General features: G+C 39.7%; 5 protein-coding genes and 2 long non-coding RNA genes across 15 annotated transcripts in view; 6 read left to right on the forward strand and 1 right to left on the reverse strand.

Moving 5' to 3' along the window:
* Positions 1-3,618: 3,618 nt before the first annotated feature.
* On the reverse strand, positions 3,619-19,996 carry atf6b (activating transcription factor 6 beta). Its single transcript, XM_026349757.1, has 17 exons — positions 19,406-19,996; positions 14,583-14,662; positions 12,769-12,850; positions 11,864-11,923; positions 11,690-11,769; positions 11,166-11,346; positions 10,921-11,085; positions 10,487-10,656; positions 9,636-9,815; positions 8,749-8,831; positions 8,432-8,629; positions 8,055-8,162; positions 7,754-7,853; positions 7,540-7,607; positions 6,964-7,063; positions 6,683-6,767; positions 3,619-6,546 (listed from the first exon to the last, which is right to left on the reverse strand). The coding sequence occupies exons 1-17, from the start codon at positions 19,476-19,478 to the stop codon at positions 6,251-6,253; spliced, it is 2,109 nt and encodes a 702-aa protein (XP_026205542.1). The 5' UTR covers positions 19,479-19,996; the 3' UTR covers positions 3,619-6,250.
* Positions 19,997-21,164: 1,168 nt separating this feature from the next.
* Positions 21,165-24,132, forward strand: LOC113155252. The gene is made up of 6 exons (XM_026349870.1): positions 21,165-21,231; positions 21,516-21,785; positions 22,255-22,527; positions 23,202-23,299; positions 23,376-23,456; positions 23,696-24,132. Exons 1-4 carry the CDS (start codon positions 21,165-21,167, stop codon positions 23,288-23,290), a joined length of 699 nt encoding a protein of 232 aa, XP_026205655.1. The 3' UTR covers positions 23,291-23,299; positions 23,376-23,456; positions 23,696-24,132.
* A 3,961-nt stretch (positions 24,133-28,093) lies between these two features.
* On the forward strand, positions 28,094-28,897 carry LOC113155285. The gene is made up of 3 exons (XR_003298115.1): positions 28,094-28,158; positions 28,235-28,315; positions 28,555-28,897. It is a non-coding gene; the product is annotated as an uncharacterized LOC113155285 (long non-coding RNA).
* A 1,761-nt stretch (positions 28,898-30,658) lies between these two features.
* Positions 30,659-33,062, forward strand: LOC113153577 (transcriptional regulatory protein AlgP-like). Its single transcript, XM_033326258.1, has 5 exons — positions 30,659-30,719; positions 31,002-31,139; positions 31,814-31,915; positions 32,538-32,915; positions 33,013-33,062. Exons 1-5 carry the CDS (start codon positions 30,659-30,661, stop codon positions 33,060-33,062), a joined length of 729 nt encoding a protein of 242 aa, XP_033182149.1.
* Positions 33,063-33,299: 237 nt separating this feature from the next.
* Positions 33,300-34,174, forward strand: LOC113155289. Its single transcript, XR_003298118.1, has 3 exons — positions 33,300-33,381; positions 33,635-33,688; positions 34,047-34,174. It is a non-coding gene; the product is annotated as an uncharacterized LOC113155289 (long non-coding RNA).
* A 4,909-nt stretch (positions 34,175-39,083) lies between these two features.
* On the forward strand, positions 39,084-50,809 carry LOC113155255. 9 transcript variants are annotated; one of them, XM_026349878.1, is made up of 11 exons: positions 39,086-41,515; positions 41,616-43,314; positions 43,763-43,864; positions 44,991-45,107; positions 45,723-45,788; positions 46,417-46,485; positions 48,117-48,179; positions 49,663-49,728; positions 50,016-50,069; positions 50,196-50,260; positions 50,364-50,809. In XM_026349878.1, the coding sequence occupies exons 2-10, from the start codon at positions 43,251-43,253 to the stop codon at positions 50,228-50,230; spliced, it is 636 nt and encodes a 211-aa protein (XP_026205663.1). In that variant the 5' UTR covers positions 39,086-41,515; positions 41,616-43,250; the 3' UTR covers positions 50,231-50,260; positions 50,364-50,809. The 9 variants fall into 9 exon arrangements, with proteins under 9 accessions (XP_026205665.1, XP_026205664.1, XP_026205663.1 ...); XM_026349877.1 differs by having other exon boundaries at positions 41,616-41,713; positions 42,142-43,314; positions 50,196-50,809; XM_026349875.1 differs by having other exon boundaries at positions 39,086-39,564; positions 41,063-41,515; positions 50,196-50,809.
* A 20,309-nt stretch (positions 50,810-71,118) lies between these two features.
* The window catches only part of LOC113153578, a 3,961-nt gene continuing 2,990 nt past the window's right edge, over positions 71,119-72,089 (forward strand). The window contains exons 1-2 of the mRNA XM_026347267.1: positions 71,119-71,179; positions 71,513-71,776. Of these exons, the coding sequence (XP_026203052.1) occupies positions 71,119-71,179; positions 71,513-71,776 (325 nt within the window). The remainder of the gene's footprint in view (positions 71,180-71,512; positions 71,777-72,089) is intronic.

A 72,089-nucleotide genomic window follows, 5' to 3' on the forward strand; every position in this document is an offset into this window, starting at 1 on the left:
TTTTTGGATTCTGTATAGTCTTGACCTGAATGTATGAACTCATGAGCAGGAACAAACGATGAGTGAATGAAACTGAGATCATTAGAAACAAAGGATCTGGTGCGAGGAGAGAAGGTGTTGAACACATTCAGTCGTCGTCTGTTCCTTCCTCCTTTCACTTTTCTCTGGTCTTTACGACTTGTTGGAAAAGCTGAGACTCTGAAACTGAGGACGCTGAACTGTCGTTGGCTTCGCTGATGAGTTTTTCATCGTGCAGAGACGGTCGTAGACGTCAGAATCAGGATCATGTCTGTCCTCCGGCGGCGACTCGGGACTCTCTGTGTCTATAAAACACTTTTATGTAGGAAAAGACAAACGGTTCTGCACAGTAGACGTGCTCCATCGTTCCTTTTAAAACCATCTACTGTAACTGTCTACAGCAGCAGCAGCAGCTCCAGTCGCCTCTGATCTGTCCAGGTGTCAGAGTCCTGCTCTCTGAACCGGATCACCTTCTCTCTGAACCCAGTCTCAGTCAGTTTGTGGTCGTGTTGAGAGACAGAACTTAAGAAATGCTCCTGTAAAAGAATCCTTATCCAGCAGCCAACTTAACAAGAGCATCTTCAAATCCTGGAGCATCTCCTGTGTTTTCAGAACAGTGAACTCATGTTTCTGGCCCTCGAACAGAAGCTTTAAACCTGATCCTGGAACCGAGGCCCGCTGGTGTAAATCTTGACTCTGTAGGAGGTCGACACAAACACAAAGCTGCCATGAGCAGTAACGTTGAAATATCTCGAGGGTTAGTGTGTAATAAAAGGCCGTAAACAGCTGTCCTCCTGCACATCTGCATGTCAACATGAAGCTGCAGCCTCCAGTCTTCATCCTCAGAGGCTGGGACCTGGTTTGGATTTGAGTCTATAATGATAAAATTCTTCTTCTCATTAGAAACTATTTCACTTTTAATTAGATCTTCCACAGCTTAGTTTGGATCCGTTAAATCCAGAGGTGTGAAAAATAAAACAGGCTGAAACTGAAATTCTCTTTTTCATGTGAGACTATATTTATATTTTCTAAATAATAAATCCATTCGCTGTTGCACCTCCTGATATGTTTAATTAAAGCATCGTAAATGCTGACACGTCTGCAGTTTGCAGGACTTTAAGGGTTGTTTTCTGTTTCTAATCCTCCTCAGTTCATCAGAGTCAGAGCTCGAGTGGGAAACAGGGAAACTCCACCTCAAATGTGACTGTGTTCTTCACAGACACTGGTTTAAAAATCCCCTGATGAAGTCTGGAAGTGAGACTTTAAATGATTATGATGCACAGTGTTTGGACTAAACTGCGACTGTGTCTCTTAATGTTTCTCCTCCTGCTGCAAATATTCACATGCTGCCACCACATCTGCTTCTGCAGCAGCAAAGGTGTAAAACCCAAAGAACTGGACTGAAAGTCGTCATCTGGACGAACGATGGGTTCTTCAGGATGTGTTTGTGCTTCGTGTTGTCCGACCTCATCAGAAGTCACCAGTTTATTGATCTGAGCGACCAGCAAAGAGCAAAGAGACACAGGAAAAGCTTCAGTCTGAAGCACAGCTGCTGATCAAACAGGGAACTTTAAATCCAACAATTTAACTGAGTTTAGACTTCAGGTATTTCAAAGTCTGACGGTCACACACATGAAAACCACATGTCCACCATGAACCCTGACGTCCAGGCTGGTGGAGGGTAAATAAAGGATGTTACACACAGTAGCTGTTCCTCACACTGGTCCACATCTGGATCCACATCAGTCAACGGTTTTATCTTTGTTTTTGTTTCGTCTCCTGTGTCTTGTTTTCTCCCCTGAACACATGTGACACACGTGTTCATAAAACACATATTAAGAACGAAACATAAAGAGAGTTTTGTTTTTTGTAATCGATCTGTGTCACAGAGAAACGGGCAGAGAGGCTAAGAGTGTGTTTTCTCTCTCTCCGTCCAGTTTCTGTCATCGACTGCAGATTTAAAAGCTGCAGAGTCTCAGAGCAGGAAAACAATCATTAAAACAGAGCAATGAAAGCAGACAGTGATGTTCACACCATGACATCATCATCATCATCACACACACACACAGAGAGAGGACATGAAATCATGCTGAGCATCAGCTCATTGATGAGTTTCCCTGGCACACTGAGTTTCCTCCAGCTGTTTCTCTTTAGACTTATTAATAATTTAGTGAGATCACATCAGGTCTGAAGTTGTTTTCAAGCTCACCTGAGCAGGTGAAGCTCCTCCCCTCTGAACAGACTCCAGCCTACAAACCACCGACTGTCACCGACTGTACAGACCACCGTCTGTAAAACCGGTTCGTTTGAGGTTCTCTCTGCTCCGTTTGGATCAGGAGGAGAGGAGCTGGTCAGTGGATGATGCTCTGACAGTGAAGGATAGCAGCGTAGAACTGGGTCAGTGCTGCCTGCTGGTCCAGTTCTACACTGTTTCCTGTTAAAACACGGTGGATGACGACTTGTTTCTCTCGTCTTCAGCCTGTGATGAACTGCAAACAGCCTCCATAAGTCAGCAGCTGTCTCTGCGTCATGTTGGACGTGTTTGTATCTGGGGATGTGCAGGAATCTGATGGGCTGGAGCTGTGCTCGGTTTTCATTATAGAAAGATGTGAAAATCCCCTCACAAGCAGCTCTGCTCCAAGTCTGTGAGGGACTCAGAGGAAGCCTGTGGACGTTGGACTAACTGAAACCTAATAATAATAATAATAAACCTGAAGTTTGTTGACAGTCACACAGAGCAGACTTCACTCATCACTGATCTCTTTCTTTCTCTCTCTCTGTCTATTTTAAACACAAACAACAACTAGAGACCATTGTACTAAAGTTTGTCTGACATCAGCTCAGTTTCCTGCAGCGTGATGAGGCTCAGAGTTTCTCTGCAGACTCTGTCGCCCTCTGTAGGATCTGTACAGTAACACAGGACCAGGTTCAGTGTAGTCCATATGGTTTTCTAACACTAATTTCAATTTGTGCCCTTGTGTCGGAGGAGACTCATCAGTGAGAGTCTTCAGGCACCAGATTCACTAAGAATGAGAGTCATTACGATGATGTGCTGCTGATTTAACTCCAGTTTCCTGCGTCTGTCTAAAAGATTCAAGCAGACTTGAACCACTTTGCCTCCACATTTGTAATTTAGCATCATGTGTGAAGAGACTCGTATTAACCACCTCCTCACCCGCACTGTGCTGCTCTCCTGTGTTTCTATCACAATAGGAAAACCTGTAAAGTGAAACTTGATTAGCAGAGACACATTTTCTGCCTCCACACAAACTGGAACAACATTAAAATCCTCCTTTATGGAGCGTGCACACCGGAGTCAGTTAGTGTCTCAATCATCAGTCAAATAACTCAGTGAAGCTGCTGCAGCTCTCTGATGGTGAACAATGAATAAAGACTCGTAGTTTTTATCAGTAAGTCAAAAAGAAAAGAAAAAGTTCAACGTGCTGAATGTGACATGTTAAGAATATAAACAATCAATGATCTTATGAGGTTTGAGTTTCAGGGTAAAATACTAGATGTGAACCTGCTAACTAATATTTTAGATTTTATTTTACAGTGGACTAAAACATCGTGATCATCTACTGAGAAGTGCACAAGCTGTGAACTGAACAAACAAACTGACTTCAGTTTATTTCGTCTTTATCAAAGTCAACGCTTCGTTTCCTACAAACAAGGCAGCAGTTCAAAGTTCATCTCATCAGGACAGAATTACAAAGATATTTACACTGTTTTTAAATAAAAAAAGACAAAGACATGTTGTTGACTTCATATTTACAATTTAACCTTTAACCTCACTGAGCTGTGGCCGTGAAGATGCAGTTTGAGGGAAGAAGAGAAGAAGAACCACCGACCTGATGAAGAATTAAACTGTCAGAAACATTTGCATTCAATAGTTTTTTTTTAGGTTGTGTTGAATGAAAACGTGACTCAGCTGTTTCCAAAACCACATTTAACTTCATATTCAGTTACCATCAATTCATCTTTACACAGAATTAACTGAGTCACACTCGGAATATAAAAAAATGTAATAAAATATGTTTTTTCTTTTAATAACAGAGCAGAGCGAGCTTCAGAGCCAGTGACGAGTCACTATTCTCTTCTGTCTGAGTTTCTATTTGAGTGTAAAACACATTTAGTCACTTTCTTTCTGAGATTCAACTTTCAGGTTAACTTGAAGTTTGGAGAGTAAACACGATGCTGCTGCCTGTTAGATTAGCTTAGCATAAAGACTGTAAACGGGTGGAAACTGCTAGCCTCGCTCTGTCCAAGCTGCTCTAAATCTCATTTCTGAAAACATCTTTAATCTGCACAAACCAGAACATGAAGACACACATGAAGCTGCTGTTAAATAATAACAGATGGTGAAACTTTGAGCTTTAGTTCTTTTTGTTGCATCAAACTGCTGTAAAGGAGCAGTTCAACTATTAGGTTCTGTACAAATCTATGAAGACGAGAGGTTGCAGAAGAAACATGAAGAAAACGATGTGGAAGACCTGAAGTCTGATGCAATAAAAAAAGAAAAAGGGACAAACACAAAGACGAAGAAAGACGTTCACACGTTTCAGTTTTTGGTCAGAAAAAGCAAAAAAACATGAGAATTTTTTTTTTACTTTTATATAAAAAAGGCTCCAACGTCACTGTTTCTATTTCAAATGGAACTGAAGCTTCTTACAGGTGAATTCTGTACAATAGAAAATCTGTGTATATAATACATTTAGCCTCAGTTCAGACGTGTTTGAACTATGAGCACAGAGAGGACAAACTGAACACGTTTCCACTGTCGCGCTCACGAGGACCGACTAGTTTATTTTAAAAGAAACTGAAGTAAAGTATCTACAGAGTGAACACTGATATTTACAGCTGTTAAATAATCCCCATTCAAACCAGGACACGACTTTTCACTAATAAAAAACAAACAAACACAGATAAATGTGACAGATTCCACATGAAGGAGGATCTTTGAGCTTCTGGACTGGTTTTATGTGCCGGGAACAGGAAGGTGAAGAATCCCTGAGCAAGGCACTAAACTTTTAACTTTAAAACCTACTGCTGTTTCTATTTCACCTCTAGATTCAGATTTTATTTCACTAAAATCCACCTGAACCATCTTTCTGATAATGAAACCACTGGTCTATGAGTCGGCAGCTGCTGTGTCACTGACAAAACAAAACAGGTAGAAATGTTTCTGTTGATTTGTGGAAGGAGGTTTGACAGCAGATATCAGATCATATCCTCTGCAGCTAAAACACAGTAAACGGGGAGAATCCACCTTTAGAGAGTTGTTTTCTTTACAGCTGAAACATTTCGGGTTCTTTTCCATATTGAGTTCAACCAGAGAGAACTTGAAACTGAGCTGCAACTTCAAATCTTAAATCAACCCTTCTGGTCATTGAATAATTCAGTCATTTAGTTTTAGCTTCTCACATTTAAAGTCTTTGTCTCACATCGAAGGAAACTGAATCCGTTTGTGTTTTAGACTGTGGCTAAATAAAAATGTCTCCTGTGGAAATAAGAACTTGTATTTTCTGACTGGTTCAAGTTTCTTCCAGCTGGAATCAGGATCCCACTTCATGCAGCAGCTGTCGGTACCAACATCATACATCTAGACCACGTTACTCAGCTCTCTGACAACAGTCTGGATCAAACCGAGACGCGAACAGACTCCACAAAGACCACGACTGAGAGCGGAACCATCAGTAGCGTCACACGTACATGTTGCTCCTGCTCGAGCTGCACAACTCAAACTCAGTCACACGTTTAGCTTCTAACGTTAAACAGCTGCACTGCTGGTGTGACTGTAAGTTTCACTTTGACAGGAACCGTGCAGCCCTGCAGCTCGATATGAAACCAACTGTGAGCTCGAGGTGTCAGCGCTTCAGTACCCACATCCCTCACACTGTACATTTCACAATTAAATATTAAAACGCAGCACTATTTAGTGCAGTGTGCTGCTGTTTCTGCATCCGACTTTCATTTTTAGAAACGATATTCTTATATATTAGGACATTATCTTCTAAAGGAGCTTTTATTTCTCGTTTAAACCTCTGAATCTGAACAGGGAGCTCCAGTTTAGTGACGTTTTTTGCAGTAACTGCAGGATTTGCTGATCAGGGAGAAGCGTTACCTGCTGTAAGGATAATTTTTAAAGATCCTCAGGTTGGGACTGAACTCTCAAATCTTTACAGTCTCCCTGTTGTCTCCCTCATTCCAGCATCACCATGGTGACGCCTCTTCAGAGTCCTCCTGATTGGCTGATTAGATACTCAGATGTCCTTCTGCGTGCAGGTAATCGTTGCCTAGGCGACGCTGATGAGGGGGGATGATGCTGGTGGCGTCCTCGGAGTGAGGTGTTGTTTCCGTGGTGATGGTGGGGATTATGATGTGAGGAGGAGGCGGCAGGACGTGAAGGAGGGTCGCGAAGAGACGGGGGGACGGCGGAGGACTTGATGGGAATGATTCGCGTGTCCATGACCTCGCAGTCGACCTGCATCATCATCTCGTAGCCCTGAGACGAGTTATAGAGACTCTCTGCGGAGGGTGCGGGGAGAAGACTCGGTCAGATTCATAATTTCACCTCTTTAAGCACCGAACAGGTGTTTTATTAAGTTCAGGTGAAACACTGGTGGATCAGAGGCTTGTTCGTACGTTACAGTGTGAGACTCACCGTTAACAGACATCGCCGGCATCACCAGAGACATTTTGGGCCGGCTGGTTTTGTTGTGGCTGATGGCCGGTAACAGCAAGTGGTCCTGAAGAGAGAAACAGGAGATCAGCTGTCAGTTGACCTGTATTCATATTTAATTATTCTTCTACTGTTTGAGCCTGAGGTTATCGACTGTAGCAGGAGGAGGAAACAGTTCTGTAGCTTCTGTCAGAAATGAAATGTGACGTTCTTCTAATTTAGCAGAGCTGAGCTGTCGAGTCGCTGCTCGTGTTGTTTCGTACCCGTCTGAAGGAAACGACATAGAACGTGTCCTCTCTGCGGTCGATTGCGTCCAGGAAGTCGCTGTAGGTGATCTCAGGACCAGGAAGCACCTGCAGCTGACTGCAGGAGGGAGGAAGAACGAGATCAGGCTAAATGTTAAACCAAAAAACTGAAGTCTTATTTATCTGGTTCCGTTTCTTTACTTCATTCAGCTGATGGAAAAATCACTGTTTCACTTTTCACTCTTAGTTTCCATGTTCACAAATGTGGCAACTGATAGTACGACAACTAATGTGGAAATGTAGATATTAACCTCCCCACCAAAGACAGATCATGGTGGGGAGTTATGAAAAAGAAATCAGCAATACTGAAACTTGTTTTAGCATATGGAGTTTAGTGCTAATTATTTCCCTCCCCTGCTCCCTTATGTATTCCAAGCTTAAAAAAACATAACATGCAGAACTCTTCTTCTATTTACTGCCACATGACTAAAGCTGTTAAATTCAGTGAATTTAATTTGTTTTTCAGCTGTAATAACTTTCACCAACCACCAGGTGTCCCTGTGCTGCTTCTGTGTGATGAACAGTTTGCTGTACCTTTCTATGGAGGGATGAGTGGGAATGGGCAGATATCTGGAGAAGTTTGTCTTCCTCAGCTGAGCTTTCTGCATCACAGCAAAGTTACACAGAATCACAATCAATAAATCAACATGAATGTTAATTATTTCCTGATTCTGATTAGTTTATTTCCAATGAAAACATAATATTGAGCATCAGTGTTAAAAGACGAGGGTGTCAGACTTTCTCATACCTGAGTCATCTTGGCCTTCTTGGCCATCTTTGGTTTTCCTCCAGACTTCTTACGGTCGATCTGATGTCGGTGAACCCAACCTCTGAGCTCATCCGCCAGCCTGAAAAACAAAGGTCGTCTATACATTTAGTTTTCATTTCAAAAGATGAACAGCACAGACTAATTTTACATTGCACTTATTAATAACCTCTCTTATGTATTTTACTCATATCTGTTCTCTGTGATCTAATCTGAGGTAAAGCTACTACAGGCCCGGTGAATAAACAAAGTCCCACTGCTGACGGTGAAGTGTGTGACTCACCGGAGAGACTCGGAGCGGTTGAATTGTCTGCAGTCGGAGGAGGTGAAGTAACGGTCGATGTCCTGGAGAACCAGGTCCTTCATGTCACTGAACACATCACTCAGGTTCCTGCAAACAGAGCATTGGTACAAGATTTAAGGAACAATGTTTCTACTGAGCTGAAAATCAACAGTGACTAACGGCTGAAGAACGGGTGATAAACTGTGGGAGATCACAGCGTGAAGTCAATCTGTCAGATTCCATTTTCAAGTGTGGGACGACACACACACTCTAACAGTCCATCAATCACACCCCCTTAATTTCAGATCTGATCCTGCAGCTGATGTTAGAACCAGTTCATGGACAGTTCAGTGTTTTAGTGCAGAAGCTCCTCTGACCTGAACTGATAGGACTCTGGAGCGTATCTCTCTGCTTCTCTCTTCCATCGCTCGTCTCCTCCGTCCTCCTCTGTCTCCACCTTTTCGTCCACTCTGCTTGAAGGCTGAGCAGCTTCCTGTTCGATCTCCAGCAGGCGTCGTCCTGTGTTCAACACCACGCCTTCCTGTAGGCCTGTCGTCAGCTTCCTGTCTGTGATGCTGCAGAGATGAAGACCACTGTTAGCAACTGTGGAGAGAAAGCTGCATTCAAACCTGTCATATCTGAGAAATTATGATTTTGAAGGAAGAAGAAGAAGAATGCAGAGTGTGCAGGACACCTGACGGGTCCGAAGCTGAAAGTCATGAACAGGAGAACAGCCATCACACAAATGGCTCTCTTGTTACTTGCTGAGTCGGTGCCCTGGAGAAGAAACAGAAAATGTTAACACAAGAACATGTGTGTGTTTTATTTTTCAGAGCTTTCAGTGCTGCATCAGTTAAAAACCACGAGTCTACCTGCCTGTCCAGTTTACAGTAACTGTCATGAACAGGTTTCACGGGTTTAACAGATGATTTTTGTTTTTTCAGATGCCTTTGTTCTCTCTCTGCCCCCGCGCTCGGTTCAACTGCTTGTTAACTGAATTCATTAGTAGTAGCTGTAATCTAAACTCCTCTGGAGAGAAATTCGTTTTAATTAGAGGGAAACTCCCACTGAGTTTGAATATTATGTGTATTCACTCCTTTCCTATTTGTCTTTATCTAGACCTGCTCTATCCCACAGGGTGAATATAAAGCAACCACTTGTTTAATGTGATCATTTTAATAAGAGCAGCAGGAAAGAAGAAGCTGTGAAACCCGAATGGTTTGTTTTATGGACTTTTAGAGGCATTTGCAGGATGAAATTTTTTCCAGTCCAGCAGAGTAAAAGAGAAAAAAGAAACACCTGAGCAGTGGAAGTTTGGAATATCTCCATCTGTCTTTAAGGGTTTTACCTCACATTTATTTTCCCACCTCCATCTTTTCATTACTATCTGTGAAAATCTGAAACATGGTCCAGGGCTTTTCTGTCCACGCTCTAAAATAAACGCACTGCACTGCAAGATATTTAGTGACAGCACTGACAACTATCACAATGTGCAGACAAAGGACCAGTAGAGCATTGTTATGTAACGTTTCCAGGAAGGAACAATTTAAAAGAGAGAAATAGCATCATCTCATCCTTCACCTCTTTCCCAGCCAGCCTTTCCCTCAGAGCCTGGTTCTCCCTGCGCAGTCGTTCATTCTCCTGCTGGGCCTCCCGCAACTGAGCCTCCAGGTTCTGCAAGTATTCCTTCTTCTTCTTCCTCGACTGGCAGGCTGACTCCCGGTTCTTTATCATCCTCTGCTGTCGCTTCAACACCTTCATCTGCATGAGGAGGAGGAGGAGGAGAGAGGTGTGAGGGAATACAGGACGTGTGTGGGATGGAAGAGGAAGTAGATTTAAAGAGGAAAAAAGTCGAAGTTAAATAATCAGAGAACAGGAGGAAATATGAGGAGGAGGGTGATAAAACAGAGGAAGAAGAAGAAAAACATTAGTCAGAAGACAAAAACAAGAAAACATAAAAGTTTACATAAAGGTGTATGATATGTATGATATAACACCCAGAGTTCATATAATCACAGCTGTTATAAAAGAAACATCAATCAGTCTGATTCCAAACTTCAGTATAAACATGTCTAAGAAGCATTGAGTTTCTTTTCCACCCAGATGTTGTAAAGGTGCAGATGGATCCATCTCTCCAGCACACACACAAACTTTAATGCTCTGAAGTGAGATTACATCAGTGAATACCCTGTGGAAAATCTCTCCTTTGATAATGGCTGTTAAAGCGACCATGACATTACAATGGACTTCCATAATGCTACTTAAAAGAGCATGAAGGAACAGGTTCAGCTTCACTGTCTCATGCTGCAATGATAAAAACACAAACAGCATCCACTGATTCACAGCCACAGTCGTATCCACCTCGTGGGTACTGGAAGGTTTCTGCTTGTGATGTCATCAACAGTGTGAGTCAGTGCTTCGCGCCTACTCACGTCGATGTCGCTGGAGTTGTTGCCTGGTAACGTTGTGGTCGCCGGGACGATGGGTTTGCTGTTGGGAGGTGCTGTGGGGCTGGAGCAGTGCTGGGGGATGCTGGGAGAGACGGGCTCCACTTTGACGATGGCCGGAGCAGAACCGAGACAGACGGACGGAGACAGGACGACTGCAGGAGGAAGAAGACCAGAAGAGATGAGTCATCACTGCTGGGTTTGTCTTCATGTGTGGGAAAGACACCAACACTGCTGCAAACACTAATTTTAGGTTGGATATTACTGCTGTATCTTCAAAATACTGTGTAACATTAAATTAAATTTTATTTATTTATTCCCAAACTTTCCACTTTCCAAACATCCATCTGACTGTTTCCTGGGACTGATGGTTGGACTCTGTGATAAACACCAACATCCTCCACACACTCCTCTCTTACCAGGTCTGCTCTGGTCCATGGAGGGCAGGCCCTGCAGTATGAGTGTCTTGGCTGGAGCTGGGCTCGGAGGGACAGGGAGGGTGGTTACACACACAGGTCTGGGCTGGATGGGGGGTTTGGTGCTGAGGATGGTGCTGGCTTTTAATGTGGCAGAGGCAGGAAGAACTGAAGGAGAGACGGGACCAGTGTTAGCTGTCAGACTTCATTGTACAAATTTAAATTGTGGCACTGTTTACGTTAGGTACCTGCAGCCGGTGTCTGTATTCCACTGATGACTGCTGGGATCTGTGTTATGGTGGGAATATGTGTCTGTGGTGGGGGTACGGTGGTTGTTGCAACGGTGACCTCCAGGGACCCGAGTGGTGGCGACAGCACGTCCCCGTACATGTACGGAGGAGTCGGAGGGTTTTCACCTTTAACTGTGATCTGGACAGAGAGGGACACAGAGAGGACACGGGGCACAGGTAATGAGTGAGTCCACGATGAAACCAGCACAACTGTTGTAATACTGTGTTATTACTGATCCACACAGTCACAATAACAACACAAAGTTAGGCCTCGTCTGCACCAGAGCTGTGATGAAGCAGCACATAGAGTCTCATATGAACCACACGTGAGAGTCGACTCAGAGAGAAGCATTCAAGAACACACTGGACTGATGATGAACACGTGGGTAAATAAAGCTGCAAGGATTCACACCATATTGGTTATGTATCATAACCAGAGCTCTATGAGTATAGACATAGCTAGCTAAAACTCCAGCACACACCTGAGGCTCTGGTGATGATGCAGAGCAGTCAGACCCGAGTGAAGACGCAGGAGATGGAGGCTCTGCTTTCACCTGGAACACTGTCGACAAAAAAAACAGACAAACCAGTAAAAACTGAGTCGACACAATAAAATATGAGCACATTAGATTTGAAGACACTGGACAAGAACTTACACATTTCCACTGGTAACGGCTGCGTTATGGTCATTTCATTTTTAATTACAGGAGCGTCCCCTTAAAAGAAAAACAGGAACAGACACAAACAGACAAACACAGAGGTCATCTGATGTTTAACTAGCAAAACACCTGAACCTTGTCAATGACTGATACTCTAATACATTAATAACTTGTAAATCATAGCTTTACACTGCTGCGATTTTCATCTCAGGAATTACAAACTGTTTTTACTAACACTGTTATTTTTAGGCCACGAGTCAAAGGAAACACTGGGAAACTGCTTTTTCTTTGTAAATGATCTGTCTGTGGATTTCCAATCCCATGTGTCGACTCCTACCAACAATGGATGCTTCCTACTAACACGTATTTGTTTGTGTATCAAAGTGTGATATGTCTTATTCCACTGAGAGCAGAGCTCCACTGTGCAAAAACTATAAAAACCCAGTGGTACACTGGGAGACATGATCCTGTAATTCAGTTTGACTCAGTCAGTTCTGCTGTCATAAATACTCACTAGGAACAAAACGTAAATGAATCTGCTGCTGAATATAGTCGCCAACATAAAAAACTATAACAAGCAGCATTTATTAGAAAAAACAAATATTTGTGAGGTGTTTCTAAGGATTTGCATCTTCAGTCAGACAGAAAGTGCAGAGAGAGAGAGCTTTTTGCATTCTTTAATATTTTAAATTATTTTTTAATCCAGAGACACAAACATAATCATAATGTGTTACTGCAGCATGTGTTGATGCAGGAACTGAAATGTCTGCAGCTTTGAATTTAGTAAAAATGCTGAAAACCAATAGGACTGAGGAGTGAGGACGAAGTGTTTCAGAGACGTTTGAGGCGTGGCAGCAAAATGCTGACCGAGGTGGTTTAGACCACGGCTGAATGGTTTGTACCTGTGAGCAGGTTGTCGTCAAGGTGACGCCATGGCGACGTGGGGTTGTCAGGGTCGAGGGTGAGCACGAGGTCATTGTCAAACTGTGAGAGGTAGGGAAAGGAGAGAGAGGGAAAAAACAGAGGACGTCAGGAAGAAAGAAAAGTAGATCAAAGAACTGCTGGATTATTTAGTGTGTGAGTGTGTGTGTGTGTGTGTGTGAGTGAGTGTGTGTGTGTGTGTGTGTGTGTGTGTGTGTGTGTGCTCAGTGCAAAAAGTTTTCCAACAAACTATTGACTTTAGCAGATTCATGAATCGCTGTCATCGCTAAGAGTGATTCTGTGTTGTCAGATTGGCGAAGTTAATTTATTTGCATGTGTTGCAAATAAAACTGCAGAGACACCATAAGAAAAGGCTGATTTACATATGCTGCTAGCAACAACATGAGTGTGACTCACGTGTCCAGCAGACATATTTCTGACTATGCTTTAAGTCAGTGGCCATCATCACAAGTGAATCTTAGTCTAAGTATGAGCAAGTTGCTCAAGATAATTAGGGTAATTATTTTTCATTTAAAAAAAAATAAATAAAAACTACTGGAGGGAGGGAACATTTCAAACTCTCCATCAAATCTGAATCAGTCACTGTAATGTACTGAAGAAGGAAGAACAGGAACAACTACTTGAAACAGGTTCAGTCCAGTAGATCCAAATCTTAAACTGGTTCTTCAAACAACAACATGCGTTTCTGTGCTTCACCTCACGTCTCTTGACTCTACTCAGGTCACATCCCAGAGATCAGTGTCAACAAACAGCCCAACGTGTCCTGGTGAAGCTCGACCACGCTAAACTAACATCTGCGGATAAATACCTTTTGACAGTGACTTCTGTTCACATGAGAACTGTGCTATCCTGACACAGAGCCTCACAGCATGTTCTGAGCTTCCTGTTAGGACGTAACCATGCTGGAGTCACAGCTGCTAACTTTAGACACGTTGATAACACAGCAGAGCAGAGACTTTAAGCCTGTTTATGGTTTGTGTTTGCACTTAGATACCGACTGTGTGTCTATTCATACTCAACTGAGGGTTTGTATATGTTGACACGTTCCACATAAGTGTCAGAGCTGCTTTACTTGACGTATTTGACCAAACACAGAAACAGGATCAAAGGTGAGAAATGAACAGATCATATCAGTGCGACGCTGTTTCCTGTTGGTCTCAAAGATAAGACAAATAAAAAAAGCAGACAAAACCTCCTGACACTAACGTTGCAGTTCACACTACAAGTGCTGCTGGAGTTTTAGCTTCTTCAAAGTTTCCTCTTTTCTGTAGCGTCATTTTGCTGTAGTGTAGTGACTGATGGGAACAAAATGGCTGCTGTTTGCCGCTCATCTTGAATTTACACACAGTGAAATGTGAAAAAAGTGAAGAGTGGTTCATAATTACAAACAGGACCAACCATTATCATAGTGATCGTCTTCAGGGACACACTAGCATTACACTGGAACATCAAAATCCCTCACAACACATGACTCAACATAACTATCTGTTCTGGTAACTGCAAGCAGAAACACTGCACTAACACACAGAGTAGGTTTTAATATGTTGTTCTCATATTAAGTACAACAGAGAAAGTTAGAAGTTAGTTAGGAAGAGAAATCTGAACAGCAGCAGCGGATAATGATGTAAGGTGAAGATGCACTGACTGAGCTCTGAGTCTGCAGGGAAAACCAGAGTGTGTGAAGGTGGAGGGCTTTTGTGTTACGCTGGGCGTCAGGTAGACTCTCAGCCCAGGACAGAAACCAGAGCAGTGACACTTTCTTTTGTGTCCTTACCGACGAGTCGTATTTCAGCCCCCGGCTGAAGTCTCCGTCCTCTCCCTCCTCCATGCTCTCGCACTGGTACAGGCAGGCATCTGGGGAGGGAAGGACAGGATTTAGAGCAGCTGAAAACACATCGAGGATTAGTAATGACATTCAGGTTCTAGCTCTCAAAATGCAAATGTGGTTTCAGTCACACATCTTTCAACCACAAAATGAAACAAGAGACAAAAAACAAATTCAGCCACCGGCTGCTAAAGAGAAAGATTAATTTCTCTGCTCATCAGTGTTTCTCCTGAAACTAGAGCTGCAACAATTTATGATGTGACAGGAGAATAAACAGCAACTCATCTGATAACTGATTTATCGTTATTTAAATTTCCTGCTCAACACTTTATTTATTTTTTTTAATGTGATGATTTGCCAACACATGCTTTCGGATAAACTAGGATAAACATTCATGAAACTTAATCAACACAACAAACAATTAACTATGTAAAAAATATAGGTAACTAACAAGTCTCTAAGTTGGGAGGGGCATCATTCATATGTTTTGATTATATAATTCAAATCTTATTATCTATGAAACAATATAGAAAACAATCGGCAGAATAATCAACAATAAAAACATTAAAAATCCTTACGGTTACGTCCTGAACCTTGGGGTATTTTGACGTTAAACATGTTTAAATGTGACATTTTCATGCATCACTCGTTGTGCTCAACACACTGTCACTCATTAGCCACAAAGGTTTTACTTGAGCTGTTTTCAGACATGTACTGGAAGCCTGAACTTATCTCAACTATACACGGAGGAGCTGTATGTGGGAACGCAACTTTCTGAAGCAGCCATCCATTAAATGGATTCAGCCGGCCAGCTCCAAGTAATATACTCGTTTAGGCCTACGTGTGAACACTGGCAGTTAATTGAGCCACCAGTTCAGTTCATACCTCAGTTCTTGTACTCTGTACTGTCCCTGAACGCCTCACAACACAGACTGTACTGTAGATACTGTACTGAATATGAGGGCTTCAGGAGTACTAATATGCAACACTGAGGTAGGATGTCTCCAAAAGGGAGCAGGGGGTTTGGGAGAATTCCCAGGAATTGAAAACATGTCATACTCTGATAAATATAAGACGACAGAGACAACAACTCAATTTTAGAAACCTAGATGAAGAAAGCTTGTTTAACGTAACACAGAAAAGTTTTTTTTTTTTTGATTAACAAACAATCTGGACATTTCTTTTTACTTATCAATTCATACTATAATCCATTATTGTTTTATTGTGTGAACACAAAGGTTCCACAATCGACTGCTGTTCTACTAAACTTTATGCATCGTGATGCCACTTACACTTTACTTTACTAGTTTAATGTCTTTTTTTAATCTCTATTTCCTCTCTTTATGTTTTCTTTATATTTAATATTATATCATGTTGGGTATTGTCATCTTACGAGAATTAAGTCGATGGTATTACTGGTAAAGCAGAGCTGTCCTACAGCGTCTGTCAGTTCTCCCATCATGCTTTGCACATTTTGACGTGATACAGGTGTCAGCACAAATCTGAACTTTGAAACTGAAAACAAACAGGAGACACCGTTTATTGAGCCAGTGTCCGGTCAAAGAGAGCAGGTGTGATTCAAATGTGTTTCATAGCAGGACACAGTTTATATCAGACAATATTTGCTCTGTACACAAGAATATAGTGAAAAGTCCTGCACGTGTAGAAACTACAGACACACACAGAGGATTGAAAACTATATGTAATCCACCACACAATCATCTAATGGTTAAATCATATCTCTGAAATCTGAGAACTCGCTTCTTTTGCTGTTCTTTGTTCACAGTGGAGTGAACATGCTTGAGTTTTGTCCTGTGGGTTAAACTGTTAATTCTATAATGAGAATAATAAGCAGCAATAAAATTAGTATAGTATAGAAGTATAGAAATTTTGTTTTTCCTCAGGTCCAACAAAAACAAACACATTAATATTAAAATAATGTAAAATAGATGATAGAAAACAAATACAAGTACATGTGAAAGTGCAGGTAAGTAGATAAAACTAATGCTCTTGAATAGTTTGTAATACTTTTAGTCTCTTTGACACTGTTGCTGCTCATGATACATAAACGTTGTGGTGAATCTGTTGAAGATAATAAAAGAATTAAATAACCCTCACTGTGTGTGTATTTGCTCTGGCTGCTGTATTGACCTACTTCTCTCACGGGGACCGTAAAAGTTTCATCTAATCTAATCTAATAGCATTTATTGTCTGACAGCAGAGGACCAACACCCACGCTGTAAAACACCACATGTTACTAATATAGATGGGAAACCTCTCTCTCACCATCCGTCCAATTCAAATTAATTCAAATTATGCCTGGTGTGTTTGCATTTATTCTTCACTTCAGTCTCTGGTTCTGTCTGAAGTGACATTACTTGAAATTGTAAGAAATTAACTAACTGACCTGTTTGAGGAAAAAGTGGCTCAGATAAAAGCTCCTGTCTGCAGCTCACGACGATAATTAAACACCATGTTCTCAACATTATATCACCTGTAAATCAGTGATTATTTGTATTTCCTTTTTTTTTCCACGTCAATTTTTTAAATGCCAGTGTAAAGGTAAATAAAGATGACTGGTTAAATGAGACCTGTGTGTGTTTCCATCCAACCAGACCTGGCAGAAGACACAGCAGATGGCTCAATCAATGGAACAGTAACAATGAAGCAGTGGTCAAACTGCTTGGTGAGTCCCACCGCTGGGTAGTGTAAGACATTAGGCCTAGTTCTGGAAACTGGTCCCAATTTAGATCCAGTTCCAAGATGGTGAAGTGAAGCTGAGCTCAGCAGCAGAAGGAATCCCTCACTGAGCCTTTAATTCATGTTCTGAGTTATCATGTAAACAAACATGACACAGCTGTTTACAGCAAATATGGCGGACTGTATAACCGTTACCAAGTCAGTTTAACACCTACAATATGTGATATATGTGGACTGACTGAGGATACTGACAATGAAGAGAGAACTAAGAGTCCTTCGTTATCATTGCAATCATCATCATCCAACAAGTTAAAATGAGAACTTCAGCCTCACTCTACTGTTAGACCGTATTAGACTGATTCTTGGTTAATGCCAAATAGAAACTAAAAACTGTGATCAGACCATCACATTCATTTTCAGTGTTTTAGTGCAGGCTGAAACACCCAAATTCACAAATCTGAACTTTCCCACTCCGCTCAACACAACACAGACCTTTGTTTTAAAGTAACTTCATAAACTCCTCTGTGACTCTGTGTAAAACACACATTTAAATTTCTATTTCAAGTGAATGAAGGGGGGGAGATAAAGAGCATTTAACAGTGGAGACAGAAACACAAAAACAGGGACTATTCAACATCAACTCAAATATCACTGGAATCAGCTTTTAAAATGAGCAAATATTAATTTAATATCTTCCAAGATTTTACGCATTGACTTTCATCTATAACTCAAACTGTTCACCTGTTTGAATTACAGATTAAAAAAACAATTTGAAATGAGTTTAGTTCCCTGATCGTCTTTGGACAAAAAACATCAACACAGACAATAAAATGTTGGAGACAAAAACCTGCAGTAACATCAGTGAAAATACAATTATTTGTTTTAACACTAATGTTTCTCCACATGATGAGTTGATGTCAGAGACCTGAATATTTGGACTGGTACCTGAAGCTGTCAGTGTTTCTTACTGTTGTATGTATGAACTAAAACAACAGTTAACTGATCATAGATGAGTGTTTTTATTTAACCTGCACTTAACAATGACACCAGCTAGAAAACAGGGATAAAAAGCTGATAAACAGAGTTTTAAAGATAGAAAACCGAGTTTTAAAGATAGAAAACCGAGTTTTAAAGACAGAAAACAGAGTTTTAAAGACAGAAAACAGAGTTTTAAAGATAGAAAACAGAGTTTTAAAGATAGAAAACAGAGTTTTAAAGACAGAAAACAGAGTTTTAAAGATAGAAAACAGAGATTTAAAGACAGAAAACAGAGTTTTAAAGACAGAAAACAGAGTTTTAAAGCTGATAAACAGAGTTTTAAAGATAGAAAACTGTGTTTTAAAGCTGATAAACAGAGTTTTAAAGATAGAAAACTGTGTTTTAAAGCTGATAAACAGAGTTTTAAAGATAGAAAACTGTGTTTTAAAGCTAGAAAACAGAGTTTTAAAGCTGATAAACAGAGTTTTAAAGATAGAAAACTGTGTTTTAAAGCTGATAAACAGAGTTTTAAAGATAGAAAACAGAGTTTTAAAGACAGAAAACTGTGTTTTAAAGCTGATAAACAGAGTTTTAAAGATAGAAAACAGAGTTTTAAAGATAGAAAACAGAGATTTAAAGACAGAAAACAGAGTTTTAAAGATAGAAAACAGAGTTTTAAAGATAGAAAACAGAGTTTTAAAGACAGAAAACTGTGTTTTAACACAGACTGAGCTGCAGGAAACATGTGTGATCACTCTCTATATCCGGGTCTGTACACTGAGGAAGTGAACACACACACACACACACACACGTTTACTGCACGCTTCACACACACACACACCGACTTTTACCATTTAAAACCATTTGTTTGCAGAATATGGAGGAAAATAAAATAAGCCTCAGTTCTAAACGACTCCCGCCCCCGGTCCAGTCGCCTGGTTTGGGGGGAGGCAGCCGGTCTGAGGGGGCTCCACACCCCCGTCCTCACGCCCTGCTAGCTCGGTGTGGTTCAAAGCCACGGTCGTGTGCTGTTTCGGGGCCTGGACGGACCCCGGACACCGGACCCCGGACCCCGGACACGGACAGACACTCACCCCAGTCCTCGCTGGTCAGGAGGTTGTCAGCGAAGAAGCGACTGTCCAGGTCCGACAGCAGGTCCGTGCTCATCGCCACAAAGGCGGAGAGTCGGAGTCAGATATCAGCGAGCGGAGACCGACAGCCGCCTCTGTCTTTATCTGCAGGGTGCTCCCTGTTGTTGGACATTCACTGATGATAATTCCACCTACAGTTGAGTCCAGACCGTCGGATAATGTTGTTTTATTAGATTTGTCTCCTGATGATTCTCGGATAATGTTGTTTTATTAGATTTGTCTCCTGATGATTCTCGGATAATGTTGTTTTATTAGATTTGTCTCCTGATGATTCTCCTTCGTTCCTTTTCGCTTATGACGAGGAAACGGTTTTTTCCGGGAAGATCACCGCCCATTCACAACAGTGCAGCCAATGACAATCAAGACCGGAGTGATTGACAACATGGGCGACCAATGAGATGATTTAAAGATTGCGATTGGCTCACTTACCAGCCTATCATCGAGGAAGAGGGTTTTAAAGGTGATTTGGCCCAATCGAACGGCTACATTTTGATTGACAAGCAGATTAAACCAATCCACGTAGGAGAGATGCGGATCCCTGTTTGATTGACAACTAAAATGTCCAATCACAGTGTTTCCTAACACAAGCTGCATCAGCGCACGTCACGTTGATTCAAACGTTACGAAAACAAAACGTGTTTATTCGATTTTATTCTAAAAAGAAAATCATCTCTAAAATAAACCAGATGGTAATTTACACGTTTGACAAGCGACGTACTGACATTGTTATTTATAATCGTATGTGGGAGAGGGAGGGTTGAGGGGTAAATAAGGACAAACTGAAACATTATTAGTTTATTGACCCTGATTAATCCGAGTGGTTTGTTTTTATCATTAAGTTTCACTGGAGGATGGAGCAGGTGTTGTGATGAAGATTCATCTGATTGAACAGAGCTGTTTTTGGTCCTGTTCTATATTTACTGGGTTTAAAAGCAGAGCGCCACCTACAGGCAGCTACAGAAATGCATGTTTAACATGATGTTAACAGAACCACAGGAAATAATAAATGGAACAATCTGTTGTGTTTGTGTATTAAGTTAAATAAACTGAAGTCACATACACCATCAATGTCAATATTAATATATGTTCAACAGACTCTTAAACATTATGAACAGCTGTATCTGTCTTTTTGGACGGTATATGTTCTATCAACTCAGAAATTATCCTCCCCTGATCCATGTCAGTTTAATTAATGGAGGACAAACACACAGCAAACCTAAAAGTAAATGCAGTGTTTCGTCTTGTTCTACTGTTTCTTTGTGGATGATTAATACAGACGGACAGTTATCTCTTCCTGTGCAGAACATACATGTGAGTTTGTTGTTGGGTGTTGTCTTTGAGGAAAAGAAGTTTTTCAGCTTCAAGCAGAGACATAAATAGATATAGAGTTATTATAGGAACACACATATATATAGATATAGATAGATATAATTAATATGAAGACAAACTGTAATGTATGTTGAAGATAAGTTATGTGATGTTGATGTAAAACTTTATCCAGTACTGACTAGGTACTTTGAAAAATATTCACTAAAACTGTAAAACAATAAAATAAAACCCAGAAGAAAAACTTAGCTCAGTGACCACAAAGACTCAGTGAGGGGTGATGAGTATTTCTGTTAGATGTATGACCACTTCCTGTTCCGAGTTTCAACAGAAGCTGAAGTCAAACTTTATTCTGATCATTTCAGTGTTTGTCAGGATGAAGATGAAGATGAAGATCTACAGCTGCCTGTTAGTCTTAGTTCTGGGCTGTAACGTCACTGCAGGTAAAAACTTTCACATTAATCAGTCTCTCTGTGCTTTGATGTTTTGTCTCATCTTACATTTAAAGTTTTCTCCTGTTCCACCGTGATCCAGTATCAGTATAAACTCAACTCTACTGAACTGATCCAGTACATTAATAATAGTAACTCAGTACAAACTGTCCGTACTAAACCTGGAGGTTCTGTGTCAGTGAAAACAACTTTAACAAGGTCAGATCCACTGAGCTCTCACTGTATCTGACAGGTAAATGTAAAATCTCTTATTATAACTTTTGATTCTTTTACAGAAATAATCCATGAAGTCAAAGAGAAGCAGCACGTCACTCTGCGTTGTCCTCACTCTGTGGAGGGTAAAGTGACGTGGAGCAGAGAGATTAATGGAAACAAAGTCGACATATTTACTATTGATGGAGACAGAGAGACAAGATACAATGATCCAGGAAGACGATACAGTTCACAGACAGATAAATCACTGACCATCAACAGAGCTGTTCTCTCAGACAGTGGAAAATATTTCTGTAATAATGAACCAGCTGTGGAGCTGAAAGTGAACCAAGGTAACAATTAATGATGTTTTCTTCAACAAGTTCAGATGAGACTCTGTGTTCAAGTAGTTTCTGTAAAGTAGATTTGTTCTTTCTCCAAACATGTTTTGCTCTGTATAATTTTATCAGTACAATAGAAACATCAGCAGCGACAACAGTAAATTCAAACAGTCTGACTTCCTGACTTCTTGTTGTAACATTCAAGGTTTATGAAAACTGACAATTGCTGTTGATGCGTGGTAGTTCAACAAACCTTTAGAACCACAAAGTTCCTGTTTTAGCTTCTGTTGAAACTGAGGTCTGAATTTATTTTTAGTGCTGATCTTTTCAGTCCGTCTGCAGCTTCTTGTCGATCTCACTGCTGTGATGTTTAGATACTGTCACAAACCACATTCTGAACTAAACAACATGGTTCACGGCCTGAAGTGTATTTAGGATTTTTATTTATAAAAAGTTTTAAATTTGAAAATTATTTTTACAGAAATAATCCATGAAGTCGTTGAGGAGAATCAGTCGGTCACTCTTCGTTGTCCTCACTCTGTGGAGGGTCGAGTGTTCTGGAGCAAAGATGGAGACAAAGGAGCCATAATGACAGTTGATGATGACAAAGAGATAAAATACATTCATGATCCAGACAGACGATACAGTTCATCAGCAGATAAATCACTGAACATTAACAGAGCTGTTCTCTCAGACAGTGGACGATACTCATGTAATAATAAATCAGCTGTGGAGCTGGAAGTGATCAGACCAGGTAACATCCAACTTTATCTCTGTTGATGTTCTACTTTTATTTCTCTTGTTTCAACATCAATTCTCTGAGATTTAAAATTTCATTTTCTTGACTTTTAACTTAAATATTAATTCTGTATTAATGATGGACAAGACTGTTTTCATGTGATTTCATATTAATGACAACCACACTACAGTACAGACAACGTATTACTTTAACATTTACTTCTGTAAGTTTAAGGTTTAAGTTTTACTGAGAAAAGCTGAGCAGACAACAAGCTCTGACTGTTGCTGCATGAAAAATAATTAAGGGAAGAAATGTAAATTCTAATTAGCCACTGTAATTAATGCATTTTGGATAAATGACTTTAATTCTGTTTTTATAGTGTTATTTCCTCTAATCAACCCAAAAGGTGACAAGCCAATAACAACAACAACAACAACAACAACAACAACAACAACAACACCAACAACAACAACAACTACAACAACAAAAACAAGAAAAACAGCAAAAACAACACAAACACCACCAAGAACAACCACTTCTACCAATCTGTCGTTCAGTACGTGCTGCATTCAGGTTTTTAAGTTGTGAGGAAACAGTTGTTTTAATGAACATGAATTAATCTTCATCCAACTCGTTACAGTCAACAATGATTTATTTGTTGTAAAATCTAATTGAACTTTTCCACACAGGGATCAAGACACCACCACCACCACCAACAACAACAACAACACAACACCACCACCACCAACTTGTCCTTCTTCTCCATCAGCTCCACTAGGAACCACAGGTAGGATCACAACAGATCAGCTTGTTGACTCATCATCAGATCACAGGTTTGACTCTGATGTTTCCTTCTCCTCCAGATCTGATGTTTGTTCGAACTGTGTTTGGAATCATGTATTTAATCATCATGATCAGCATCACTGCTGTTACCTGGAGAGAAGGTGAATACAGTTTAACCTGAAGGTGTTTGTGCTTCTCAAAATGTTCAGTTTGTCTCATAAAACCACAAAGAATCACTTCTAATGATGCTGTGGAATCAACTGCTGCTTTATATTATATGTGTATTATAGTAAAAATCTACTATTGTGAAAGATCAAGACATGTTTGAACAGTTGACACTGAATGAAAAGTTACAGCTGAAGTGAATTCAAATATTCTCCATCATCTTCTTCTGTTGTAGCTGAACAGATACAGAAACAGAGGAGACAGCGAGCAGAGACTTAACATGAGCTCTGAGCCTCCAACATGTGGGACAGAAGTGAAGACGCCTGTTTGATTAAAGCTTAAATATGTGTTCAACTTACAGTTCATGCTTTTATTTTTTTATTGTTGCAGATGTAACAGTGAGTGTTGAGATGTGTGTCTGAAGAACTAACTGAAGACAAACACATTCTACAACACGATGTGTGTGAATGTGAATAAAATGACATAACTGTAAAATGCTGTAAATCTACTTTTACACATGAGATAACACACAGATGAGGCAGAAACTCTAAAAGCAGTGAGGTGTTGTTGTGTTTGTGGTCCAGTCTGGAGGAGTTGGGAGTTTTACAAACCACCAGGTGGTGTTGTCCTCAAAGAGTAAGAGCAGAGCGCCATCTACAGCTGAGTGTAACAGCAGAAAAACAGTTGTTCATGTTTGAAGTTGACAGAACTGAAGTCACATAGAAATCATCAATATGAATATTAACATGAACCTGTGTGTGTGTGTGTGTGTGTTTCCCTTTGATTGACCTTGAATTAATTCCTGCTCAGCTGTTTTTACCCCACAGTCCTGTTAAAAACAGTGAAGTAGTTCAAATTCTAATTCATGTCTCATCATTCAATAAAACATATTAGAACATCATGAACATGTTGTCTAACACTATATTAAATTCTGCTGCATTAATTAACTCATGAACACTGAGAAATCTCTTCTTCTTCTGTGGTTTCAGTATTTGTCCTCTGTTCACCAGGTTCTAATGATCATGAGCATGTTTCATCTTTATCTAAATGTCATCCTGTGTTTGTACAAAGCTTGAAGAAACTGTGTGTTTGAAACCACAGTGACTCTCTGAGATTAGTGACACTGAACCTCAACCTGAACATTTCACTGAGGTCTGATGGGGTTTTCTGATTCACTCTCCTGATGTGTGAAACTACATCATTCACTGAGGTCCTGATCCGTCTGTTACACCACCTGTACTTTGTGTTGCTGCCTCCTGGTGGGGGGGTCACTGTCCTCGTGTCCTCTGACTGGTGGATGTGTGCAGAAGGAAAAACAACCTGCATGTATGTTGTTGCACATTTAATTCACTCCACAGCTGGACAGTGTGATGTGTTACTATGACAATGAGTTTAATATTTAATAGTGATGAACAGGTGAACAGGTGAAAAGGTGAACAGGTGAACAGGTGAAAAGGTGAACAGACTGAGGTCAAAAACAAGACCAGGACCAAGAACAAACAGCACAGGTGACATCTAGTGGCTGGATGGAGAATAACAGGTATGACCACTTTGAAGGAAATGATGTGGTACTGAATGAATCAACCTTAAACTTCTGCCAGGTTGAGTTTGTTCAGCTTCCTGCTCTCCAGTACAGTACATGTGTCAGTCCTGAGACAGACTGATGCTCAGCTCCTGTGAGGATGTCGACACATTTCTTTTGTGGTTTAACATGTTTCTAATGTTCTGAACCTGATCCTCAGCTCCAACATGGACCTGCTTCATGTTTTATGTTCAGCAGGTCCAGATCTCCTCACACATATGTTTCACCTGTGTAACAGTTCCTGCTGTGCCAGACAAACTGACCTGTGACCTCTTCTAGTCTTCTCCTGAACCGCTGCTGCTCAGGACTCCTGGATAGTTATTAAAAAGTTCTGACCTGCAACAACAAAGACTAACGAACAGCTGTAGACGTTCACCTTCAACCTGACACAGACATTATAACCGTATGAAGATGTTAAGAAGTCGCTGCATGATCCACAACCTGTACACATGGAGCCACAAACTTTCCACCAAACACTAAACAATGAGCTGAAATTCACTGTAAATAGATTCAGATGATTCATTTCTACATTACAATTTCATTTACTGTAATTGTAAAAATATCAAAAGCAGCTTTACGGTAAACTTGAAAAGACCCAAAGACAAAGTTTCAGACTGTGAAGCAGTCCTGAAAATAACCAGGTCATCAGGTCTGATAATGTTCTTCTGTCTTACACGCTCTCTAATATTAGTTAGTTTAATCATTAGACTAAATAAATACAGGACGTATTTAGAAAAGTCACCTGACAGCTACAGAGAACCCGGACCCTGTTTCAGAGGTAGATGAGGTCTGAAGAACTACAGCTATCTGTTCAGTTCACAGGAACCATCAGTGCTCAGTGACCCCAAAAAAGACAAGCTACTAATATATCCTCACAATGTGTGAGTTTCTGTTCTCAGCTCAGCTCAGCTCAGAAACTGCATCAGTAGTTCAGTCACTTCAGTGTTTGTCAGGATGAAGATGAAGATGAAGATCTACAGCTGCCTGTTAGTCTTAGTTCTGGGCTGTAACGTCACTGCAGGTAAAAACTTTCACATTAATCAGTCTCTCTGTGCTTTGATGTTTTGTCTCATCTTACATTTAAAGTTTTCTCCTGTTCCACCGTGATCCAGTATCAGTATAAACTCAACTCTACTGAACTGATCCAGTACATTAATAATAGTAACTCAGTACAAACTGTCCGTACTAAACCTGGAGGTTCTGTGTCAGTGAAAACAACTTTAACAAGGTCAGATCCACTGAGCTCTCACTGTATCTGACAGGTAAATGTAAAATCTCTTATTATAACTTTTGATTCTTTTACAGAAATAATCCATGAAGTCAAAGAGAAGCAGCAGGTCAAGTTGAACTGTCCTCACTCTGTGGAGGGTAAAGTGACGTGGAGCAGAGAGATTAATGGAAACAAAGTCGACATATTGACTATTGATGGAGACAAAGAGACAAGATACAATGATCCAGGAAGACGATACAGTTCACAGACAGCTAAATCACTGACCATCAGAAGAGCTGTTCTCTCAGACAGTGGAAAATATTTCTGTAATAATGAACCAGCTGTGGAGCTGAAAGTGAACTCAGGTAACATCCAAGTTTATTAATGATGTTTTCTTCAACGTTTCTGTTGATATTCTTATGTTTTTTTAATTTATCATTAACTTTCCAGAAATGTTAACAGTAAATTCAAACACAGTCTGACTTCCTGACTTCTTGTTGTAACATTCAAGGTTTATGAAAACTGACAATTGCTGTTGATGCGTGGTAGTTCAACAAACCTTTAGAACCACAAAGTTCCTGTTTTAGCTTCTGTTGAAACTGAGGTCTGAATTTATTTTTAGTGCTGATCTTTTCAGTCCGTCTGCAGCTTCTTGTCGATCTCACTGCTGTGATGTTTAGATACTGTCACAAACCACAGTCTGAATTAAACAACGTGGTTCACGGCCTGAAGTGTATTTAGGATTTTTATTTATGAAAAGTTTTGAATTTGAAAATTATTTTTACAGAAATAATCCATGAAGTCGTTGAGGAGAATCAGTCGGTCACTCTGCGTTGTCCTCACTCTGTGGTGGGTCGAGTGTTCTGGAGCAAAGATGGAGACAAAGGAGCCATAATGACAGTTGATGATGACAAAGAGATAAAACACATTCATGATCCAGACAGACGATACAGTTCATCAACAGATAAATCACTGAACATTCACAGAGCTGTTCTCTCAGACAGTGGACGATACTCATGTAATAATAAACCAGCTGTGGAGCTGGAAGTGATCAGACCAGGTAACATCCAACTTTATCTCTGTTGTTTTCCTGCTTTTTAATAATAAATTCACCACATTTTTGTTTCCGTACAAAATATGACGACTTCATGGTCAAAATAGAAAATGTAATATTGAACGTCCTGTTGCTTCGGTCATTGCAGCAGCTTCATGTTGTATTTGTACATTTCTTTCAGATTGAAACGGAAAGTTTAAAACTGTTAAAATTTGAGGTTAAAATCTAACTAGTTGGAAGAAAAAAACACATTTCAATAAAATAAATGAATAAACACATTTATCAAACACTAATATTAATTAAAATATAAATCCACAGCTTCAGGTACAAGATGGAGGATCTGTTCTCTCTTCGTCATATGTTGACAACTGACTTATCCAGATCAGATCATTGAGGACTGAGCATAAGTCTGATTATTGTGGTTCCTCCAAACTGGTTTTAACTCTCAGTACAGGTACAGGAGAACTTAATACAGAACACACATTAATCCTCAAACTGCTTTTTAAAAACTGATGAACTTGATGATAATTAACAGGTTTAATTTAGTCTGATATTATGAAAAAGACACAAAACAACACAAACACCACCAAGAACAACCACTTCTACCAGTTTGTCGTTCAGTACGTGCTGCATTCAGGTTTTTAAGTTGTGAGGAAACAGTTGTTTTAATGAACATGAATTAATCTTCATCCAACTCGTTACAGTCAACAATGTTTTATTTGTTGTAAAATCTAATTGAACTTTTCCACACAGGTAACAAGACACCACCACCACCAACAACAACAACAATACAACAGCCACCACCAACTACAACTCCTCCTTCTTCTCCATCAGCTCCACTAGGAACCACAGGTAGGATCACAACAGATCAGCCTGTTGACTCATCATCAGATCACAGGTTTGACTCTGATGTTTCCTTCTCCTCCAGATCTGATGTTTGTTCGAACTGTGTTTGGAATCATGTATTTAATCATCATGATCAGCATCACTGCTGTTACCTGGAGAGAAGGTGAATACAGTTTAACCTGAAGGTGTTTGTGCTTCTCAAAATGTTCAGTTTGTCTCATAAAACCACAAAGAATCATTTCTAATGATGCTGTGGAATCAACTGCTGCTTTATATTATATGTGTATTATAGTAAAAATCTACTATTGTGAAAGATCAAGACATGTTTGAACAGTTGACACTGAATGAAAAGTTACAGCTGAAGTGAATTCAAATATTCTCCATCATCTTCTTCTGTTGTAGCTGAACAGATACAGAAACAGAGGAGACAGCGAGCAGAGACTCAACATGAGCTCTGAGCCTCCAACATGTGGGACAGAAGTGAAGACGCCTGTTTGATTAAAGCTTAAATATGTGTTCAACTTGCAGTTCATGGCTTTATATTTTTATTTTTGCAGATGTAACAGTGAGTGTTGAGATGTGTGTCTGAAGACCTCATACAACACGATGTGTATATATATCTTTTATGTTTCTGCTGAAATCTTGACTGATGTTTTTAGCCCAATTCAATTAATACACATTAAATATTGTTCAGGTAGAATCTGATTTAGATTCACATTTCCATTGTACAATTATACCCTTAGTATTTCTACTACACACAATAATAATAATAATAAGAAGAAGAAGAAGAAGAAGAAGAAGAAAAAGAATAAATACCTGATGTAGGTGTAGAGTTGGATCAGTAATAATTATTGTATGTTTGTGTGGTACTACACCACAATATTAAAGTACTTTATTAAAGTAAGGAAAGTGATTCAAATTCTACTTTTATGTCACTTCAATAAAACATGTAACATAAAGAAAGTGTTATTAGGCTATGTTTGAAAGGAAGGAAAAACAACCTGTATATCGGATTTAATTTACTCCACAGCTGGACAGTGGGTTTTAAGTGAGTTTAATATTTGTTAGTGATGAACAGATGAATTCAAAAACGAGACCAGGACCAACAACAAACAGCACAGGTGACAAGTGGTTTGGAAACATTGTGGTGACATCTAGTGGTTGAATAGAGAATAGCAGTTTTATATATATATATATATATATATATATATATATATATATATATATATATATATATATATATATATATATACAGTTTGCTGCTGTTACATAAAACCTAAAAAGTCATCTGCACATCAGCTGCGTCACATCAAAGACTGTTAATTTTCTTTAGTTTTGCTGGATGTAAATGACTAAATCATTTCTAGTGCTCAGTATTAGACTGAATTTAAGTCTTTCAGAGGGATGATTCCTCAAAAGCTGCACATTAGAGCTTATTATTCCTCTTTAATTCAGATTGGTGATTGTAGCAGTGTGACAGTTCCACCTTAAACCAGTCTACCTTAAAAGTGTGCCAGGTTGAGCTTGTTCAGCTTCCTGCTCTCCAGTACAGTACATGTGTCAGTCCTGAGACAGACTGATGCTCAGCTCCTGTGAGGATGTCGACACATTTCTTTTGTGGTTTAACATGTTTCTAATGTTCTGAACCTGATCCTCAGCTCCAACATGGACCTGCTTCATGTTTTATGTTCAGCAGGTCCAGATCTCCTCACACTTATGTTTCACCTGTGTAACAGTTCCTGCTGTGCCAGACAAACTGACCTGTGACCTCTTTCAGTCTTGATGTAAATAGATTCAGATGATTCATTTCTACATTATAATTTCATTTACTGTAATTGTAAAAATATCAAAAGCAGCTTTACGGTAAACTTGAAAAGACCCAAAGACAAAGTTTCAGACTGTGAAGCAGTCCTGAAAATAACCAGGTCATCAGGTCTAATAATGTTCTTCTGTCTTACATGCTCTCTAATATTAGTCGTCCGTTAGTGACAGAGGTAGATGAGGTCGCAGACGTGCAGTGGCCATATTAAGTCGTCATCACAGTGTTAAAGCCTCCTCTTTAGAAATAGTTTGGTTTAACATGTCATCCTCTCACGTACGAGCTTTTCCTTTGTGTCACATTCTGCTCTTCATCAGTCTCATGAACTCGATCTATCTTGTTTTCTGCTAACACTGTCTCACTTTTCCTGTAACTCCTGCTGTAAGTTGCTTTGTTAACAGCGTCTGACAAACACTGAGCACTTAATCACGTTTTAATGTTCAGACACTGAAAGAGTCAAATCACAAGGTGCTGGAATGAATGGATGAGGTCTATTTTTCCTAATGTGTTGTCCTTCAGCATGATGTGTTGGATGTATTCTATCCGTTCAGTTAACAGGAACCATCAGTGCTCAGTAACCACAAAGAAGAGGCCAGAAATATATCCTCCGAATGTGTGAGTTCCTGTTCTCACCTCAGCTCAGAAACTGCATCAGTAGTTTGTTCAGTCTCTTCAGTTTGTGTCAGGATGAAGATGAACATCTACATCTGCCTGTTAGTCTTTGTTCTGGGCTGTAAAGTCGCTGCAGGTAAGAACTTTTAATAATGATTCAACAATCCTGTACAATACTCCTAATATAATACTACTACTACTACTACTAGTACTAGTACTCATTTAATCTGTGTGCTGCCGTCTGACCCTGTAAAGAGCGTCTCACACATTGTGTCCGTAAATGTGTGAGACGCAGCTTGAACAGAGTCACTAGTAACATAAACTGTTTCCACAGAGCTGAAAGTTCAACTACAGGCGGGAACACTTAATATAATCTTTCTGTCTGTACTTACAGTGACTTTAACTTTAACACCTGCAGCAACAACAGCAACTTCAAAACCTGCAGCAACTTCAAAACCTGCAACAACTTCAGCAACTTCAAAACCTGCAGCAACAGGACAAGTCACCACACGTGTTCCAGTGTCACTGACTGCATCATCATCACTGACAAACACAGGTAGAATTACAAAAAACTAATTTAATCTTTAATAAGTGAACATTTCTATTAAATCCAGAATTTAATTCACCTACCGATGGAAATCCCGTCTGAACAGCTTCCTCCACTCAGTCAACCAGCGAGCAGCCGTCGATCCCACGTCAGTGAGAACATTTTAAATCAATATGAATTCAACAGTCACTAAATGAGTTTTTATACATGAAGTAAAACTATGTTTAATAACAGCTGTAGTAAAATATAAAGTACAGTATCTACTGTGAAATGTACTGATCAGTACGACAACAGTCCTCCTGTCTGGATGTTTTATTGAGGTTGTTGTCACTTCTGACTTTGTCTTCCATGTCCTCTAAAGTCCAGACAAAGCTTTGTGGTTTGGTCGTAGTGATAACTGCTAATTTCCTCCTCCTCTTCATCGCCCTCATCATCATCACCTTGTCTGTACTTACAGTGACTCTCTGCCTCCACTGAGAGCACTAGACTTCCTAAGATATGTTTTAACAAACAGTATTTTAATTTTTATTTTGTGAGGCTGATTATGTTGGAAATTAAATAATATGTATCGTGAATTATCAGAGAAACACGACATTGTTCCCTTTTCAATCACTGAGAGACCTGTTGTCACGTTCTGCATTGAGGTTGTTATAATGTACATTTCTGTGTTATGTGTCTCACAGAACATCTTAACAACCAAACAACAGCTACAACAAGACGAACAACGGCGACGACTCACACAGAGTCAACATCTGCAGCGTCATCACTGAACCTGACAAACACAGGTAATCTGGTAGAAAGGTGAAGACGAACCACAGTAAGGAAACTAAGATTTACCAAAAACTAGTTCCAGCTGATGATGTTTTATAAAATGTGCCTGATTGTTACCAACAGTTAAAACGACGGAGTCAACAAGTGATCGACCTTTGACCCAACGTCAGTGACATCATATTCAAATTATTTAGTTATGGAACAGAAACTTAGAGACGTTTCAAAAGTCAGACGATGAGACATCGTTTTACATTTGACCTCAGTCTCTCGAAGCTTCCTGGCGTCCAAACATGACTCATCAGTATTTTTCTGCTGACCTTCTCAAATCCAGGGGTCAACCTGATCGACCTCTCTGTGCGGAGGTACAGATGATGACACTGCCAGCTTAGTTAGGTTAGAGTTAACTGGTGAATTGCTCTCAGGTCGTGGGTTGTCTGTCTCTGGATGTCAGGGTGTACCTGGTGGTGGCTCCATCATCATAAACACTTACAAGAGGACAAGTGGTTGTGATGATGAACGATGGATTTTAATAGTGTAGCTTCTGCAGCACATCACCCCTCTGTTGGTGGAGGAACAGTTTCCAGGTTTGTTGTATTGTAACATGAATTTCTGTGTTACTTCCTTCGTCCCTCACAGGAGGTCCTAACAACCAATCAACATCAACAAGGGCAACACAAGAAACAACAGCAACTTCAAAACCTGCAGCAACTTCAGCAACTTCAAAACCTGCAGCAACATCAGCAACTTCAAAACCTGCAACAACTTCAGCAACTTCAAAACCTGCAACAACTTCAGCAACTTCAAAACCTGCAGCAACATCAGCAACTTCAAAACCTGCAGCAACTTCAGCAACTTCAAAACCTGCAGCAACATCAGCAACTTCAAAACCTGCAACAACTTCAGCAACTTCAAAACCTGCAACAACTTCAGCAACTTCAAAACCTGCAGCAACAGGACAAGTCACCACACCTGTTCCAGTGTCACTGACTGCATCATCATCACTGACAAACACAGGTAGAATTACAAAAAACTAATTTAATCTTTAATAAGTGAACATTTCTATTAAATCCAGAATTTAATTCACCTAATGATGGAAATCCCGTCTGAACAGCTTCCTCCACTCAGTCAACCAGCGAGCAGCCGTCGATCCCACGTCAGTGAGAACATTTTAAATCAATATGAATTCAACAGTCACTAAATGAGTTTTTATACATGAAGTAAAACTATGTTTAATAACAGCTGTAGTAAAATATAAAGTACAGTATCTACTGTGAAATGTACTGATCAGTACGACAACAGTCCTCCTGTCTGGATGTTTTATTGAGGTTGTTGTCACTTCTGACTTTGTCTTCCATGTCCTCTAAAGTCCAGACAAAGCTTTGTGGTTTGGTCATAGTGATAACTGCTAATTTCCTCCTCCTCTTCATCGCCCTCATCATCATCACCTTGTTCACTGGGAGATCCAGGTTCAACAGTCAAGGTGAGTAAAGATGTTAATCTGAAAATCAAAGTAGAACTCAAAACTCCAATGTTTCTTCTACTGTTTCTTCTAATCAAAGGTTTTACATTTGAAATGTTGATGTTGAAAACAGTCGAACCGAGTGGTGGAGCCTCATCCAGCTTTTCTTTAAAGCATCTTTCACAGCTACATGACATCAAATGCCTGACATCATCAGTTGGTCAATGACTATTGAATGGATTACTAACGTAATGTTTCTAATTGTGTTTGGCAGGAAATAGAGACATGTCCAACATCTATGAGGAGGTACAGGCTGGACCTACTAATGGTGAGAGTTGATAGGTGTAGAGACACGTGCCTTTTAAAGAGGAGTCATCAAGTCTTAACATGACTTGGCTGAGAAATGCTACAGACCAGCACCTCTCCACTCTCAGTGGACTCAGTTAACATGTCGCTGTGTTGACGTTTCATTCTGGTTTATATATATATAGAGTGATACTAATCACACGTTCAACTGGATCAAGCAGTGTTGAACTGCAGAGATATAAAAGGACAAATAGTCTGGATGTGGAGTCAAAGTGTCCTCACAGGTCATTATTAATATGAGCTCCTACTTCTGCACTGCAGCAGATAAGAGTTGAATGAAGTCAGTGATTATTCTGTTAACTGCAGTTTCTCCTCTTCAGGTGCATCGCGGCAGATGAACGCCACCTATGTTTTACTCTGGCAACACACAAAACCTGAAAACAACAACAACCAATAACTTCTCAGCTTTACCTGAATAATTTATCAAGGAAAATATAGAAATACATGGACACATGGTAAAATAAAAGTCCGTATTATGAGCTGTTTTACTTCTCTGAAGCTGTTTTCTTTCTGTGGTCGTTTTTCTTTCTGTGGTCGTTTGGTATTTTTTATGGCCGGTGGTTATACTGGGCAGCTTCCAGTACAACCAGGGGATCATACAGGGTTTGAAGGTTCAGACCAACATAGAGTATTTGTTCTAATTACTTTTCTTTAATGATGAGACCAAGTTGTGTTTTTGAGGAGAAGTCAGATGCTGAGAACTCGCCGCAGAACCGTTCTTTCTGTGCCTAACGTTAAACTAACTTACAGTTTATAGTCCATCAGAGTTTTTTTTTTATTTTTTCTAATCTGTTAATGTGCTTTTATATTTTCAAGTTCTGCCAATTAAAAATTCATGGTACCACCTGTCCTCCCAGTTTCTGAGAACGTGGATGTCTTTGAAAACTTTAGGTCAGTGCTTCACTGCTGCTTATTAATAGAGAAGTTATAACCTGTGTGGGGTTTTACACTGTGGTTTCTTTAACTAAGTTAGAAGGTGATATCATTGTCATTGTTTGTACATCAAGTACAGATTCAGATACAGATGTACTTTAGCACAAAGTGAAGACCGGGGAAAGGTAAAAACAACAACAAGGAGTAGAAGAAGAGAGCAACTTCAGTTTGAAAGAAGGCAAGAGATACTAGACGGGACATCTACTGTACTTTTAAGTTGTCATTACCTGCATATTATCAAAGTTTTCTTCTGTTAAAGTTCTGCCCACTCTTGCTGTGACAGTCATGTCCGTGATGACAATAATTGTACAAATCATTACATCACACTTTGAGCTCAGTCCACACTTCACTTTTGACTATAAAAAGGAAATTTGTGGTTTCAGGAAACATGCAGTCACTGGGGTAAAGCTGAGACTAATGCTGTGATCAGTCATTATTTTGAGTCTTATTGCTCTGTAACAAGATGAGTGTGATTATCTACAGCTGTCTGTTAGCGTTTGTCTGGAACTGTGATGTCGCTGCAGGTAAAAACCTTTTAATTCCTATTCAGATTTTGATTTCAGATTTTAATTTGAAGATTTCTTATAGTTTATTCATGGACTTCAAACAGGTTGTAAAACTGTCACAATTCTCAAACAACCATTGGCAGAAAGTTTTTGTGATGTCTTAATGGAAAAGCTCTGTACTCAAGAGAAAACAATCTCACCATGTTAGTTATAGTGGTGAGTGTGGAACCTTTGATTATACTACATAAATCTTCATCAGAGTGGAATGATGTGGCTTTAGGGGGAGAAGTGTTGAGCTGGCCACTTACAATTATTTCGAATGGTTTGGCCTTAATCTTGTACCTTCCAATCTCAGAACTCTTTACTTACCTTACTAAGTGTTCGAGTCTCATCATTCTCTTTCATCATTGATGAAACGTGAATGACTGCCCCATTTTAAATATGATCAATGACTATGAAGATACATTAAATTATGAATCCATACCATATATAACACGTTGGCAAAATTTCTCAATAAATTCATATTTATTCTTTACTAGGACTTTTGCAGATTCATTGCTAAGTGTCACATCATGTACGACTTCCAGGTCCAGCTCCTGTCAGTTGTAGCTGTTTCTTCTTTCATAGCAAGTAAAACGCTAAAATAACAAATTGATGTGTGGTTTTAGATTTCATATAATTAAGGCAGCGGGAACAGGACACTGTGACTAAATTCAAATCTCCTCAATAACTAACTCACTCTAAACTTTGTTTCTTTGGCAGGAATAATGAATAAAATAATCAAGGAGAAAGACTCAGTCTCTCTGGCCTGTCCTCCCTCTGGGGGCAGTAAAGTGACGTGGAGCAGAGAGACCAATGGCACAAAGGTTGACATACTTCTCATTGATGGTGACAAGGATGTCAGACTCATTTCTGACCCAAACAAACAATACAGTTCTTTGGCAGATAGATCGCTCCATATTTTCAGAGCTGCAGTATCGAGCAGTGCTGAATACTTCTGTAACAATGAACCAGCTGCAGCAGTGACAGTGATCCCATCAGGTAACCTCGAACTTCAGGTTGTTTCTCTGCTCCTGCTTCATATTTTTGTCAGTCTGAACAGACTTTTAGAAGCTGTTGAAACCCGTTCCTGAAGAAAGTGTGATAATGCTGTTTTAAAAAAACTGCTGCTGACAACAACTGTTGAATATCAAGGTCAGAATTTATAAAAGTGATGGTAAATTCATAAATGGAGTCACAGTGTGTTTGTTGTGCCCAGGAACAATCATACACAGCGTCTCAGAGAGAACCGACGTCACTCTGAAATGTCCTGCTGTTGTTGGAGGATCACATTTCAAAAGATGGAGCAAAGAAACAGCTGGAAAACAACAGCAGATCGGACCTGATGTTTCCACTGATGAAGAGATGTTAACTATAACAGACGTGCAGCTTGGTGACTCTGGACTGTACCACTGTGACGGAAAACCAGCTGTTTACCTGAATGTTACTAAAGGTGAGAGACAAGAAATCAATTCAATTCAGTTTGTATAGTCAAATCACAACAGAAGTCTAAGTGTATCCAGAATTATACAGAAAACCCAGCAGCACCACTGAGCAGCAGCAGGAGACAGTGGAGAGGAAAAACTCTTTAGAGGAAGAAACCTCCAGCAGAACCAGGCTCAGGGTGGGCGGCCATCTGCCTCGACCGGTTAGGACAGAGACAGAGACAGAGACAAAAAAAAAAATCACATGATCAAAAACAAATATACTAAAGTAAAGATCTATAAAGAATTTGACAGAACAGTAGATCATTTCATTAACTGCAGTATAGACGTAGACAAAAAGGTAACAACTAAAGACCAACAACAGTGGCAACTACTGCTCCATCAACCACCTCTGGCAAACAGAAAGTCACACAAAGGGTCCCAACGATACAAAAGGCAAGATGCAGATTAAGACTAAACAGCTGAACAGCTGAAGACAAACTGATTTTTCCTTCTGTGTTTATTTTACATTTTTGGTGTCTTCGGTATTTTAGTCTCTTTGTTAAACGACGTACAACAAAGAACTGTCACTTAAGACAGAACAAGGTTGAGGAAGGTTTTCAAGTTGTGAGAAAACATTTGGCACTTTATCAATAAAATAGACCAATGTGTGTCAATGACTTCGATTTTTTTAATCGTCTAATAAAAATAATTACGGTTTTAAACTGAATTTTGACTTCCAACACGTATTTTAACTCTTCCACACAGAAGGAGACCAGATACCACGAGGGGCAACATCACACACAGTACTAGTAGCATCAGGAACACCACAAACAACACCACCAATATCAACAATGCAAACAACACCACAAACAACACCACCAAGACCAACGATACAAACAACACCACCAAGACCAACACCACAATTAGCATCATTACCACCAGCAGCTACTGCTTTTACTTCAGAGGCACCAACTGAAACATCTGCTGAAAACACAGGTATGATCAGAAAGAAACAAAAACTGAAGCAGATTAGAAGTTTTCAATGTTTCACGTTCTTCTACAGGATAGTTTAACAGAGATAGGTTTTACTGATGTCATGTTCTAAGTAACTGTGTCGTCATCTTCCTTCATTGGACAAGCTATAGTCGGCCTTATATTGATGATTGAGAGAATGTTGCTGCCCAAAGCTTCTTCTTCAGCACTGTGACCCCTTCCAGCTGTCAATCAACTTAATTCGAGTAGCCAAGATCCACCATAATATAATGTTACAACACCCAAGACTCAGTAAGGAGTTGGCAGTTGTCTGGATGTTTAGCATCAGCTGACGTTTCCAAATGATCACCACCACCACATTAGTTTGTCTGCATGTCAACCACTTGAGTTCACAGTCTCCTGCTAAGGAATCCTATGAGAGAACACACATCACCACTAGATGTATCTGCAACAACAACACAACAGGTTCTGATTCTGAAGTCTTGTTCTTCTTCCAGCTTCTTCTTACCTTTGGCAAATATATGTTCGTGCAGTAATTGGAATAATTATTTTAATCATCATGATCAGCATCATTGTTGTTACCTGGAGAAAAACTGGAGAAAACTCAAACAAATCTCAGGTAAAGTTTTTAATATTTAAAATCAAAACTGACTCATATTAGAAATAATGAACAGAATTAAACCAATCACACTCACTTACATGTTTTATATTATAGCTTTGGACAAAGAAACAAGTGTGTGATTTATACTAATATACTGTTTTAATAGAAGTTAATCACAATAACTCTATTTTTCCTCTGTTGTAGCAGGACAGAAACATAGGAAGAGAAGCAGAAACACAAACTCATCTCTGACCCTCGATCTCACAGAAAAAAACTGCATTGTGATCAGTTTTGTCTTCATATTGAACAACACAGTGAGCAGCCATCCATCCTTCAACACTGGCACTGTGACTAATACAGCTACTGTTCCTACCACTAAGACTACTGATGACATCACTGCCGATATCAGTATATTTGTTTAATGTTCTCATGTCTAAATAAATTATAAGTTAAATAAATAAATTATAAATGAAGCCACAACTGTGTATTTCACAGCTGAGACAGTCCTAAGTTCACCTTGTCTAGTGTGCATCACTGTCAGGGACAAACACCAGTAATAAACCTACACGACTACGGAGAGGATGATACAGACGGGGTCTGTAACTGAGACTGACAAAAAGCTCATACAGACTTTAGATCCTTTTTTTTACATATGTATTATAACAGGCTTGCAAAGATGACAAAGTGAATATCTGTCAGTAAACTATCAGGACTCCACCGTGGCAAGATGAGCATCGACAGTGAGAATGGTCAGGTGACTCTTGAGCTAACCGCAACAAAGACCAGACATGAGTGTGAGCCTGACAGACACTCGGTCTAAAAAGGTGTTTCCTGTTTCCACACAACAACTTCTGGGCACTTGTCTGTAGTTCAGCAGAGATAAGTGTGTTGACTGCTTGTGGTTAGTTTTGTAGGCTGATGGAAACTCTGAATGTGGCTTTGTTTGGTTGTTAGCAGGTATTCTTTATTTGGCTGGTTTTATTTCTGTCCTTCCATTAATCTTTAGGATGACGATGTTGCTCACTGAGGACGTAGGAAGATATAAAAACTTGATATTGTAATCTGTGTATGATAATCTACATGTTTACACACAGGAAGTGATTAGTTAGAGGCAGTTTTTCTGGTCTTTGAGTCGTTGTTAGTGTGATGTGCACCGTATATTCAGGTACAGGAACCATCAGTGTTCACTGACCACAAAAGGACAAAGACGTATCGTGAGACTGTGACTGAGTTCCTGTTCCCAGGCCAGCTAAAAGCCGTGTTAGCTGTTTGGTCAGTCACTTCAATCTGTGCTACAGCTGCGTGTCAGTCTTTGTTATGGGCTCTAATGTCACTGCAGGTAAGAACTTTAATATTCATTTACATTCAGATGCTTCAATCAGAAGAGATGCACAGACCAAGCACAGTATCTGAGCCAAGGAGACAAACTGTAAGGTAAAGTGCTCTAGAAAGAGCTGTTTCAGTTTCATAGTTTGCTGGAAGATGTTTCTGTAATGATGAACCACCTGAGGATCTGTCAGTGATCCATCAGGTAACATCAAGCTTTATTAAAGCTGTATCTGAAACCCAGTTCATATGCAACTCTGTTTGTTGTATTGATTGTGTGCACAGAATATATGAAACTAGATATTTATATATTTATAATTTTATATTTGCAATCAAATTACATGTGAGTAAAAATGCATATCATAAAATGAATTGACACACTGTGGTTCCCTCTTCAGTCACTGTGAATAATGTTGTAACACACTGCAGCGTAGTTCCTGTTGTACTATGTATTTCTGTATGTTTTTGTTCATCCCTCAAAGGACAGTAAAACAGATCAGCACAACTGGTAAAGACAATTAACACTGCAATAAAGAAAATAGTTCAACAAATAAACTGAAAAACGCAAGAAAATAAGTAGCTTAAAAACTCTACTCTTCAAAATTCTGGTTCAAATACTGATGTACGTAAAGTCCATCTGATCAAAGCATTTAAATGAACATATTCATATTTTTACAAAGACAGGAGGAGGGTTTAATGTGAACCAGTATCCATTCAAAAAGGTGTTTTGTTATGGAAAAAGATAATAGATAGAAATAAAATACAGTTCAGTGTTGTATCAGCTATGATTTGCTGCCAAAGCCAGTGTGATAATACTGTAACTGTAAAAGCTGAGCGCCACCTACGGACATGAAACTGTATCACATGGTAACAGTGGCTAATTATCATAGTCACACTTTGAACGTGTCCATCTGCACGAAAAGAGAGTGGGAAACAGTCAGTCAATGATTTAATGATAAGAGTTCCTTCCTTGGATGGACTTAAAGAACAAGAGAGTGAGAGTGATGTGATTTGGACAGAAAAATTGGAAAATTAATATAAATAAATAAATGTGATAAATATATAATAGAACATAATATAATGCATAAATATATAATAAATAAAAAAGTCTATGGTAAAACACAGTGTTGGTTGTTGCAGTACTGGAAACAGCCACTGGAGGCCACTGTCAGACTCACTGGTGATTTAGTGGATCTCTGAAATGAAATTCATAAATCAATAATCTTGTCTTGTGGCAGGAAATTAAGTAGCACCCAATGTCTGTAATGTTTTCAGGATGCATTAAAACATCAGCCCACACTTGGTAAGAAATGAGTGTTTAAGATAAGATGTATTCCCTTTCTGTTATGATGAAGACTAAAATCTGAATCTGACCTGTTTATATGTGTAAATCTTTCATTAGTTTAAAATAAACAAGCTGTTAAGTCTCATATAAACCTCTAATGACCAATGTTTTGAGAGCGAAGAAAGATTTAAGTCTAGGGAAAGGTTCAAAAGAGTTCTGTTTTCAGCAGGTTCTTGAAAGTTGAGAGTGATGCAGCTGAGCGTGCAGAGGTCGGTAGGAACCACTGAGCACAAACGTCTTGCCTGGAATCTTTTGAGGTGACGTGTGGGGGCCACAAGGCTTTGTTTGCTTGCAGAGCACAGGCAGTGTGACCTCTGGATGTCCTCAAGTGGAGTCCCTGTGATGCGTTGGGCAGTTTTCACCACCCACTGCAGTACATGGAGCTCAGCAGCAGTGCAGCTCCCATACCAGCCTGTGATACTGCTGGTTCACCAGGATGGATGAACACAGGTGGTTCTTCTGTCCCCAGGAAAAAGAGGCACTGGTGAGAAGAGGCACTAGTGACCCTTCTTGACCAGGCTGGGGGTGTTGGTCCATAACTGAGATGAATATGAACTGATATCAACTTGTACTTTCTAATACTGTCCCCAGGGGCCATGGCCCTCAGCTCCTCTCAGTGGTAAGTCCTCAGAGAAGACTTTCTCAAAAAATAAATATAAAAACAATTTCTCTAAAAATAAATAGATCTTCTCTTCTTTTCTCTCTCGATCTCCTTTTAGGATGTTCCACAGGCTCTTCATTCTTTGTGATGCCTGGTAACACATTCTCATCTCTTCATGATGGATTTTGTGTCATTTGCTCCTTCTTTCTTTGACTGGTTAGTTATCTGCCCTCATGTAACTATTAGTGATGTGCAAATGAAGCAATGAGCCAGTATTGAACCACATAATTCAACTGTCTTGAAAACGGGTTCAACAGTTCAAAGATTTGTTTTAGTGACTTCTAGTGGCAAAATAAGAGACTCAACACAGTCTCTTAGTAATTGTGTGATGAGTGTAACCCTAGTACAACCCTGTACATACATCTTTATAAAGATTGATTGGTCAGTTCATTCTTTAAATGTATGTAGTGTAGTTCTTGGGCTTTGAACCAGTCACGTGATTCACTCAAGGGGTCGAAGCAGTCAGAGCTTTGGATGCCATTGGTCATGTGTCTTTTACCATCTGCAAGTTTGAAGCTTGTATCTGCACATTGGTGTCAGATGAGCATCACTAGTAATCATGGATTACTGTCATGGATTCACAGATTTCCTGAAGTCCATCACCAGCTGCTCATGAAACTTGCTGCCCATGATCTTCATTCTTCATTTCACACCTAATACCTACACGCCACGACCTTTCTGCTCAGTTTCTGTGACCTGGGGAGGCATGATGCCTGGCTACTCACCTTATTTCATGAGTAGCTTATGTTTAGACTAAAGTTACCCACCTGTTAGTTACATGTACAAGGTTCAAGTCTCTACTAGAGTGTGTTTTCTCATGTGTCACATCACATCCAATTAAACATTTAGAAGAATAAAATAAATAAATTTGTCCACAAAAAGTAAAAGAAGTAGAAAAAAGGAAACTGCTTTAGAGAAGTGAAGTTTGAAAGATGTAGCAGGAGTACAGAAATACAGAACAAACTTCATCTACTGTATTCTGTTTATGTGGACTGATCAGTTCACCTACTTGACTTTGTTTCCGAACAGTTCCCACCTAAGACCTTAACACTGAAGGTGGTGGTCTGACTGTTTTCTCATTGTTTAATTCAGTTTCTGCAGTCCAGGCAGAGCTTTCTTAGCATTTAAGGCATAACTTTAAATGGTAATGTTTGTCTTTTTTATGCAAGTGGCATTGTACTATTGGGTTGTCTGCACAGTCCATGTCCATGTTGTAGTGATCTTATCTTCATCCTGTCTTGAACTGATAGATCAGGAAAGCTTTGAGGAGAAATTCTACAAATGTCATACCTTAACTGTCCACTTGGTGTCACGGATGAACTGATTAGATGTAGGTGGTCAAAGTTCAAGGTCAATGACTGTATGTCCTCATCAATGCTATGTCTGACAAAGACAAAGTCTGGAAAGACATGCATGTAAACTACAGAGTCACTGGTTAGTGAAGACAAGTGACCACAACGTAGTAATTTAGTTACACCTAGTCAGTAGCTCATCTAAGTTCCCTGACTCAAATGAACCACTGACACAATAGGTATTGAAATAACAGCCCCCACCAGTGTTATTATAATTACAGAAACCATCGTGTGCATAACCCACAACATGACAAACATATCTTGAGAATGCAGTTGAGTTCCTGTTCTCAGCCCCGGTACAACCTGTTACTGCTGCTCACTGACATCTGGCAGTCCGTGTAATGATGAGGCTGAATGTGTACAGCTGCCTGTTGGTCTTTGTTCTGGACTGTAACATTGCTGCAGGTAAGAACTTTCAGAATTCAATAATCCTGTTACGTTTAATGAATACCTGATGTAATTTGCTTGTCTGTACAACTCATTAGAGTTTTAGACAAAGAAGTAACATAAGGAAGACAACTGAATATGAGGTTTTTTCTAAACAACAGTGCAAAAAATACTGATTTCCTTTTGATTAAATTGATGCATATTTACTAAAAACTGTTTATTTTGCAGAAACTCACTCTGTCTTGTCATCACATCACATAACATAATATCTGAGCTCAACAATACTGCAATAATACTCTGGCAGAGTTGTTTTAGGCATAATCACAATGTCAGGTAGCTCCCTTTACTAACTCACTGTGAGTGGTTTTGTGACTTTTTGCATTACCGTGTCTGTTGTAATATATTCTTCTGCATTATATTGTTATTGTAACTTTTTATTATGCATTATGTCCTGTATCCTTCTCAGAAGGGCCTAACAACCAACTAGCACCTACAACAACACAAATGATGGATACTTCGTCTGCAGTGGCATCAACTGCACCATCATCATCACTACTGACAGACAAAGGTAAAATTATTATCTAACTATTATCGACTCAGTCAAGTCACGAATGAGGTCATGTTTAATAAATTCTATCATCTAGCTTCAGAAGTCCCATAATGAACAGAGCATATACGTTTTTCTGAGGATTGTTAAGACTTCACATGTGACCTCCCCTTAGCTGCGTTTACACAGACACGCCATCATATTGGTGAGAAGGTGTCCACTTCTTTGACCTTTGACCTTTGTCTATTTAAACTGTACTTCAAAACGCTGCCATAAAGAAGCTCCAGTGTGCATTGCACGCAGGTAACCAGCACCCCAGCCTCAGCGGTGTAATGTTTAATGTGACAAATAACAAGTTAGATGAACATAAGTCACTTTGAAAACTGGTGATACTGTGAAGTGCTTTTACTAGTTTTGTACATTTTAGAAGTAATTTGCTCCCAAAACATGTGTCAAGTACAACATGATCATAAACTGTCGTGGTCACAGATTCAGTTTCCTGCAGCAACATGTGAGTGAAGATGAGCTGGAGGAGAAACGCTGCTCTGACGGCTCCAATGTGCAGCCTGATGGAGTTAATGGTTAAAGTTTGACTTGGAGTAAGACTAGTGTCTGGTTATTAACAATACACAACTAGTTGGGTTCATCCAACTGTTTGCAGTGCTTTGAGTCTCGCCACATACAGCGTAGTGTAAGTTAAACAAAGCCAAATGTAACTACAGTCATTAGTGAACACAGTGTATGACAACTCTGCTTGAGTTCAAATGTAATAAAGTCTGTTTATCTTCCAGTAAAACAACCAGAGTATCTGATCACACAATAAACGTCACTTCACTTCTCCCCAATCATCATTAGAATGTGTTTTCTCATGTGTATCATGACAAAAGATAAAGAAATTCTTCACAACAGATCATTTACCACATCACATTGTACAAATATTGTCTAAACTAAAAGTTGGAAATTACAGCACATACAGTGTTTTACATTGTCTCGATGTTGTCTATATATATGTTTATCACTGACATGCATCAAGTCACCTGTTGTGTATGTCCCAGTACAGGGAGTATTTCTGCTTTCCAGTACTACATATTTTATCATGTTATGTATTCAGTTATGTTTTTTACTTTGTCTTCCACCTGCTCTGAAGTTCGGGCACAACTTCTGGGTATTGTGTTGGGAATAGCTGCCAACCTCCTCGTCCTCCTCCTCGTCGTCGTTGTCGTCATCATCTTCTACACTGGCAGATGCAGGTGCACTAATCTAGGTAAATAACGCCTGACCTCAAATTCTAGTAACACCAGTACTTACAGTGTGTATTCTTATGAACTCGTTTGTCGCAGCAGATGATTCTTATCAGCTGAAGAAGGAGCAGCGTGTGCACGGCCAGAACTCTCCCACCATCTTTCACCCCCTCTCCTTTCTTCCTCCTATTTTCTATGAGCTTTCATTCCTCATCTCTTTCCTTTTTTCTGGAAGTTCTCCCGATCGACTCTCAGACCAGCATCATCCGGTCTGTGCTAGTCTGTCCAGATTTGGAAATTCTCATGTGTTGCTCTTTTTTGTTGGCTGATGCCTCAAATCTTCTCATGACCTCCACTCAGTTATCAGGAGGTGTCCAGGAACACGCTGCCGTCGTCCACAACACATTTCACTCTCAGGCAGAAACAACCGAAGCACCAATATCCATATTTATCTCAAGTGTGCAGCAAAAACTCAACTCAGTGTGTGTGTGTGAAAACGGAGAACAATGTGTGAATATAAACGTAGTATAATCACCATAAAAACGTACTTAAATATATAATGCACTTTATACACCCATAAATAAACCATATCAACCACTGCAGTGGATTACTAATGTGATCATTATTTCGTTTGGCAGGAAATGCAGAAGCTTCCCCCATCTATGACGACATATTTAATGGATCAGTGCATCAACACACAAATGGTAGGAAAGTGGACAAACTTCATTTATTGTGACGAAAACTAAAGATGCTCCATCAGTTTTTATAAGAAACTATAGCATGGCATTATTGTTTTCATTGTACTGGAAGATGATGAAGAAGATGTCTGCACAGACTGTTGGCTACACCAAGAGAGATGTCAGTGTGAATGTTTCATAGCAGGAATGTCGACAGATATTTACTGTAATTCTAACTAACAGCAGTTCTTTACCTGCTTGATATTAATGAAACACATGAAAAACAAACTGCCGCTGCTATAAAAGGGTCTAGTTTCACTTTTTCCCTCATTCAGTCGTATTATCAGATTTCAGACTGTGAGTGTGGTTTTCATACTGTATATCTGTCTGCAGCATTATTAGTCTTCAAATGTGTGAGCAAATGAATAAAGAGGTCAAAAAAGCAAACATCAGACTCCAAGGTGGCCTTAAAAAGCTCAAATGCAAAAAAAAAAAAGTTCACATCCCGGTTTTCAGCATGTTTAATGTTTTACAAGTGTAAAATGTATGAGATTTATCAAACGCCATGCTATTCAGAGGACTACAACGTGTTTTGAGTTGAGCACTTAATGATCATTCAGTCGATCACTAACGTGGTGTTTACAATCTTGTTTAGCAGGAGACTATGAAACATCTTGCATCTATGACGACATAACGGGTGTATCAGGATATCGACCTACAAGTGGTAAGAAATGAGTGTATAAAAACAAATGTAAACTAATGTAAAATGAGAGGCTCGCTGTGCTTTTGCTCTTGTGAGATTATGACAGCAATGTGCCTGTAAGTGTAACTAAACTAAAGCTAAATTGTCGGATGAGAAACTGCAGCGTTATATTGCTTTCATTGTACAGAATCATCTGTTTGGTTTTGCCATCACAGATTAACATTTAAGAAGAGCGTCTATGAGCATGATGTATAAAAGTGTTACATGCCTCCGTGTGGCACTGAAACTAGGTCATGTGTAAGAGAGGAGCTGTGCTGCGGTGCTGTTTTTGGACATTGTGTCTTTCACCCCTTGGGTCTGTATTTTGAAACTTACTAAAGGTCTTTACACACTGAAGGCAAATGTCCCTTTTTTCTTGCACATCAACAATATGTTTCAAAACAACTATTAAATATATGTGTGATAGATAGAAGCACTAGGTGCTAAATCACATGCAAACTTCACATCACAAGCTGATCTGCTAAGGATACACACGGAGAACTCCATCTTTGAAATGTGCAAAATAGAGCAGGCTTTGTGTTTTGCCTTTTTTTTTATATGCAAAATAGAAAAAATACAAATACACATGCATTGTGATTTATGCATGCTATATGTTGATGATGCCTAAAAGTGACTTGTGGTGACTGGGAAAGCGTTGATAGCTTTTAAAAAGCACATGCAGTCTGCTTGCAAATCTTGCTAAGTACATCTAATAGCACATCACTCGCCTAGTTTGCCTAGTTAGCTATTTGCTCAAATGTTTCTCCTTCAAAGCGTCTCCCAAATGACTAGATGCAAATTTCAATGTAAATGCAGTGGATGCTCTGTGTGATTTGAAGGAGTAGGATTCAAATACCACCACCAAACCACCTCTGTATATATTTTTGGAGTTATTAAGAAAAACAGACACAAACACATTGTCTAATAATGTGTAAGTCTCCAGGTTTTTTAGGAGGTTTAAGAGAGAGCATGTATCTGTGTGAATGTGTTGTGCCCCTGATATGATCTGATGTGACTTTTTATTTGGTTGCTGGTTTCCAGAGAGTTATATTTTCATAAAGCAGTCAGAGTCTGAAGGTTTGACTGAGTAACAATAGTGTTAATATATTTTCTCTAATGTTCTTCAAGCTTTATATTTTTTATCAAAATAACAAATATACAACCATCAGCCACAACATTAAAACTACCTGGTGTCTTGGTGGACAGGGCTCAGCATGCACACTGACAGGTCTGCAGCTACACAGCAAACTGTGATGCACTGTGTGCTCTGACACCTCACTCATAGATAACTTTACAGTTTAAATACTGTCGACCACAACAATAAAACTACCAGTTAGTTTTTCTTGTTGTGACTCATCTGTGTAGTTTTTACTTTCTGTCACATCATCAGACATGTTGGACTGTGAGTGTGGTACACTGCAGGGCTTAAGGGTTTTCCTCTTTAAATATAACTACTTGTTCCTAAGGTTGCAGAATGAATGACTCAGAGGTGCCATAAATAGATGTATGTGGTGAAAACTTTCTCACACTCTGGTTTTGTTCCAGCTACCTGCAGCACATTCTCACTCCTAGCTGTGGATGACTAATGTGGTGTTCATACGTTTGTTTGGCAGACATTTATGAATCTCCCATCTATGAAGACGTAAGGGACATATCAGCATGTCCATCCTTATATGGTAAGAACTAACTATGTAAAACAAACTTTTCTTGTTATGATGAAGACCAATGTAAAATGAAAGGCTCTCTGTGCTTTTGTGTTTGTGAAATTACGACAGTGTTGTGGCTGCAAGTCTAACTAAACTAAAGCTAAATTGTCACATGAGAAAAAGCAGCATGTGAATTGTTGGAAAACGTATTTGTAGCTTTCAACTACAACTCCAGCTACAGACTGAAGTTTAAGAAGAGCGTCTTTGAGCAGCTTCTGTCAATGTTCATACCCAAGTTATACATATTTAAGAAACTAAGAGCAGAGCAAAGTGTGCTCAGTGCTGTTTTGGACGTGCCTACTTCTTCAGTGGCCAACATTTCCAACATTGCATATTAATACTGATGCCAACATGACAGAACAAATGTGGAATTATGAAGTCAACAACAAACACGTTAAATAAACCAGAACTTGTATATTATAATTGTTGTTCTATTATAGATTCCATTTAGCTTTGGTTCACTCATAGCATTCTTTCATCAGAATCACAGACTGTCAATAGCCCTACTAATGCTACTAGATCTACCATACAAATCCTGATTGGCAAGGAAGTTAAGTAAAGAGAAAAGACCAAAGTTCATCAGTACTTTAGAAAATGGAGGTCAGTCCATCTAAAACTGTCCAAATTTGAGATTTATGGTTCTAACGGCCATTTCTGTTAGACGTAAAGAGGATGAAGACGGGTCCTGAATGTGTGGTTCCCACTGTGAAGTGTGGAAGAGGAGGTGGGATGGTGTAAAAGTACTTGGCTGGTGACGTTATTGGTGACTTAGTCCAGATTGAGGACACACTTAACCAGCATGTCCTCCACAGTTTTGTGCAGTGACATGTCATCACTCCTAGTGAGACAAATGTTGGTTTTCTAACAGGACAATGACCCCAAACGTGCCTCTAGGTTATGTAGGAGCTATTTGTCCAGGGAGAGTGATGGAGTGCTGCAGACAACCTCCACAATCACCACGATGTGAATCCAGCTGAAGTATTAATTATTAATAATATTATAGATGAGTTGGGCCAGAGAGGAGAAGGAAAAGCAGCCAACAGGTAGTGAACAACTTTAGGAAAACCACGACTGAGAGACGAGTGTTCAAAGCTGTCGTCAAAGCAAAAGGAGGAAACTTTGAATATTCGAAAATATAAAACATATTCTGGTTGTTTAACACATTTGTGAATAACTCCACATGTTCTTTTTTGGTTTAGACGTCTCCAGTGTCCTTAAGTAGTAGTGTAGTCAACTGTCTCAAATTTTACATTGTTCAGCTTTTATGTCTTCTTATGAACATTAATTACTTTTAGCTGCTACTTTGTGACATTAATGACATTAAACAGTTATATAATAATCAATCTAGGCTTTATTTTGCCGAACCTACTGCACATGCTGTAACAGTACTGTAACGTAACGTCAAACTGTTAGCACGTTATTCTGTACTAATGTTTCTAATCTTGTTTGGCAGAAGTTAAAGAACATGCCCCCTTCTATGATGACGTAGCCAATGAAATGGGGTGTCGACCTAAAATCGGTAAGAAATAAGAAGTTTAAGAAAAATAACTCTTAAAAATAAACCTTCTCCTTTTTTATGACGAAGACTTGTCTATAAGTCGTCAGGTGGGAAACTGTATTAATGTTCCAGACACAGAATAAATAATATTTCTGTCTGATACGATGGTGGTAAATTCAATGTTTTTCATGATCTTATATTCTTACACTCTATAACACTTCATAAATAAGTCACTCTAAAACATTTTAAGCTCACGTTTAATGTTTATTTTCATATTTTATTTAATCATTTATTAATTCTTTTTAAAGGTGTGAAAAACTTTGCTGCTCCACCATCTTTATATGCTACGACCATTTTTGAAGGTAAATACCTGTTTTCAATTTGTTCAATGGAACCTGTGAAGCCTGAACAATCAAGACACAGTTTAACCAAATATTCTACATATTTCCTGAAACATAATCAGCATCATATTTTGTTTTGTGTTGCAGAGGAACCTCTAACTTATGAGTCCCATCCAAAGTGATCTGCAACCCAGAAGCTGAGGATAATAAAGGTGATAGTTATAAATGGCTCTTCACATTGGCGTGAAGATTTTTAATATGAAATCATCTTTTAAATGGATCCTAACACGGTAATCTATGGATACTGCCATACAGAAGTCACCTTACAGCAAACCAAACAGCTTACAGTGGTACTCTGTAACAGAGCAGCAAGAAAACTGCCTGGTCCCTGGACAAGGACCCTGACAACCATTATAGAAAGACTGAAAATGTCCAAGTCAGAACACATTTTCAAAAAGAAATCTCTGCAACCAGCCACTTTGGTATTGGCTCTACAGGATCTGCATCAATAAATAATCACTAGTTCACTGACCCAACATCAGTGACACTGTATTAATACGATTATTCTAATAATAAAAATGACGTAAACATAAAGATGGAAAAGTTGAATTAAACATATTCATCTCCATGTTGATGTTCTCTGTTGTATCGGAACAGAAACACGATCATCTCTGAACCTCCGAGTGGGAAAGACATGAAAATGTAAAATGTAAAATGTAAAATGTCGGATCTACAGAATCTTAAAATGTGCTGTGTGCATGTCAGGGACTAACTGAAGATGTGTATGTAAATAAAAGTGCTTGTTTATTCAGTTCAGTTTATTCACTGCACAATGTCACTCTGATTTAATTTAAATCATATCCAACATGAGAAATGAACAAATGAACACACACTGAAATATAAAAGCTTCCAAACTAGTTCTAATGCCACATTTACACTCACAAACTTCAACAATTTAGAAAACAACCCCACCTACAATTAGAGGATGACATGGAAATAGTTTAATAAAACACTTACTGAAGCCACATGGTGGCGCTGGTGAAGCTCCTGCATCAAAGAGCTGTTAGAAGTTTAGTAAACCACCAGATGTCACTGAAGACAACTTGAATTGTCATGAGGATTCATTCACCCATCACTACTTCAGGTCGGCACAGACATGAAGTTGGTCATGTTGGAACACAGAAGGTCGATGTGGATCATATGTAGTTGTGATGGTTTACGTAAAAGGCTGGAAATGTTCAGCTGCTAAATGCTTTACTACATTCACCAGCTCGTCTCTTCTCTGAGAACTGTTCCATCCTACTGCAGCTGAAAATTACACTGAGACTCATGAGAGTGAATCGAACCTGTAAAGTTGGGGTCTGTACAGTAAACTGTGAGATGAGACTCACTGTAAAGCTCCATAAATCCAGGGAGAGCCACAGATGGAGCTGATTACTCTCTGTAGATTAACGTATATATAGAAACACCTGTACTTAAAAAGATCCAAATATAACTTTTAAGTAGTACTGAAGTCAAATGGACTAAATATCAGGTCCAATAATGTTCTTTCCAGAGTTTCACCACTTTGTGTGAAACTGCATCTTGAAATGTTTCTAAATTAACAGTTTTAAACTTACAAACGTGCTTATTTCTAAGGAAACAGAGCCTCTAATGCCACCGGACAGTGTCGTGGATAATGATTCTCTTATGATGAACATTTAACATCCTGTTTCAGTAGAAGCTGGTGGGTTTGTGCCATAGTGTTAACCCCCCCCCTTTAAAAGCTTTGTTTTTACCATGCTCCTCATATTGATCTTCCTCACACCCAAACGTCACAAATATTAAAGAAGTGAGTTAACCTTTGTGGTTGCTAATGTTAGAAGCATTAATAAAGTGACACAAACGACTAAATGTAAATAAAATACAACAGAATCATTAGCACACACACTGATTTCATGTGGTTCCAGTCACGTTGGGTAAATGTAGCAGCCACTACATTTAGTGGGAAGTCTGTGTTGGTAGGTGACTGATGCTGCTGCTCGACATGGAAGTAGGTCGACATTTAACATGTCATTATTGAAATGATGTTCATTTGGTTATGGTGTGTATAAGTGTATCTTATATTATATTATAAGGAACCACTGGTCAACAAAAACTGACAGTAACACAGTGGATCTGATGACGCAACAGTTCCTGTTCTGAGCTTTGATAAAAACTTTAGTTGCCTGTAGTTTGTTGAATCATTTCAGTCTGTGTCAGGATGAAGGTGAATCTACAGCTTCCTTTGTTCTGGGCTCTAATGATGCTGAAGACTTTTTTTAACAAAGTCCTAATAAAAAACCAGATGCACCGACGTCAACAGCTAAATCTGCCACAGCAGGAGAACAGACAACTACATCTCTTCGATTTCAACACCTGCACCATCCAGACCACTGACAAACATTAGAACTAGTACAACTGTACGACTACTACTGTAAAACTAACTTAACACATCCAAATTCACACTGTATTTGAATATTTATATGTACTGATGATGTGTGAACAGCATTTCTGATCAGAATGATCACATTACCTGACTCAGGGAACAAGTGATCAACCTTTGACCCCACATGAGAGAGATCATTTAAATAATTCAGTCACTAAATGTAACTTACAGGAGTTTTAAAACTCACTTGCTTGTGTATCACTGTATGAGATGTGTACTACTGCATGATAATTACACAGTAACGATCCTCAGTGTAACGGCTAAATAAATTAAATGACTACCGGGCCTGCAGCCCATAAGCAGGCCTAACTCTAACACTAACCCTGGCTCTAACCCCAGTGAAGCTGGAGACAGATTCAGCATCATAACATCATCTTTTGCGTGATGAGAAACTTCACACCTGCCCTTCACCCACCTCTGAACTTCACACCAGTGACGATGCTCTCATCCTTCCCTCCACATTTAGTCTTTCTAAAGATGTTCTTCATGTTCAGCACGTCAGATTTAGGGTCCCAGACAGGAACATGGTTTCATCCTTTGCACGATATCAGACTTCACACCTCCTCCGCACGCAGCTCTGCCCTGAGCACCGATCACCACATCCTAACGAGGTAATGAGGACACAGGTCCATCAAACAAAAGTTATAACTGGATCCTTAAGAACACAGGTCAAACATGAACAGACGCTGCACATTTACAGTAGATGGACAGACTCTCTGCACATTTACAGTAGATGAACAGACTCTCTGCACATTTACAGTAGATGGACAGACTCTCTGCACATTTACAGTAGATGAACAGACGCTGCACATTTACAGTAGATGGACAGACTCTCTGCACATTTACAGTAGATGAACAGACGCTGCACATTTACAGTAGATGGACAGACTCTCTGCACATTTACAGTAGATGGACAGACTCTCTGCACATTTACAGTAGATGAACAGACGCTCTGCACATTTACAGTAGATGAACAGACGCTGCACATTTACAGTAGATGAACAGACTCTCTGCACATTTACAGTAGATGGACAGACGCTGCACATTTACAGTAGATGGACAGACTCTCTGCACATTTACAGTAGATGGACAGACTCTCTGCACATTTACAGTAGATGGACAGACTCTCTGCACATTTACAGTAGATGAACAGACGCTGCACATTTACAGTAGATGGACAGACTCTCTGCACATTTACAGTAGATGAACAGACGCTGCACATTTACAGTAGATGGACAGACTCTCTGCACATTTACAGTAGATGGACAGACTCTCTGCACATTTACAGTAGATGAACAGACGCTCTGCACATTTACAGTAGATGAACAGACGCTGCACATTTACAGTAGATGAACAGACGCTCTGCACATTTACAGTAGATGGACAGACTCTCTGCACATTTACAGTAGATGGACAGACGCTCTGCACATTTACAGTAGATGAACAGACGCTGCACATTTACAGTAGATGAACAGACGCTCTGCACATTTACAGCAGATGGACAGACTCTCTGCACATTTACAGTAGATGGACAGACGCTCTGCACATTTACAGTAGATGAACAGACGCTCTGCACATTTACAGTAGATGAACAGACGCTGCACATTTACAGTAGATGAACAGACGCTCTGCACATTTACAGTAGATGAACAGACGCTGCACATTTACAGTAGATGAACAGACGCTCTGCACATTTACAGTAGATGGACAGACGCTCTGCACATTTACAGTAGATGGACAGACGCTCTGCACATTTACAGTAGATGAACAGACCCTGCACATTTACAGTAGATGAACAGACGCTGCACATTTAAAGTAGATGGACAGACGCTGCACATTTAAAGTAGATGGACAGACTCTCTGCACATTTACAGTAGATGAACAGACGCTGCACATTTACAGTAGATGGACAGACTCTCTGCACATTTACAGTAGATGGACAGACTCTCTGCACATTTACAGTAGATGAACAGACGCTCTGCACATTTACAGTAGATGAACAGACGCTGCACATTTACAGTAGATGGACAGACTCTCTGCACATTTACAGTAGATGGACAGACTCTCTGCACATTTACAGTAGATGGACAGACTCTCTGCACATTTACAGTAGATGAACAGACGCTGCACATTACAGTAGATGGACAGACTCTCTGCAACATTTTACAGTAGATGAACAGGACGCTGCAATTTCCAGTAGATGGACAGGACTCTCTGCACTTTACAGTAGATGGACAGACTCTTGCCACTTTACAGTAGATGAACAGACGCTGCACTTTACAGTAGATGAACAGCACGTGCACATTTACAGTCGATGAACAGACGCTCTGAATTTACAGTAGATGGAAGACTCTCTGCTACATTTACAGTAGATGGACAGACGCTCTGCACATTTACAGTAGAATGACAGACGCTGCACATTTACAGATAGATGACAGAGACGCTCTGCACATTACAGCATGATTGACCGACGCTGCACATTTACAGTAGATGGACAGACGCTCTGCACATTTACAGTAGATGAACAGACGCTCTGCACATTTACAGTAGATGAACAGACGCTGCACATTTACAGTAGATGAACAGACGCTCTGCACATTTACAGTAGATGAACAGACGCTGCACATTTACAGTAGATGAACAGACGCTCTGCACATTTACAGTAGATGGACAGACGCTCTGCACATTTACAGTAGATGGACAGACGCTCTGCACATTTACAGTAGATGAACAGACCCTGCACATTTACAGTAGATGAACAGACGCTGCACATTTAAAGTAGATGGACAGACGCTGCACATTTAAAGTAGATGGACAGACGCTGCACATTTACAGTAGATGGACAGACGCTGCACATTTACAGTAGATGAACAGACGCTCTGCACATTTACAGTAGATGAACAGACGCTGCACATTTACAGTAGATGAACAGACGCTGCACATTTACAGTAGATGGACAGACGCTGCACATTTACAGTCGATGGACAGACGCTGCACATTTACAGTAGATGAACAGACGCTGCACATTTACAGTAGATGAACAGACGCTGCACATTTACAGTAGATGAACAGACGCTGCACATTTACAGTAGATGGACAGACGCTGCACATTTACAGTAGATGAACAGACGCTGCACATTTACAGTAGATGAACAGACGCTGCACATTTACAGTAGATGAACAGACGCTCTGCACATTTACAGTAGATGAACAGACGCTGCACATTTACAGTAGATGAACAGACGCTCTGCACATTTACAGTAGATGGACAGACTCTCTGCACATTTACAGTAGATGGACAGACGCTCTGCACATTTACAGTAGATGAACAGACGCTGCACATTTACAGTAGATGAACAGACGCTCTGCACATTTACAGCAGATGGACAGACGCTGCACATTTACAGTAGATGGACAGACGCTCTGCACATTTACAGTAGATGAACAGACGCTGCACATTTACAGTAGATGAACAGACGCTCTGCACATTTACAGTAGATGGACAGACGCTCTGCACATTTACAGTAGATGGACAGACGCTGCACATTTACAGTAGATGAACAGACGCTGCACATTTAAAGTAGATGGACAGACGCTGCACATTTAAAGTAGATGGACAGACTCTCTGCACATTTACAGTAGATGAACAGACGCTCTGCACATTTACAGTAGATGAACAGACGCTGCACATTTACAGTAGATGAACAGACGCTCTGCACATTTACAGTAGATGAACAGACGCTGCACATTTACAGTAGATGAACAGACGCTGCACATTTACAGTAGATGGACAGACGCTGCACATTTACAGTCGATGGACAGACGCTGCACATTTACAGTAGATGAACAGACGCTCTGCACATTTACAGTAGATGAACAGACGCTGCACATTTACAGTAGATGAACAGACGCTGCACATTTACAGTAGATGAACAGACGCTCTGCACATTTACAGTAGATGAACAGACGCTCTGCACATTTACAGTAGATGAACAGACGCTCTGCACATTTACAGTAGATGAACAGACGCTGCACATTTACAGTAGATGAACAGACGCTGCACATTTACAGTAGATGGACAGACGCTGAACATTTACAGTAGATGAACAGACGCTCTGCACATTTACAGTAGATGGACAGACGCTCTGCACATTTACAGTAGATGGACAGACGCTCTGCACATTTACAGTAGATGAACAGACGCTGCACATTTACAGTAGATGAACAGACGCTGCACATTTACAGTAGATGAACAGACGCTCTGCACATTTACAGTAGATGGACAGACGCTCTGCACATTTACAGCAGATGGACAGACGCTGCACATTTACAGTAGATGGACAGACGCTCTGCACATTTACAGTAGATGGACAGACGCTGCACATTTACAGTAGATGAACAGACGCTCTGCACATTTACAGTAGATGGACAGACGCTGCACATTTACAGTAGATGGACAGACGCTACACATTTACAGTAGATGGACAGACGCTGCACATTTACAGCAGATGGACAGACGCTGCACATTTACAGTAGATGGACAGACGCTGCACATTTACAGTAGATGGACAGACGCTCTGCACATTTACAGTAGATGGACAGACTCTCTGCACATTTACAGTAGATGGACAGACGCTCTGCACATTTACAGCAGATGGACAGACGCTCTGCACATTTAAAGTAGATGGACAGACTCTCTGCACATTTACAGTAGATGAACAGACGCTCTGCACATTTACAGTAGATGGACAGACGCTCTGCACATTTACAGTAGATGAACAGACGCTGCACATTTACAGTAGATGAACAGACGCTGCACATTTACAGTAGATGAACAGACGCTGCACATTTACAGCACATGGACAGACGCTGCACATTTACAGTAGATGAACAGACGCTCTGCACATTTACAGTAGATGAACAGACGCTCTGCACATTTACAGTAGATGAACAGACGCTCTGCACATTTACAGTAGATGGACAGACGCTCTGCACATTTACAGTAGATGAACAGATGCTCTGCACATTTACAGTAGATGGACAGACGCTCTGCACATTTAAAGTAGATGGACAGACTCTCTGCACATTTACAGTAGATGAACAGACGCTCTGCACATTTACAGTAGATGAACAGACGCTGCACATTTACAGTAGATGAACAGACGCTCTGCACATTTACAGTAGATGAACAGACGCTCTGCACATTTACAGTAGATGGACAGACACTGCACATTTACAGTAGATGAACAGACGCTCTGCACATTTACAGTAGATGAACAGACGCTCTGCACATTTACAGTAGATGGACAGACGCTGCACATTTACAGTAGATGAACAGACGCTCTGCACATTTACAGTAGATGGACAGACTCTGCACATTTACAGTAGATGGACAGACGCTGCACATTTACAGTAGATGAACAGACGCTCTGCACATTTACAGTAGATGAACAGACGCTCTGCACATTTACAGTAGATGAACAGACGCTCTGCACATTTACAGTAGATGGACAGACGCTCTGCACATTTACAGTAGATGAACAGACGCTGCACATTTACAGTAGATGAACAGACGCTGCACATTTACAGTAGATGGACAGACGCTGCACATTTACAGTAGATGGACAGACGCTCTGCACATTTACAGTAGATGAACAGACGCTCTGCACATTTACAGTAGATGGACAGACGCTCTGCACATTTACAGTAGATGTACAGACGCTGCACATTTACAGTAGATGAACAGACGCTCTGCACATTTACAGCAGATGGACAGACGCTGCACATTTACAGTAGATGGACAGACGCTCTGCACATTTACAGTAGATGGACAGACGCTGCACATTTACAGTAGATGAACAGACTCTCTGCACATTTACAGTAGATGGACAGACGCTGCACATTTACAGTAGATGGACAGACGCTGCACATTTACAGTAGATGGACAGACGCTGCACATTTACAGCAGATGGACAGACGCTGCACATTTACAGTAGATGGACAGACGCTGCACATTTACAGTAGATGGACAGACGCTCTGCACATTTACAGCAGATGGACAGACGCTCTGCACATTTAAAGTAGATGGACAGACTCTCTGCACATTTACAGTAGATGAACAGACGCTCTGCACATTTACAGTAGATGGACAGACGCTCTGCACATTTACAGTAGATGGACAGACGCTCTGCACATTTACAGTAGATGAACAGACGCTGCACATTTACAGTAGATGAACAGACGCTGCACATTTACAGTAGATGAACAGACGCTGCACATTTACAGCACATGGACAGACGCTGCACATTTACAGTAGATGAACAGACGCTCTGCACATTTACAGTAGATGGACAGACTCTCTGCACATTTAGAGTAGATGAACAGACGCTCTGCACATTTACAGTAGATGAACAGACGCTCTGCACATTTACAGTAGATGAACAGACGCTCTGCACATTTACAGTAGATGGACAGACGCTCTGCACATTTACAGTAGATGTACAGACGCTGCACATTTACAGTAGATGAACAGACGCTCTGCACATTTACAGCAGATGGACAGACGCTGCACATTTACAGTAGATGGACAGACGCTCTGCACATTTACAGTAGATGGACAGACGCTGCACATTTACAGTAGATGAACAGACGCTCTGCACATTTACAGTAGATGGACAGACGCTGCACATTTACAGTAGATGGACAGACGCTGCACATTTACAGTAGATGGACAGACGCTGCACATTTACAGCAGATGGACAGACGCTGCACATTTACAGTAGATGGACAGACGCTGCACATTTACAGTAGATGGACAGACGCTCTGCACATTTACAGCAGATGGACAGACGCTCTGCACATTTAAAGTAGATGGACAGACTCTCTGCACATTTACAGTAGATGAACAGACGCTCTGCACATTTACAGTAGATGGACAGACGCTCTGCACATTTACAGTAGATGGACAGACGCTCTGCACATTTACAGTAGATGAACAGACGCTGCACATTTACAGTAGATGAACAGACGCTGCACATTTACAGTAGATGAACAGACGCTGCACATTTACAGCACATGGACAGACGCTGCACATTTACAGTAGATGAACAGACGCTCTGCACATTTACAGTAGATGGACAGACTCTCTGCACATTTACAGTAGATGAACAGACGCTCTGCACATTTACAGTAGATGAACAGACGCTCTGCACATTTACAGTAGATGGACAGACGCTCTGCACATTTACAGTAGATGAACAGACGCTCTGCACATTTACAGTAGATGAACAGACGCTCTGCACATTTACAGTAGATGTACAGACGCTGCACATTTACAGTAGATGAACAGACGCTGCACATTTACAGTAGATGAACAGACGCTCTGCACATTTACAGTAGATGAACAGACGCTCTGCACATTTACAGTAGATGGACAGACGCTGCACATTTAAAGTAGATGGACAGACGCTGCACATTTAAAGTAGATGGACAGACGCTCTGCACATTTACAGTAGATGGACAGACGCTCTGCACATTTACAGTAGATGAACAGACGCTCTGCACATTTAAAGTAGATGGACAGACGCTGCACATTTACAGTAGATGGACAGACGCTCTGCACATTTACAGTAGATGGACAGACGCTCTGCACATTTACAGTAGATGGACAGACGCTCTGCACATTTAAAGTAGATGGACAGACGCTGCACATTTACAGTAGATGGACAGACGCTCTGCACATTTACAGTAGATGAACAGACGCTCTGCACATTTACAGTAGATGAACAGACGCTGCACATTTACAGTAGATGAACAGACGCTCTGCACATTTACAGTAGATGGACAGACGCTGTGCACATTTACAGTAGATGGACAGACGCTCTGCACATTTACAGTAGATGAACAGACGCTGCACATTTACAGTAGATGGACAGACGCTGCACATTTACAGTAGATGGACAGACGCTCTGCACATTTACAGTAGATGAACAGACGCTCTGCACATTTACAGTAGATGAACAGACGCTCTGCACATTTAAAGTAGATGAACAGACGCTCTGCACATTTACAGTAGATGGACAGACGCTGCACATTTACAGTAGATGAACAGACGCTCTGCACATTTAAAGTAGATGAACAGACGCTGCACATTTACAGTAGATGAACAGACGCTCTGCACATTTAAAGTAGATGAACAGACGCTGCACATTTACAGTAGATGAACAGACGCTGCACATTTACAGTAGATGAACAGACGCTGCACATTTACAGTAGATGGACAGACGCTCTGCACATTTACAGTAGATGAACAGACGCTGCACATTTACAGTAGATGAACAGACGCTCTGCACATTTACAGTAGATGAACAGACGCTGCACATTTACAGCAGATGGACAGACGCTGCACATTTACAGTAGATGAACAGACGCTCTGCACATTTACAGTAGATGAACAGACGCTCTGCACATTTACAGTAGATGGACAGACGCTGCACATTTACAGCAGATGGACAGACGCTGCACATTTACAGCAGATGGACAGACGCTGCACATTTACAGCAGATGGACAGACGCTGCACATTTACAGTAGATGGACAGACGCTCTGCACATTTACAGTAGATGAACAGACGCTGCACATTTACAGTAGATGAACAGACGCTGCACATTTACAGTAGATGAACAGGCGCTCTGCACATTTACAGTAGATGGACAGACGCTCTGCATATTTAAAGTAGATGGACAGACGCTCTGCACATTTACAGTAGATGGACAGACGCTGCACATTTACAGTAGATGGACAGACGCTCTGCACATTTACAGTAGATGGACAGACGCTCTGCACATTTACAGTAGATGGACAGACGCTGCACATTTACAGTAGATGAACAGACGCTGCACATTTACAGTAGATGAACAGACGCTGCACATTTACAGTAGATGGACAGACGCTCTGCACATTTACAGTAGATGAACAGACGCTGCACATTTACAGTAGATGAACAGACGCTGCACATTTACAGTAGATGAACAGACGCTCTGCACATTTACAGTAGATGAACAGACGCTGCACATTTACAGTAGATGAACAGACGCTGCACATTTACAGTAGATGAACAGACGCTGCACATTTACAGTAGATGAACAGACGCTGCACATTTACAGTAGATGAACAGACGCTCTGCACATTTACAGTAGATGAACAGACGCTGCACATTTACAGTAGATGAACAGACGCTGCACATTTACAGTAGATGAACAGACGCTCTGCACATTTACAGTAGATGGACAGACGCTCTGCACATTTACAGTAGATGGACAGACGCTGCACATTTACAGTAGATGGACAGACGCTCTGCACATTTACAGTAGATGGACAGACGCTGCACATTTACAGTAGATGAACAGACTCTCTGCACATTTACAGTAGATGGACAGACGCTGCACATTTACAGTAGATGGACAGACGCTGCACATTTACAGTAGATGAACAGACGCTCTGCACATTTACAGTAGATGGACAGACGCTCTGCACATTTACAGTAGATGAACAGACGCTCTGCACATTTACAGTAGATGGACAGACGCTGCACATTTACAGTAGATGGACAGACGCTGCTCATTTACAGCAGATGGACAGACGCTGCACATTTACAGCAGATGGACAGACGCTCTGCACATTTACAGTAGATGAACAGACGCTGCACATTTACAGTAGATGGACAGACGCTCTGCACATTTACAGTAGATGAACAGACGCTCTGCACATTTACAGTAGATGGACAGACGCTGCACATTTACAGTAGATGGACAGACGCTGCACATTTACAGCAGATGGACAGACGCTGCACATTTACAGCAGATGGACAGACGCTCTGCATATTTAAAGTAAATGGACAGACGCTCTGCACATTTACAGTAGATGGACAGACGCTCTGCACATTTAAAGTAGATTAACAGACGCTGCACATTTACAGTAGATGAACAGACGCTGCACATTTACAGTAGATGAACAGACGCTGCACATTTACAGTAGATGAACAGACGCTCTGCACATTTACAGTAGATGAACAGACGCTCTGCACATTTACAGCAGATGGACAGACGCTGCACATTTACAGTAGATGAACAGACGCTGCACATTTACAGTAGATGAACAGACGCTCTGCACATTTACAGTAGATGGACAGACGCTCTGCACATTTACAGTAGATGGACAGACGCTGCACATTTACAGTAGATGAACAGACGCTCTGCACATTTACAGTAGATGGACAGACGCTGCACATTTACAGTAGATGGACAGACATTCTGCACATTTACAGTAGATGAACAGACGCTCTGCACATTTACAGTAGATGGACAGACGCTGCACATTTACAGTAGATGGACAGACGCTGCACATTTACAGTAGATGGACAGACGCTCTGCACATTTACAGTAGATGAAAAGACGCTCTGCACATTTACAGCAGATGGACAGACGCTCTGCACATTTACAGTACCACTGAGACTCAAGCTCAGTTATCGTGCATCAACTACATCATGTTTAAATTATTTCCTTTGTGTGACAACACCTTCACACCTTCTCCACCCACCACCCCACCCTGTACTTCACAGCACTGACTTCACACTGACCCCTACATCCTTCCCTGTTATTAGGCCCTTTCTGGTCTTTGTGGCTTTTATCACTCATTATATGAATTAAACTCATTTTATATAGAGTTTGGTATTTTTTGACTGTCTCCTTTTTCTTCTTTCTACCGTTACCGGTCATCATGCCATAATTCTGGTTCAGTATGTGACCTCTCTGCACAGAATATTAAACTGGGACTGTGACACTGACCTGTTGTCTGACTGCTCCGTGGGTGTGCAGCCTCCTACACAGCTGATCAGTGTTCACATGCACTTCGCCTACGGCCTTCCAGATGTGATATGTGACACCACTGTTTCTGGTGCAGTATTTCATACTCCCTTCCTGTGTTTTACATCTCGTCATATCGTATATTCACACTGACTTAATTCACCACAAAAAGACAGAATAACATATTTAGATTCAGGCATTAGGTCACTGACAGTTATTGTCAGAGGAACACGTGAGGAACATGCGCTCAGTTCCTGTTTTAAGCTCAGACAGAAGCTGTGGTGCTCGTTCGGAAGCTTCAGTCTGTTTCAAGATGAAGGTGAAAATCTGCAGCTGCCTGTTCGTCGTACTGCTGTCAGCTGCTAACGTCACTGCAGGTGAGAACCTTTCAGAAGTCACTGATAATCTTATGAAGTAGAGAGAGGATCTTTTATTGTTAGTTACATTATTATCTCACAAATCAAGACACTTATTGGAACATGTGCTGCTGATTAGATTTCTATTGACGCTCCTCTGCTGTACTACACTGACTTCTGGTCCATGTTGACCTTTGTTGATCTTTACAGCTGATGAAGTTTCATTTAAATGTGAAATATATAAACGGACGTGTTGTTTTCCATCTGTAGTGTGTTTCTCTCCTGGATGATCTGCTTTCACATCATTTGTATCATGAGAGACAGAGTTTATTTAATGACCATATAATAAGATATGAAACTCAGACAAATCTGCGAGTGTGTTGAAATCTAAATAATAAAATCACATTATAGAGTTCTACAAATACAAAGAGGTGAGAACACAGTTTAAAATTAAATTAAACTAAATGCTCAACAACAACTGCTACTTCATTAATCCCCTTGAGGAAATTCATTTCAGTCACCACGGGTTCAAGGTTCAGGGTTCAGGGTTCAGTGTCTTGTCCAGGAACCATCAACCCTGGAGTTTTTAGACAGTGGTCCCACCAACTGATCCACATCCTTTTACAAATCGTGGCCTGATCTCTTGAATATACTCTATAATATAATCTTTTAATGACAAGAACCACAGATGATAAATCTCTAAAGTCTCTTCATTCTATGTATTTACAGCGTGTTTCACATATTTCTCTTTTCTATTATACATAGTTTTTATAGATTTACAAATTATATTTAAATTTTATTCAGCATCACAACTTGAAAGGTTTGAAGTGTTTGAATGTAGTTTGGCAAACTGTGAGAGAGAGTTGACCACATGAAGAGTCGTTGACGGGTTCTGATCTGATCTTAATGTTAATGTGCTGTAGACGTCACCACAGTGATGTAAGTGGTTTAAAGTGAGCTGAATTTTATTTAACTCAAACTCTTAATGTGAAATCACTTTAACAGATGGTTAAGTTTACAGAGAAGAACATTTGTTTCTGTGTGAAAACCTGTTGTTAGTGTTAAACTTGTATTATTAAGCTAATTTTAATGTCTGCTCACTGTATTTTACAGTTAAATGTCTGATTATCTTCTGTTTTTTTTTTTTTTACATTTTCTTATGATGATTTTTAGTTAAAAACTTTGTTTCTTTTACAGAAATAATCCATGAAGTCAAAGAGAAGCAGCAGGTCAAGTTGAACTGTCCTCACTCTGTGGAGGGTAAAGTGACGTGGAGCAGAGAGATTAATGGAAACAAAGTCGACATACTTACTATTGATGGAGACAAAGAGACAAGATACAATGATCCAGGAAGACGATACAGTTCATTAACAGATAAATCACTGATCATCAGCAGAGCTGTTCTCTCAGACAGTGGAAAATATTTCTGTAACAATGAATCAGCTGTGGAGCTGAAAGTGAACTCAGGTAACATCCAAGTTTATATCTTTATCTTTTTTTTGTTTGTTTTCTGCTTTTTCAATATCACATCTCTGACCTTTAGTCTTTAATTATCTAAACTGCAATAATAGAAAAAAAAGTACTTAAATTAAATTTTAAGTTTTCTTTTTCATTGTAGTAAATGTTTAATTTCAGTAAATATCATTCAGTACAAGAACATATCACACACCTTTAGAACTGATCTCTAAAAAGCCATAAACCTCACTCCATTCAGGTCCCTGGTGATTTGATGTGGTATGACTACAAGCATAAGAAACTTTTGACTTGTTGTTATAATTAATGCAAATTATTTAAATACTAAATGTTGTAAACATAATGTTGTTCTCTCTACTGCCCACTGAAGGTATCAAGACACCAACACCACCATCAACAACAACACAATCTAATACAACAACAACAACAACACCAACAACAAAACCAACAATAACATCACCAACAACACCATCAAATACAACAACAACAACACCATCACCACCAACAACATCAAAGAGCATTACTACAACAACATCAACAACTACAACATCAAAAACAACATTACCAAAACCAACAACAACTACTACCACACCAAATCCATCATCTACATCAGCAGCAGAAACCAACTCAGGTACAACTGACAAACAACAGAAAATCACACTGAGAAAACAGGAAAGAAAAAGCGAGTTAAAAAGATCAAAAAGTTCACAGTGAAACTACAGAGTGACTACAGTATGTAGACGTATTTCTATATATAGATATATAAATATAAGATATATATATAAATATGTTCTCTTCTGTACTTTAACATGCAACATGTCTGTTTCTGTTAATTCTCTCTTTGTGTTGCTGCAGCTCGTGAAAACCAGAAACCAATCTTCGGTCTGATAGTTGGACTTGTCTTCTTAATCGTCCTCGTCCTTTTCCTCATTGTCTATTTGACGTACAGATTTAAAAAACGAGGTGAGTAACAGGGACGAAGAAAGGATCCCTCAGTACATTACACTGTAAAAATACTCCAAAACGTTATATATACATTATATTATACGTTATATCATGTCTGAATGTATTAGCAGAATATGACTTCACAGATTTTCTGAATGCCGACAAAATTGAAGGGTGACTAGTAAAAAGCTAAAGTTTCCTTCACAAACTCTGTCATCTAACACTTCCACAGTCAGTTCAGTCAAATTAGACAGAAAAGCATCAGAGTTGATGTTTAGTGTTTTGTCCTCTTCACTTAAACCAGTCGACCAAAACATTAGAAACAGATACTGTATTATTAGGATGTAATCCAGGATTATCACCTGAGAACTGAGACCGTGTAGCTTCTCTTTCTACATCACTTCCTTCTCCTCTGTTCACATCATAGTTATTTAGGCTTCTGGAGGTTCAGATCTAAAACACATTTCTGTGGGAACAATCCACAGTAACAACAATCCAACTTTAATATGTCAGGCAGCAAAGTCCGAACTAATGTTACAGAAAATATTTCAGGGTGTTATTTTTATTTTTACAGGAAATCTCAACATTAAGAGACAAGATTATGTCTATGCTGAGGTCGTTCAACTCCCACAGTGTCGAACTACTTTTGGTGAGAACTGTTTAGAGAAAGACTGATCTTATCTTGTCATTATGATAGAAAATCATTTCTAAAAATTTTATTTTTCATTATTTTTCGTTCTTCTTCTACTTATGAAATAAGAATCAACAGAACCTTTAACAGTACGTTTTTCTTTTTGTTGTTTGACTGGTGCAGCACAGCCCACTGCAACAACACATATGTACTCCATGGCAACTTTTCCAGGTAATTCAAGACATTTTCTCTCCACTGTTTAGTTGCACAGATAAAGCACCTCCTCCACCTCGTGGGTCTTTCATCACCACAGTGTGAATTCCAGTTGTCTGTACACATTTGTTAAGGTTTCGGTGAAGAATGTGCAAAGTTTCTGATTTTCTGACGGATTGTTTTCATGATGTCAGAAGCACAACTACGAAATACTGCACTCGGTGCGTTAGAGACTCTACATTTGATTTTCAGTTTCCTTTGTTCTTTACCCTAAGTTTGCTAAAAACTGATGTCAACTCTGAGGTTTCTAAAAGCTTGTCACTGACAGTTTTTATAGACGGATCAAATTAAATTGAGCCTGGTGACTCATCATCTGTCATCTTCCTAAGATCAGTAAAACCAGACTCAACATTTCCAGTTTGTAATTTATGTTCTTACAGTGCTGCTTGAGGTTTGTAAAGCATTAATAATTCCCGGCGTAAATATGACCTCAAATGTAGTCTGGTATTCATGGAAGTCATTCAGGGAAGGAAAAACTGAAATAAATCACATCGGGTGGCCACCTGTGGTCTTCGAGGTCCACTGTCCTCCCTGCACTCACAGCTTATGATTGGCTGAACACAGCTGGTAGGTAGTTGGACAACAAGCAGGACAGTGGCTCCCGAGGACCAGAGATGTTGGCATCAAGGAAGGCAAAGAAACATCCGTAGAACAGTTTGTGGAAATGTTCAGTTGAAGTTATAGATTAAAAATGTTGGCACACCGGTTACTGAATGTTCACCTGCTTCAGCCACAGACAAATATTTCAGATTAAATGATTTGTTAATTTTTGTTATAATTTCCTGAATAATAATCATATGTTGATTTGTAAGTGATGTATTTTACACATGTAGACTGAAGTTCTTAGACCAGATCAGACAGTGAGAAGTAGATCAGTGCTGTGTTTGAGATTAGGAAGCAAAGTTTTCTGTTTTCCAAAGTTAAATTAAAACGTTTGTTTCTACAATAAGGTAAATTGACTACTGCTGTGTGTAACCAAGGTTGTACAGGTTAATAACCTTGTTTCTCTGAGTGACGTGGTGTTCTTTATTTTACTGTGTTCATCCAGACACCAATTCACCGAGTTCCCACATTTTCTGATCAGTGATACTTCGTTTGGTGGGAATAACAAAGGTAACTTTAATATTTAGCACATAATATTAAGGAGATAGAACTTTCTCAGATGAAACTGCCGTAAATTTCACAGAATTTGTTTTCTTGATCCACAGGTTTATGAAGTCATCTGAATATTTTACTGCCGTAAAAATCTGCTTCTGTAAGAAATTTAAATGTATAAATAAGTTTTCCTTGTTTTGTCAGTTTCCTAATAGAGGGCGTCGTTTTCTCACTTTTCAACTGACCAACTCAACACATAAAGATTAAAGGGGTGAAATATAAATAACATTACAACAACTTATAATAACATTAACTTTGACTTGAATCCTCTTTAATAAATTTTTGCAATACTGAAGTTTAACCCTATTTATTGGAGTGTTTGTTGTTGTTGTAGTTGTTGCTGTTAACCTCTTAACATGGCACAGTGACATGTAACTGTCCTCTGAGTCAGCTGCTGAGTCTTGAAAATGCAGCGCTCTAATATGACAGGAAACACCCATGTACTGTACCATGATTCTGAATATTTCAACACTGGTATTTTTTAAGATATTAACATCTGAACACAAAGGTTAACCATGTGATCTTTACTGCTGTTTCTCAGTTCTACCAGCTCAGTATTGAAAAGTCTTAAGAAGTCAAAACCTGTTACAATCCAGAGCATCAATCAGCACAAAATGAGAAGAAACTGGTTGAATTACTTCCTGAACTAAATTCTTCCTGCTTCCTTTTATTCCTCAGTTGTTCTTTATAATATTGCTTTTTCATAAATGAAGCAAATTTGATGTACAGAACGATGTACAAAACAGCGCCAGTGCTGGAGAATTAGATGAATTACATCTGCTAGTTTAAACCACCACAACATTTTATTGTGCATTGTTTGATGTGTATGAATGAATTTGTCATTAAAACAAAACCACTAGACATGAAAGTTAAAAAATAAAATAACATACTCTCTGAAAGTTGAGTCATTTATACAACATGTTAATGATACAGATCTGATGCCCTTTAAGCCATGTGGTGCAATAAGATGTGCAACTTCAAAGATGTAAGTGGTTTCTGGGTTGGTTGAGGTTATTTTAACATCAGATCATCATTCTTTCTTTGTATGACAACAAACTGCATAAAATGTTCATAGGTGCGACCGGATGAGGCCAAAGAAAACAGAAGAGAGGTGAACAGCAAATCAGCTGCACCGAAACTCAAAGGTGGAAGATTTGGACAGAACTTGACAGACAGTGTGTTTAAAGGAAGGGAAGGAACAATGCAATAACATAATAATAATAATGATTATTAATAATAATTAATAATAACAATTAAATTACAACAATACAATAACATCTGAACTACACAGGGGGGTCCACCTTAAATATTACATTAAATTAGTGTCACAACATAGAAATGAGGCATGTTTTGATTAAATAATTTCCATTTTTTTTATTTAACTAACTGGCCCTGTATCATAAATCTGTTTCTGGCATTTGTAACAAACCCAACTGATGAAAAATTTACTGTAAAATCATCGAGTTATTGAGATTTTAATTGTTAATAAAAATAATAAAGTTAGCTTAGTTAGCTGTTAGCCCGCACAGATTAAACTTCCTAATGACGTCTTTTGCTTCCTGCTTCTCTTCTAACTTACTGCACGTTGTACAAGAACAACTGTGTGTCCTCTGATCTAATATGGACGAGAATATCCTGGGAGAGACGACTCCAGTGCCTCAGCAAAGTGTTGACGGCCTTTGACCCCTAAAGGCCACGTCAACCAGGCCAACATCATGTTGTGTTTAATACAGAGGGCGGAGGAAGGACTGGTGAGATCTACCTAGTACTTATATCAGTGTGAAGGAGGGTTCATGGTGAGATTTTATGCTGACTGTGAACCTTTACTGTGAAACTCTAACCCCAACATTAACAAATTAAACATTGAGCATCAATGAATTAGTGACCGTTCATTAATCCAGTGAACATCTGATCATCATGTTAATAGAAAGTGGAGCTGTGTTGTAATTAATCCTAAACAGGAGCTGTTTCACTGCTCAAATCTTCTGGTGACGTTACAAAAAGTCAAAAACATCTCCAGCACTTCCTGTCAGTTCACACCTTGTAGCATGTTTCCTTGAATCTCACACTTCTATCTGTTGTTGTGAGAAACAGTCTAAAGCTGCTGTTGTCAGGGTGATGTGTCAAAACTACGATGATGATGATGATGAAGGTGGTGATGATGATGATGATGATGGTGATGGTGGTGATGGTGGTGGTGATGGTGATGGTGGTACACTGTGATACTGCAAGTCTTTGGTCTTGGTGGTGTAAATGTACCACTCCTGCCCACGGTGTAGGTGAAGGTGCAGCTGGCTGATTAAATGCACCTTTACAGTGTTAGAATCACATGTGAGCTGCACCTCAGTGAAGGTTTGTAGTTTGTCACCTTCTAGCAACAAGTGAGATTCTTCATCCTCATTAATAGATGAAGAGACAGACGTGTCTCAGGAGACCGGAGCTCAAAGCAGACTGAACACAATGTCATGACTGTGCTGCTTCGTCTGTGGTTAATGTGGAAGTTTGACAACACAATAGAAAGTGATGTGTTTAATAATGACGTCCTTTATTTAAATACGTCCCAGTACACAGTTAGTTCCTCTGTGTATTTCAGACTCATGCTGCAGTTTAACAGCTGAATCAGGGAGAACTGCTCTGACTCTTGTTCTGTAGACACAATAAGGAATTATTCTGAATATATATATTTTTACTGTCAGTACTTCATGTGTCTGTGTCTCATCATGCTGTAAATTCCTCAGAATTCATTCACCATAAAAAGAAATGCTGAATAATTACATGGACATTTGTCAACGTGGATTGTTGCAGAACGTACTGAACTTACAGTATCTGAGCCGACTGATCAGTTCCTGTTCTCAGCTCAGACACAAACTGTGGTCACAGCTCGTTCAGAAGCTTTAATCTGTTCCAGGATGAAGGTGAAAATCTGCAGCTGCCGGTTCTTCTTAGTTCTGCACTGTAACGTCTCTGCAGGTGAGAAGAGACACAGGAAAGTGTATTTAATTCAAAAGCATTGTTTATGTGATGTGTGGTGATGGTGTCTGTAAGGTGCTAAAACAGAATCAAGTGCCAATCTAGTGGTATGCACCATGTTTTCAAGTTTACAAATCAGCTGAGACACAGACTGATCATGAATGTCACTGTTAATTTACCTAATTTTCTTTATTAATAGATTTTGTCTGTGAACTGTAAAAACAGACTGAAAGATACTTCTTACTTTATTCAATCGACAGATCGAATGTGTTTAGTTTGGAAAGAGGAATCATTTTATTTTTTAAATGTTGAAATTTTAAAATTCTTTCACAGAGATAATCCATAAAGTCGAGAAGCAGCCGGTCACTCTGCGTTGTTCTCACTCTGTGGAGGGTAAAGTGACGTGGAGCAGAGAGATTAATGGAAACAAAGTCCACATATTGACCATTGATGGAGACAGAGAGACAAGATACAATGATTCAGGGAGACAATATGGTTCATTAACAGATAAATCACTGACCATCAGAAGAGCTAAAGTCCAAGACAGTGGAAAATATTTCTGTAATAATGAACCAGTGGAGCTGAAAGTGAACTCAGGTAACATCAAACTTTCCTTTTAGTCTTTGTGCTTAAAAGTTGAATTCTTTAAACATTGAATACAACAGCACAGAAGTGAAATGATGCATTCAAGTGTAAATGTAGCTTTCAACAACATTAATTAACAATTAATTAACATTAACGAGTTATTTCTCCATAGTCTTCTAAAAATACTGTCTGATAAGAACAACATCATGAAGGTGCTGCTTTTACTTCCTGTTTATTTCTTTCTTCCTCTTCTTTTTTACAAACTCTGTCTCCTAATAATTAAGTTCATGTGCAGCTAAACAACATTTAGTTGTGTAGTGAACGT

This window comes from Anabas testudineus, chromosome 11 (genome assembly GCF_900324465.2).
Source record: "Anabas testudineus chromosome 11, fAnaTes1.2, whole genome shotgun sequence".
Taxonomy (NCBI): Eukaryota; Metazoa; Chordata; class Actinopteri; order Anabantiformes; family Anabantidae; genus Anabas; species Anabas testudineus.

What these genes read in the sequence shown, in the direction of transcription:
- atf6b (XM_026349757.1), bottom strand. Translation starts at nt 19,478, where the DNA reads ATGAGCACGGACCTGCTGTCGGACCTGGACAGTCGCTTCTTCGCTGAC. An exon ending in AATACAGACACCGGCTGCAG is followed by an intron (nt 11,086 to 11,165) that starts GTACCTAACGTA and finishes TCTCTCCTTCAG; the next exon opens with TTCTTCCTGCCTCTGCCACA. An exon ending in CCAGAGTCCTATCAGTTCAG is followed by an intron (nt 8,163 to 8,431) that starts GTCAGAGGAGCT and finishes CTCTGTTTGCAG; the next exon opens with GAACCTGAGTGATGTGTTCA.
- LOC113155252 (XM_026349870.1), top strand. Translation starts at nt 21,165, where the DNA reads ATGAAGATGAAGATGAAGATCTACAGCTGCCTGTTAGTCTTAGTTCTG. An exon ending in GGGCTGTAACGTCACTGCAG is followed by an intron (nt 21,232 to 21,515) that starts GTAAAAACTTTC and finishes ATTCTTTTACAG; the next exon opens with AAATAATCCATGAAGTCAAA. An exon ending in GGAGCTGAAAGTGAACCAAG is followed by an intron (nt 21,786 to 22,254) that starts GTAACAATTAAT and finishes TTATTTTTACAG; the next exon opens with AAATAATCCATGAAGTCGTT.
- LOC113153577 (XM_033326258.1), top strand. Translation starts at nt 30,659, where the DNA reads ATGAAGATGAACATCTACATCTGCCTGTTAGTCTTTGTTCTGGGCTGT. An exon ending in ACTGAACCTGACAAACACAG is followed by an intron (nt 31,916 to 32,537) that starts GTAATCTGGTAG and finishes CGTCCCTCACAG; the next exon opens with GAGGTCCTAACAACCAATCA. An exon ending in ATCATCACTGACAAACACAG is followed by an intron (nt 32,916 to 33,012) that starts GTAGAATTACAA and finishes CCGTCTGAACAG; the next exon opens with CTTCCTCCACTCAGTCAACC.
- LOC113155255 (XM_026349878.1), top strand. Translation starts at nt 43,251, where the DNA reads ATGATGAGGCTGAATGTGTACAGCTGCCTGTTGGTCTTTGTTCTGGAC. An exon ending in AGCATGTCCATCCTTATATG is followed by an intron (nt 48,180 to 49,662) that starts GTAAGAACTAAC and finishes CTTGTTTGGCAG; the next exon opens with AAGTTAAAGAACATGCCCCC. An exon ending in GGGGTGTCGACCTAAAATCG is followed by an intron (nt 49,729 to 50,015) that starts GTAAGAAATAAG and finishes TTCTTTTTAAAG; the next exon opens with GTGTGAAAAACTTTGCTGCT.